Source organism: Lucilia sericata, unplaced genomic scaffold (genome assembly GCF_015586225.1).
Source record: "Lucilia sericata isolate MDLA Ls3-8-SP2 unplaced genomic scaffold, ASM1558622v1 Contig000003F_arrow, whole genome shotgun sequence".
In the NCBI taxonomy this organism is placed as follows: domain Eukaryota; kingdom Metazoa; phylum Arthropoda; class Insecta; order Diptera; family Calliphoridae; genus Lucilia; species Lucilia sericata.
In genome coordinates this window covers 529352-594290 of record NW_023994044.1, presented here as the reverse complement: position 1 = coordinate 594290, position 64939 = coordinate 529352, and the positions used below count along the sequence as shown (strand labels likewise).

The window sequence follows — 64939 nt, the reverse complement described above, 5'->3', positions numbered from 1 at the left end:
CATCAAGTATAATAACGAGTCTATGGGTTACAAATAGTTCATGCATCAAGAACAATCTTAGATTTACTAAGCTAGTGTTCGAATTATTCCAGAGTTTAAAAATCATACTTCCGGACGATGATACAGGATGCTTTTTAAGAGAATCCTAATTACAACATATGTATATCGAAGTTAGATTTACTTTATCCAGGAAAACTGTAGTTATTTGTTTATGACACTTTCATAATTTCCATGGACACAAAGCCACTTTTAGTTGTTTTATAATGTCCAAGAATCTTTCCAGGAACATACTACCTATTAGATCTTTCAAATAAGGCTTTGATAATGTAGGTCTAGGTCATTTCTTCTGAGAATACCAATACATGAGAGAAACATTTCTTCGTTGTGGTAGGGTATACCTAATGAATTGAGACGGAATAAAATGTAAACAAACCCAGTGATACATAGATGAAATGGGAGAGATCATTTAATTCATCGTTCATCGCAACAAATAAAATTCCCAAATGCAATATTTTTCTATTCGGACGTTGTTTATGTGTGAGAGAGTATAGAGTAATATTGTGTGCAGTTGTAGTAGCTTTGATTGATCAATAACAATTCCAACCGAGTTTCGCATCAGACGGCGGCCATTCAACGTGATTAAGTCGTGATCTAGTTCTTATTAACGAAAATAACAACAATGTTATCGATATTTGTTAAATTATTTTTAGCACGCGCCATGCCATGCTATGCTAAGCCAAGCCCAGTCAGCCAACTTTACTGATTGAACGGTCGGTCCCATCATTTATATTTATTCGCTCGTATTCGTAGCTGCCTGGCAGAATTGGAATTTCTACTAGTACTACGATTGCATGGTGAGTACAGACATAAAATAAACAGCTGCATTTCAACGGCCCGGCAGACAAGAGGAGTAAGTACGAGAGTGTTTCTATGCATGTATATGTTTCTCTCATCTCTATTCATTATTGTATTGTTTTCTTTGCATAGACCAAAGTCTAGTGATTGATACCCGGCATAGTATGGAATGGTGTAGATTTGATTGCATGTTTGTATTTTATTTTTGTCATCATCCTGCTGGCTGTCTATAGTCGATCAAATCAATAAATGTTGTGCGCCTCATTCTGTTCCACTTTCTTCCTCTTTTTGTCCATTTAGTGCAGTGGAGTTTTTAATAAATCTGCCTGTAACTTAAGTTGATTGTTTGGAATACAATGTTGCTAATTGTTATCATTTATTTATTATTATTGTTGTTATTTTGTTTATTGCTTTATAAGAAAATTATTAAAATATTCCCTTTAGGATTGGTTTGTTGATCTGTTCGCATAAAGTTTAATTATAGTTTTATTAAGCATCTTGGATGTTGTTTATTTATTACTTTTGTTTTTGGTTTTTATTGCGTAGTGGGTCAGGATGAAATGGCACGGAGGCAAGGAAAAGAAGAAGGCTCTGAAGTTTTATTTATTTTAAATTTGTTTTTTCTCAATAAAAATGATTGACACTTGCGGCTGTTTGGCGCCATTTCTTCAAGTCTGTTGCAATAACAACAGTTACATGCAACTAAAAACGTCTGCTTTAATTAATCGAGAATGTTATAGATTATTTTGAAACGAAAACAAAACGCAATTACATTTGCTTCAAAGAAAACATTCGCATATACACTTTTTAGTAAATAAATCTTGAAATTTATTTTTGATAATATTTATAATTCGATAATTCAGAACACTATACATCTATGTATATAATTATGTCCTATAGGCCTATAACTAAAAAAAATAAGGCGATGTCCACAAGATGTCTAACGTGACAACTGCCTTGACGGCCTTATTTCACTATGGTCTTTTTCATCCACTTCTACCACGCGCCCCAGAACCCTTCTATGAAGAATTCAGGTGGCAATTTTTGTACATGGCTGTGCCGATCCATGTACAAGCACTTTGCTGAAGTACTCGGGCTACATATCTAGCCGCACCGTTGCGGAATGACAGGCAGCATGGGATCAATCCCAATGCAAACCCCGACAAGCAAAAAGCAAAGTCAATAGTAGGGAGACAACCCCAACATCAGGTGAACTCAATCTTCCGGTATACCGGAAGGTGACCACCCTTTTAATGTAATGAAAGATCTCATTATTTAAAATGCAATCCCCATCAACAAATGACCCATTTCACGACTACAGACGTATTTGGCAATCCGAAATACCCTGCCAATAAATCAGGATTCCTCTTAATGTCAGAAAATTTGACAAAGGATGTAGGAATTTCTAAAGTTAATTCGAACAAGTTGAGTGGCAGCTCTCAACCATAAGTCGCGAAACATGAAACAATATACATAGTATTGAGATGGCAACAGCATCGAGAACTTCCCTGAAGTAAAAGGTCTACTAAATCAGTACTAGTCTCCTGACGGACAGAGGAGTCTTTCCCGATCACCACTTACATCAGTTCCATTCTCAGATCATAAAGAACAACTACCAAGTGTCAACCTGAAAATTACCCAACATATACTTGCGCCCTACTACGCGAAGAATAAGAATATGGCATAGGATATATTAGTCCTTAATCCCCTGCGAATTTTAAACCACAGACACTACGTGGATCCCGAAGGAACCTCAACCAACTAACCAGACAGGACAAGTCCTGCGGGCAACTGGCCATCCATAGTGCCAGATTACATGGTGCTCTGGATCGACCCCATGTCAAATCATTCCAAGGAAAGGCCGAGGATACATTTGATAATCACCAGTTTATAGTCCCGGCAGACTAGGGGTATTGGTAGCACCTCTTTTCCCCAGAATATTGCAATAACACCAAGATGGAGATTTTACCAAGGTAACATGACCCCGGGGCGGGGAGGGGGTTTTACGATGCCCACAGTATCATTAGCCATTACAGGCAACGTCGAGGAGTAAAATCCTAAAATCTAGGAGATAAAAACTTACTCGCCAGAAGACAGAACAGCGGTCCTCTCCAAAAATGGAAAATTGAAAATTGAAAAGACTGTTAAGCCTGATAAGGACACCGCAGTACCATCAATTGTACCCACTGCATCAATAGTCACTTCATGCTATCTGGAGGAGTCAAATTGATTGAGGTTATCTAAATAAATCTCCATGCGACGAGAGGGCTACCAACATTCTGATGACTAAAATAAATATGGTAAGGAACCTTGGATGATTCCAAACAAGTTTACTGAATTAAATCACGTAAATTTCCAACTCGCCAACAGGACCTAATGGTGATTTTCCGGCGCTTATGCAGATGGAGTCAAGAGTGGTTTCGATTCATCTGTCAAAGACTTTCTCTGCATGCTTGAAATTCGAAATTAAATGGATGCAATGGTAATATTTATACTTAAACCCGGAAAAAATAAACGGTAGTACCGTTTACCTCATCAAAATACTAGGTAATAGTCCGAGTGACAAGGTTAAATCTAAAGCCTTAAACGAATACTTTCACAGAGGTAAGCTTTGCATCATAATAGTATTAGGCCACTCGGGAGTAGTTGGCATCGAAAGAGCGAATTAACTTTCATTAAAGGGAGCTGGTGGTTAACTTTACGAATCCTTAACAATTCGACGCAACGAGGGACTAATTAATCATTTGGGGGAGAGAATCCCATAAGGCCTCTTGGAATAATGAAACGGGGGTTAGAACCACAAAGATCCTATGGAGTGACTCTAACGAGAGCAAGACGAGAAGTCTCCTCAAAATAAGCAAGTCTGAGGTTAGTGTGATGATACGCATTTTGAGCGGACATACAGGATTACGGACATAACTATACAAAATTGGACGTGCGGATTCAGACAAATGTAGAACATATGGAAAGGACAGAGAAACTCTGGAGAATTTTCTTTAAAAATTCGATCTAAATATCTTGAGAGTGATATTATTTCGCATATTACATATCTCACGAATACTGATTGTAAAATTCTTAGGAATTACGTTTCTGAACATTGGACGATTATACCTTCATTGATCACTATATAAAGTTTCTGTTTTTTTCCACAAATATTTTCCATTTTCCAGCCTTTTTGGTCTATTGATTTTCTATTTTCATTTCCCGTCATCTCCCGTCGGTGTCATTTGGGAAAGATTCGATGACCCAAAATTTGTTGCATAGAGTTATCGACGTCAGCGACTAGAAGTAAAATATTTAAAAAAATTCCACAAAATATTGTTATCGTTTAAAATTGAGCTCTAATCGTATCACAAGCTATAAATAAAAAATGCCAATCATGTTATATGTTCCAAAATACATATTTCTCTTTTTGTTAATATAAAATTAAAACACATTGAATATGTGTAAAAGAACACATTTCAATTCAAACATTTTAATGTAGCTTAGAAACCTAGAGGTTCTCAATATTTCTATATATATACATACATTTAGTCTAGTTTGTATAGTTAACAAATTATTTCATTAAATGAAACCGTTTCTCAAAATGTTTGTCCTGTAATCAATATTTGTTGAGCTGGATCAAAGGAAATTGTGCTTTTTCAAGGTTTTTCCAATTACATATTTTCATTTTTAACCCAAAGGAATACATATTATAAAATTTTGATATCATATGAAAGGTCTCTGAGAGGCATTTTCATAATTTGTAAACTTAGAGATCTCAAAAGTCACTTTTTATACCCTACACCACTATAGTGGGCAGGGTATTATGCGTTTGTGCTGATATTTGTAGCACCCAAAAATATTGGTCCTACACCCACCTTAAAGTATACCAAACGGCTCAGAATCACTTCCTGAGTCGCTAAGGTCGCAATTTTCGAGATAATTTGATGAATTTTCCTTTGGTCCAAGGACGAACACTATTGAAAATGGTTGAAATCGGTCTATTATTTCACCTAATCCCCATAGAACAGGACCCCCCGAATAGGACTTTTGATCTCATAATTATATTAAACGATCTACTATCTCTAAAAAATTGGCAAAACTTAGTTTTATAAAACTCTTAATAATTCTAGCGATTTTCGTGAAGATCGGGCAGTATTTGACCCTAGCCCCCATACAAAGTCCCCTATTGAAAATGACTTAAATGTCCACAATTCACTTATAAACACTAGTATAATGATGAAATTTGGCACAAATAAGTTGTATATAAACATAAATCCCCACAATAAATTTTATGAAGATCGGCCCAAGTTTTGCCCTAGCCCCCATATCACCAGACTTTCCAATTTGGGCCTTTTAGCTCGTAACTACGTCATATATTCTACTACCTTCTCAAAATTTGTCACAACTAAGTTTGATATAATCCTAAATAACACTCAATTTTACTAGTGATCGAGCCTCATTTGACAATAGCCCTTATACAACGACCCCTTCTGAAAATGATATGAACGTCCACAATTCTCTTATAAACTAGTATCTAGTATCACGATGAAATTTAGCACAAATAAGTTCTATATAAACATAATTCCCAACAATAAATTTTATAAGGATCGGCTCAATTTCTGCCCTAGCCCACATACAATCGGACCTTCAGATTTGGACCTTTTATTTCTTAACTGCATCTAATATACTACTATCTATCCAAAAATAGGCATAATGTGTTTGTAACACTCAAAAATATTGTCCTTAAGTGTACTAGTTGGTTCAGAATCATTTTCTGATTCGATTAAGCTATGTCCATCTTTGTGACCGTGTGTGCACGATACAGCCCGCAATTTTCAATATAATTTGTTAAAATTTTTCACATAACCTTCTCTGGATCTAATGACTAAGACTGTTGAAAATTATTAAAATCCGTCATTTATTTATCTAGTACAACCGTACATGAACAGACATTGTAGGGTATCATATGGTCGCCCACGGCCGACTATAGTTTCTTACTTGTTCAACTTTGGAGGCGTCGAAATAGAAACAAAAATAAAAGGAAACTATTTAAAAAAAATAGATTTCCCTCTCCAAACGTTAGAGCTGGATCCGTTCCCACATGTCTAGGTATCACCAAATTTTATCGCAGGTTAATTAGATTGACATTATATTTATTTTTCGTTGAAATGTTTTTGTTTTTTTAAGTAAATAAAATATATTTGACACTGATACTGGTTTAAATCAGCAGACTTATTTATTTATTTTTTGTTTATTTCAGAGAGTTCATTAAAATTTCCCACGTTTTAATTTTTCAAATATTGTTCATTGTTAAAATCAATATACAACAATAATAATAAAATGACAAATCAATAACCGACCCTAGTGACTTGATCGAATATTTACTTCTTGGTGCATTCATCTTTGATTTGTTCACTTTTTTTTGTGGAGTTTTGTCAGGAGACTGCGTTTTTTTTTATTAGTGGCAAATTTGCGGTTTACGATTTAAATCATTTTAAATTCGTCTACAAATTATAATGAATCGTTTTCAATGATCAGTCATTATTGTTTTGAAACATATTTGAATGTTTTTATGAACATTTTAAATTAGACCCTCTTACATTTTGGTTGTCGATATGTTTTGTATTATTTTTATTTTTTTGCGACTTTGTACAGCGTAGTGTCAATAAACGGTACTTTTTGTTTGTGATTTTCTTTTTTTACGAGTTAATGTCTCATAAATAGTCTTGTAGAATTGTTCGAGGTGATAAGCGAATCAGACGCCAAGACCTTTTTAAAGGAATTTATTCTTTATTATAAGAAAAACTGTTAAAATTAATATATTTCGAATGGAGTTATTGATCTTAATGCCTAACTAGAACGAGTACAGAATACACATATATATTTACATGTATTTTAGAAGTAGTAATTCTATAGAGTACCCCTTTTGGATAGAGTATGGTACCATCAAGAAACCTAGCTCTACGAATACCTATTGTAAGACAATTCCAAGATTTCCAACAATCATTGATGCAACAACACAAATAATGAAAAGATTGTATATTCGACTTCCCCCATATGTTGTTCCCTCGCGAACAATCCCAAATTAAAAGTTGTTCAGATTTTACGGTGCTTGTTGGACTTTTATAGCTCACGTGTTGTTGTAACAGCTTAAACTATACAATTTTAATTCGGGGGTTCTCTATTAAGGTCCAATCCTAGAAATTGGGCTACTTCTACAGGATTTGTCTATAAATCCATTGGGCTAAGTGAAGTAGGATCGGCTGGACAGTTGAATATGTGGTGGCTATCATGGAGACCCTGATCAGTAGGCGTTAGGTTCTTCTCTATTTTTCTCTATTACAACCTCCAAGCTCAACATTAATGAGGTAATCAGAAATGGCGTCTCTATGAATGTCGTTCAGTACTGCTGTATACGAATTACGATCGAGAAGGAACTGGACCTTCGCTTCCAAAAGGCAGACTAAAGAAAACAAGTTATGTTGAATTAATTCTTTAAAACCTCTGCTGGTGTATTAATCATTTGAACTGTCCATTTTTAAACATTGTTGCAATAAAAATAGCATCAACAAGTTATGAAGTAAGTGTAATCTTGTATCAACCACCTCATTTTCTTTCAGATTGGAAAATTTGAATACGCCTCAATAATCAACGTCAAGTTGGACTTGTTTATGGTTTGTCTGTCTTCATCTTTATACTAAATGCAAATGTAATATTTAGGACTATGTCTTTAAAAATAGATTATTAAAATCTTGGCTGGAGATCAATATACTAAACGTACATACATTCATACGTATATATAATTCCATTGAATTTTTGTTCAAGTAGACTTCATGTCCGTATTGAAAATGTAAATAAATTTCGAATATATCTGTGTACATTTTATCAGTTCCAGAAATGGAGTAATGTACGAATCTGAGTAAATCTATGGTCTATGCACCGAGTTATTTATTCAACCAAATATTGTTGAAATTGATAATTCAGGGGTTATTCCATTTCAATGTACTTTAGGGAGACTCAATTTGTTTGGAACAAGAAGAAAAACGTTATATGACGAGCAAGTTTTTGTCGTTCTATAGTACAAGGTTAGATAAGGATTATACAAATTGTACAACAATGAATAAATTTTGCATTGTCCGCTTTTGTCCAGTTAAATACCTTCATAGCATCTGTTATCGCCAGAGGGATGAAAAAGGAGTATGCATATCGTTGCAGCAGGACGGGTACAATAGAGTGTCCCGTGGACAACTTTTTTGTAGGTACATCTTTCAAACTAATGTGCAGACCAGAATCCAGATTTTTAATATTTTCTTTGTAATTTTCTAGACTGTTAAAACTTTGAAATCGTTCGATCCTAACCGATTATCTACATCCCAACACGCTTACATGAAAAATCCCTCGACCATAGGCCATCAGTGGCCTTCCTTAATATTGAAGGGTCCTTTAAAAATGTGCTACCAGAATTTATTTTATCGGCACTGGTCAGGTTGTGTGTTTACCAACCAATCTCCCTTCTGTCCAATAGAGTCATAATTTCTACTATGAGAAATGTTTACAGAATGGTGAAACGTGGCTCTCCACAAGGCGGGGTCTTATCGCCTATCCTATGAAAAGAATTCTGTACAAAATTCAATGAGACGACTGAGTCGTTGGAGTACTAACAGTAGTCTCAGTGCCAATCCTGGGAAACTCGAAACTGTTCTGTTCTTAAAAAGTTACAAGACTCCCTCCTTCCTACTACCATGCCCAAACCGAGTATAATTAACACTCTCTGACACTGCATAATATCTTGGTATCAATCGAGATTCTAAATTATCAAGGAATCTTATTATCAAAACAAGATCCTCTAAGCCATCTATCGCGATGTATGCATGTAGAAAAGTCTTAGGTAAGAACTGCGAAATGGTTATTCGACATGGTAAAAAAAATGGTAAAACCCATGCTGATATATGGTGCACTCTTCTGGTGGAAAGCTTGGAAAATCTACCTACTGCAATTATAAAGAAGGGATAGATCGGGAGTTAGACTACATTCTGATAGTGTCTGGAAGATTTACATGAAAACATCGCTTTCTGATCCCCCACGATCGGGCGTTTTTTGTCAAGATGGAGAACCATCTGGGCATCGGATCACTCTAATGTTCCTGGGAGTATTATGTCAAAACCTGGTTCGTGTCTACACGCAGGTGATATTGACAGACTAGTTGGTGCCCTACTGCTCAACATCAAAAATAACCCGTCCTCTCTATTATGAGCGAAGATTTGATGGGTCTTTATAGAATGGAACTATATTTATTGGTATGCATGCTAGACTAACTTTACGATCAGTCCGATACTACATGAACTGGCAGTGTAAGATAGAGACGTTTATACCCGTATCTGGTTGGTTCGATTTTAAGTTATTTGGAATTATTTGACTTAAATACGCATGTATGTATATCATTCTTTGTAAAATTTGCTGATCTTATGTATGTTTAGTTTACTTAAATGTTCTTGACCGTTATTAATTTCTTCATCGTGGACAATAATATTTTTATGTAAATCAGCAACTCGTCATAAGTATACAACTCAATTTGAGTTGATTTATTTATGTAAGAATGCGTAAATTGTTACTTGTTGGTTACTAAGTAAAACAACGATAATATTAATTTAAATATTTCATAATCATAAAAACATTTGTTTTTTTTTCTTTTTATAGCTTTTTTCATAATTATGCTCCATGTGAGATAGAATGTATTTTAAAAATAAGAAACTGACTGGACGCCAAACCGAATGAACCCCAATACGATTTCCATAATTGATAATCAACATGTGAACAGGCAGCAATTGATCAATAGATTTGACGATTGATCAAATTAAAAGCAAATAAAATAAATGGAACGTATATTTAATCGAAACGGGGCTGTCATCTAGTGAATCAGTTGTATAACGTGAACACAATCACATTTCGAATTTGTCTATGTTAAAAAAAAGAAACATACGTATGTGAGACTGTAGTGTGAACGCCAAGTGGATTGATTGGGTGTATAAAACTGATACTACCAACACAATAACAATAAATTAATGTTTGAGACGGTTGTCTGTACAATAAATGAAAAATAATACAAAACAATTGAGTTTTAAAACAACATACACCCCGTTGAGTAGAAATAAAGGCAGACTTTGAGATTATGACTGTGCTAATTGATTTTTTTTTACAAATACTTAACTTAGAACAATTGTATTAGTTGTGAGTTGGTAGACTTTACAATGGTTGTTTATACTTTTTTCATATATAATACTACTCGTACGACATATACTATACTACTCTAGACAATAGACTAGACTATAAACTAGACTATAGACTAGACTATAGACTAGACTATAGTCTAGACAATAGACTAGACAATATACTATACTATAGACTAGACTATAGACTAGACTATAGACTAGACTATAGACTAGACTATAGACTAGACTATAGACTAGAGTCTAGACTAGACTATAGACTAGACTATATACTAGACTATAGACTAGACTATAGACTAGACTATATACTAGACTATAGACAGGACTATAGACTACACTATAGACTAGACTATAGACTAGACTAGAATAGACTAGAATAGACTAGACTAGACTATAGACTAGACTATAGACTAGACTATAGACTAGACTATAGACTAGACTATAGACTAGACTATAGACTAGACTATAGACTAGACTAGACTAGACTATAGACTAGACTATAGACTAGACTATAGACTAGACTATAAACTAGACTATAGACTAGACTATAGACTAGACTATAAACTAGACTATAGACTAGACTATAGACTAGACTATAGACTAGACTATAGACTAGACTAGACTATAGACTAGACTATAACTAGACTATAGACTAGACTATAGACTAGACTATAGACTAGACTATAAACTAGACTATAGACTAGACTATAGACTAGACTATAAACTAGACTATAGACTAGACTATAAACTAGACTATAGTCTAGACTACAGACTAGACTATAGACTAGACTATAGAATAGACTATAGACTAGACTATATACTAGACTATAGACTAGATCTACAGAACTCTATTCCTCCTGTTTTTCGAAATTTCACAGCACTACAGGAATCGATTTCATTTTCAAAACCCCAACGGTCCAATGCATTTATATAAATTTCCCTCAGTGCATTCGTTCATAAATGAAATAAAGGAATATGAAATGTATTAAAAAATAAATAAAATAAACAACCAGAAGTTAATAAAACTCTTAATATTTTCTGTTGATAATGAATGAACGAAAACGAAAACAATAACAAAATGGTCTGGTCCATTAGTTATGAATAAGAGTTTGCCTCTAGCTGCTCACTCAGATGCTTGTTTAATTTTAAGCGGATCTTCTTTTCTAAAACGGCTGTGAACGGAGGCACAACGCCTAGAACGCGAACTATTTAATTGTTATACAACTCTAGAAAACTAAAAATAAGCTCAAAATCGCGGAAATCGTATTGAGATTATTTAGTGCAACGAAAAAAAAATTAATTAAATTTAACAGCAAACACAGCTAAAAATAACTAAAAACGCACTTACACAGAAATATTTAAAACAAAAATACATTTTAATCAAAAATAAATTAATTACAACACGCTGTACGTGTAAAGAAAAACCGGTAAAAACCAATTAAAAAGATTACAGATTACGAATCTCAATCACTCTCTCAAACATACTGATGTATTCGCTTTAATAATTGTGTAAAGAAAAGTTTGATTGCAAAAAATATTGTTAAAATATACATACGTAAATAATAAACACCTTTGGCTAAGTTTAGCCAGGCGCCAGTCTAATAATAGACTGACTGACTCGATCGCTTGATCGATCTCCTCTTGCGTTTAACTCTAACAACCTACAAACACCAGCCAACAACATTCCGCGAAGCGTTCGTAAACAACCAACCGAACAACCACTTTATCGTAATCTCTGTCAAACAAACAAACCAACAAATACTCACTCGTAAACAAGCAAGCAAACAAACAAACAAACAAAAACAAACGGACAAACAAATAAAAAATCTAAAAATAAAACCAGCTGATTTTGTTACCGTGAAAAAAATATTTGTTTTTATTTTCATTATTTATTTATATTTACAACATTTGACAACAACAACAGCAGCAAGCAGATAAAGTTGTAACCAGCAACGACACAGAACAACAACAACAACACCAACGACCGACTTATGTTATCTATCATCTGCATGCCACACTCACATCTGTAACTCAACGTAACTCAACGATTACATGCAGAGCAGAGTGTTTGTTTATTTAAGGAAAAACTATAAATAAATTCAATGTTTGTTGCACAGGCGTAATAATAACAAAAACAGCTGCAATATGTAAGTGTGACCAACAACAACAAGTGTAAATAGTGTAAAATAAATAAACAAAGTACTAGAAGAAAATCTTCTCAAGAAACACAAAAACAAGTCGAATGCTTGACTCCAACAGTGACAACAAACATTGGAAAATCACACTGATCGAAAGCAACAACAATAACAACAACGACGACAACATCATCGACAAAAGGCGCGTCGTCAAACACACCACACAAATACCATCACAAGAAGGTTTCAACGTTCATTGCAAACGATCTTCATGTCCAGAGCTATGCAGAGCTCGATACGAAACAGTGTAGTGCTCGCACCCTGCACGCAATCTTCTTTAACTTTAACAAAATCCAAAAGAAGTCAATTTCAATAAATCATTATAAATCCAGAACGCAAAATATATCGAATCAGTTTGAATAAATAAACGTTTTTCTCTGAACACTATAAACCATCAACAAAGTGGTCAATTGACCACGAATTACAGTTTTCGCTAAAACAGAGATGTCTGTTAAAGTACTTTCTTAAATGCAAAATAAAATTCAAATTAAAAAAAAAGTAAACTAAAATTGTGATTTAAAAAAAAGCTTGTGTGTGATAGACAAATAATAATTTTTTTTAAATATATGCTAATAAAACGTCATAAAAATATATTGTTTGTCCTTTTCGTTCAACCCTCGTAAACCCAAAAACAAATCAACTTAAAAATTTAAAGTTCCTTATTTAAGTGATTACAACAAAATTATATTTAGAAAATTATTAAATAAATTAACAACGACAAAAAAAATACATGAAACTTTTGGTTGTGTCCTACTATATTGTTCGCACTTTTAACGCAGCCTTTTAAACACCTGCAACGGTCAAGGGAAAGATATTTTACATAGAGAGCTTTTGCTGTACGTATGATGAGCAACAGTTGTCGCATCTCACCAGTTTGCCGGATTGTTCAGTTAGAAAACCACAAAAGTAAGTAAATCATTTTTATCATTTTTGCTAAAAAATGTAATCAGAGATTGAAATGAATTGTTTCACAAAAGTTTTTGAAAGTTTCAAAAAATTGAAGTGATTAGGATTATTTATAAATTACAAATTTAAACAAATGTATTGAACATTTTTGACTGTGAATTAACTCATTTCAATATCTGAATTGTAACTTTTGCATGATACTTTTTAAAGACACTTTCTTTGCAAAATATTAATAATTCTATGAAAAATGTTTTATGAAAATTGTTTATTTTACAAAAAAATATATTCTTCTTAAAAAATCGAAAAAGATTAAAAAAAAACCCTATAGATTATTCAAAAATTTAAACTACATTTTCAATCGCACGCTTCTGATACTTAATTTACTTAATTTTTTTAATTTTAATTTACTCGGGGTTGTCATAGAATTCAATCTGTCTCGGAAATGGATTTGAAAATGAAAAAAACATGCATTATATTAAGAAAATTCTAAGTTCGATCTAGAAATCGATTTATTATCAAAAAAAAAGATATCATCAACAATTTTAATGAAGTTTTTATTGTCGTTTTTAAAACCAATTACTACAATGATTGGATTCTATGACAACCCCGATTATTTTGTTTTCGGTTCATAATTACCGATTATACGTTTGAAATACTATTAGTACTAGTTAAAATTTCGATTCAGAAATTAGTTTTGTAGCAGAAAAAAAGGTTATTTGCTTCATACTTCTCAAAAGAACAATTTAAAGGTTACAATTCTACTACAAAACTACAAATTGATTTATATACTAGAAATAGATCTATAGCCAAGAACATAGACTGATATATAGTCTAGACAGACCTATAATCAATACAATAGGCAAGTTCAAATATTGATATACATATGTCAAGACTATATCGAGATTTATAGGCAAGATCATAAATAGATCTATAGTCAATACTATATAATGATCTACAGTAAACATAAAATCTAATTTATAGTTCAAACCATAGGCTAATCTATCGTCAAAAATAACAAATGGGATGATCTATAGTTAAGAATATAGATTTTCTATAGTGAAGACTATAGCGTGATATGTGGAAAAGATTATACACACCTATAGTCAAGACTATAGCCTGATCTAGAGTCGAGCTCATAGCTTGATATATAGTCTGGACGTTTGAATAATCTATTGTAAGGACTACAGACTGATCTATAGTCAAAACTATAGATTGATCTATAGTCAAAATTATAGACTGATACAAAGTCAAGAATATAGACTGATCTATAGTTAAGACTATAGACTGATCTATAGTCACAACTATAGACTGATCATAGTCAAAACTATAAACTGATCTATGTTCAATGATACAGTCAAGAATATAGACTGATCTATAGTTAAGACTATAGACTGATTTATAGTCAAAACAATAGACTGATCATAGTCAAACCTATAGACTGATCTATATTTAAGGATACAGATAAATCTGTACTTAAAAGTACAGACTGATCTATAGTCAAGAAAATGGACTGATCTATAGTTAAGAATAAAGACTATAGACTGACTATGGACTGATCCAGACTATATACTTATCCATATTTAAGGATGCAAATAAATATGTATTTAAAAGTACAGACTGATCTATAGTCAGGAAAATGGACTAACCTATAGTCAAGAATAAAGACTGTAGACTGATCTACAGTCAAGACTATAGATTAATCTATAGTTAAGACTATAGACTGATGTAAAGTCAAGAATATAAACTGATCTAAATTCAAGAATATAGACTGATCTATAGTCTAGACTATAGACTGATCTAAAGTCAAGAATATAGACTGATCTATAGTATAGACTATAGACGGATCTTTAGTCAAGAATATAGACTGATCTATAGTCAAGACTATAGACTGATCTATAGTCTAGACTATAGACGAATCTATTGCCAAGACTACGGACTTAACTATAGTCAAAACTATAGACTGATTTATAGTCAAAACTATAGACTGATCTCCAGTCAAGTCTATAGACAAATCTGTACTTAGGTTAGGTTATACTCAAGACTACATAGACTAGAGTCGAGACTATAGGCTGATCTATAGTCAAGTCTATAGACTGATATAAAATCAAGACTATAGGTCACTATGGTCATGGCTATAAATTGATTTATATTCATGGCTTAATACTGATGTTTTGATTAATAGATTGGTCTATAGATAATACTATAGATGGGTCTTTAATCAAGATTATAGATTGGTCTAATGTCATTAACATATACTGTTTTATAGTACTTTTATGTGCAAAAAAACTGAGATCATTAAAATATTTCCAAAATTCTTTAAAGTGATTACAAACTATGTATATTTCAGTTTAATCATAAAATGTTTTTCATTTAAATTAAATAAATAAAAGTTATTTCAACAAATACTACATATTTATATATTTATTTTAATTGTATTTAAATTAAACAATAATCTTTCTAAGTTTCTCTATTTGACTATAAAACGAACAAACTCTTTTTCACGCAAAAACACCACAAATGAAAACAAAAATGATAAGATTTCTATTTTTATATTTTTAAAATTATTTTATTTAATTTGTTAAAAACATGATTACACGCACTTTTCTTTTATACATTTTATATGTATATTTGTACTCGAATATTTATATAATAAATTTTATAAAATAACAAGTACTTTATAACCATACAGTCAGTCGTTTAGTCAGTCATTTATTTTGTAAATAATCAGTCTTTGTGTGTTTTTTTTTTCTTCTGATAATACCATTCCACACATTTTGTGGGTTTGTATGGCTGATTAAGTAGTTATTATTACATATTCAAATTTTATTTAAAATAAAAAAAAAAAATTAAGAAAAATGTCTACAGACCCTGACAGAAAAATTTAGAAAAAAAAAATCTGTAAATTGAAATAATAATAATTGAAAAAATTAAAAAAAAACATATTTCGACACGCGTAAGTAGTTCATGAATTTAAGTTTATTTTTCTTTAAATATTTAATTTGATTTGAAACAAAATATGTAAAAGCCTTGATGTAAGACCTACATGTGTTTGTAAGTTTGTAAATATAGAAAAGGTTAAATATGTTTTTATGTACATACTTACTGAGAAATCTGTTTGTAATTATATTTTTTTGAATATGATTTATTTAAAAAAGGGGGAAAGGCACAATTATACTGCAAACCTTGTTTGAAAACAAATTTAATCTTCCGGTTTATTGTTTTTCTTTAATTTAGTATTTTTTTTTGGAATTATTTTTAAAAACATCGAAATGAAAACAAAATTAAACAAAAATCCCCATTTATCTTATATTTAGCTCCATGATAAAAACTATTTGCCACTCAAGAAATTTATTAAATATTAAATTAAAGAAAATATCAAATAAAATGAAAGTTTCCCCCTAGAAATATAACGAGAATATGTCCCTTTTAAAATTAAGTTAACAGTTCCATTAAATCCTTAAAAATAGTTAAGTTTTAGTTAAAAAAAAAGATAAAAAAACAACAAAAATGTTTTATTATGGTGAAACTTGAATCATTTTAAATCATTACAGATGGTGTTACCAAAGGCACGTTTAATGTACTCCTCTTCGTCTTTAAGCAATACCTGCACTTCAAATACAGCCTCACCAGTTCATCTGATGAGTTTACCAGCGATTTTAGTTGGTATTTTAGTCCTAGTAGTAGTTATACCGCTACAGGCACACCCCCTAATACCGAGTGGCAATAGTCATAGTTTCGAATATAAACATTATTGCAGCAATTCGTTGTCTGATGTAATACGGCTACTCTGTGGTGGACCTTATAGTTCCCAACAATATACGCAATATAGTAAGTTTCCCCTTCATCCCATTTAATTAAAAATAAATTTAAACAAATTAAATACTGCGTCCAAAATTATTGACTGATTTGTTATTTTTTTTTCTGTTCTCTTTTCTTCTTTTCACTCTTTTCTTGATATCAGCGGACAATAGTGACGCGTTTAGTTCGAATTCTTTGAAACGTCTTGCTAGTGATGATGGAATCTACTTTAGGAATGTTCAGACCGAACGAATTCATGAATGTTGCCAAAGACCCTGCGGCTATTCGGAATTGAAAATGTATTGTGCTCCCGTTTGAAGTTTTGAACGTTTGGAAATGTTTTGAATAATTTATCAAGATCTCCCAAAAAACATAACAAAAACAAAATGAGACGAGATATTTCTTCTTTAAAAGAATATTCTTAAGAATTGTAATTTTAAGTGAAAAAATCATAAATGTAATTTAAAATATATATGTCTACGTCTAGGTATAGGGTAGTATATATAAAGTTTTGAGATGGAACTAAAGGATAATTGTGATGTTTACGAAAATTATTTTAACAAATACTTAAGAAAATGGTTATAGGGAATTAGATATTGAAATATGCAGCTAATATTGCTTTTAAATATATTTATATTTGTAGTTTTAAAACTATTAAAAATAAAAATTTGAGTTTAAATAAATATCGGCCCATTAGCTCAGTTGGTTAGAGCGTCGTGCTAATAACGCGAAGGTCGCGGGTTCGATCCCCTCATGGGCCAATGTTTATTTTTCTAGAGTTTATTTATACATAATTATTATTATTCTTTATATTTTATAAATCCAAAATTATCAAGGTGTATAAATAGATGCTTAGGGACAAGTTCTCTTAGATTGAAAAAATACACAATACTTTAGGTGTTTCGTAGCAAACATCATGACAGGCAAATTCTGTTGAAAATTCATTCTAAATTATTGACCCCATTCTTCGGTTTTAACATACTTATAGAACTATAAGTCGGAGATCAAAAGATTTATATTTGAAAATGTGCCAATCGGAAAAATCGGTTCTTAAACATTAGATTTATCTCTATATTTGACACTCATTCTAAATTATTAAACCTTTTTACATTATTCCGGGTTTTTCATACTTATAGAACGATAAATCGAAGATCAAAAGACATCTAAAGGATGTCTATATAAGATTTATATTTAAAAATCTGCCAATCGGAAAAATCGGTTCTTAAATATTAGATTTATGTCTTTATTTGACACTCATTCTAAATTATTGATTCTATAGATCGACAAAACGAAAATCAAAAGACATCTAACGGATGTCTATATAAGATTTATATTTAAGAATTTGCCAATCTTTTTTCATTAGATTTATGATACAAAAATCACGACTATCTCGAGGTATTGTCATAGTTTGGGATTTATCTTGAAAGGTCCTTTTCGATTTCATATTACAGTATTCTGAGACACATACTATAAAAAATATAAATTTCATTTTGCAAAAACATCAAAATATTCATAAGACCGACGGCATCCGAACATTTAAATTATTCTATCTGATCATTAAATACAAACCCCAGATTCATAAATGCTAAATAAAGTTGTCAATGGTTTATTATCGCATAAATATCTTTATGAATACATAAGAGTAAAAACGAATAAAACTGAATTTAGACTCGATCCATTTACTTTAAGAAATCTGGTGTAAGATATAATTAGAAATGTCACAATTTTAATTAAAATTCATTTAAGAATATAATTGTGAATATATTATAAATAAAAGTTAAGCATTTTTTTCATATGAAACCTAATTCGTCCAATAAAACGATCTTAAACTAAAATAAAAACAAAAGATATATCATTTAAATTCATTCCAAGTATTCCATTTAAATTAAGTACGTATTAAAAATTTTCTATTCTTTATTTTATTCTTTCAGAAGATGTTTTCCCTAAAATATATAATCTCAACCCAACATCATCGTATCTTAAGTTTAACAACAATTATTTTAGTCATTTGCTTAATTGTGATAATATATATGCCCACACCTGCCCAAACACATCCCCTGTCACCACAAGATGGTCATACGCCCAATAGACGTTACTGTAGTACAGCATTATTTGAGGCGATACGTGTCATATGCGAGGGTCGTACCAATTCACTATCTAGTAGATATCGTAAGTAAAATATAACTCAATCCCTTTAATCCAAAGTTCTTAAATCTAATTTTCTTTCTATTTTTCAGCTGATAGTGTTGGCAATCGTAGACCGAGTCTTCTGAGACGTCTACTGCCAGATGACGATGTCATATTTCGTCCTTCATTTGGTGGCGCTGTTCATGAGTGCTGTCGTCGTCCATGCGGTTATTCGGAACTGCATGCCTATTGTGAAGATTAAGAATTTCTTTTCTTTTTCTCTTTTTGAATACACAAAAGTACTTCATTCATTCGTTCATATCCATACATCTATTCAATTTTGTTCGTCATCATTATTATTTTATTTTTATATTATTTGCAATTAATATATAAATAACTTTATTTTATTTTATTTTCTTGCATACACATGTTTGTTCGTTCGATCATTCATTTTAGGCTGTTTAGATTTATTTAAGATTTTTTTTTGTTATTATTAATTTTATTTTTTATTTTTTTAACATTTTAGGTTGTCTTTTTTTATTTCTATTCTATTCTAATCTATGTTTATTTTTTTAATAATTATCAAGCTGTGTGTATATTTTTTATTTTCGTTTTAGCAAAATGTTTTTAGCAAATTTTTATATTAATAATTAATATATTAATAAAAAATTTAAAAAAGAAATTGTTATGAAAATTTTATTAAATAAAATTATAAAAAATTGGAAAATTTGTTTCGTTACCTATAAGAAGTTAGTCAAAGATCTGCCCATGAATCGAAATTTAAAAACCTGACTTCAAACACTAGGTTAGGTCGATAAGAGGATGTATCTACATCAAATCCGAAGAAATACACCTAAGCCACAATCGGGCCTATTGTGCGCTCCTTTTTATGGAAAATGTTTGTTGTTAAAAAACAAAAACCTTATATACTATTCAATAAATATATTATCGTCCGATGTTCAGAAACCCAGTTTCCTGGACTAGTTCCTACGAATTTTTCAATAAGTGTTCGTGAGGGATATTATATTTAGATATTTGGATCTAATTTCGGCGAAAGCCTGACAATGGCAAAAAAAGTGCTCCAGAGTTTCGCTGTCCTCTCTTCGCACTTCGAATTTTGTATAGGTGTGCCCGTAATCCTGTGTGTCCACTCAGAATACGTACCATCACACTAACCTCACACTTATTCATTTTGAGGAGCCTTCTCTTCCTGCTCTCATTAGGGTCACCCCATAGGATCTTTGTGGTTCTACCCACTGTTTCATTATTCCAAGATGCCTTATGGGTTTCTCTCACCCATAATTTTAATTCTGCCCTCATTGGTCAGGTTAAGTACCTTGAGCACCCTTCCCTTTAAAGCTATTGCATTCGCTCTTTCATTGCCGACTACTCCCTAGTGGCTTGGTACCCATATGATGAGAACTTTACCTCTCGGAGAGTATTCGGCTAGAGCTTTTTTACAATCCAATACGGGTTTAGATTTAACTTTATCATCTGATATCATCCTAATTGCCTTCTGGCTGTCGGTAAATATGTTAAGCGCCATATTTATTCTTCTTCAATTTGCGCATTTCGTTATTGCTCGGACTTCTGCCTGGAAGCTAGTGCTGTGATTAGGTAAACGGTGGTATATATTTGATTTTTTAGTCTTCAATATAAAAACCCAGGCCCACTTTATCCCCCAATTTAGAGCCATCCGTGTAGCAACGGATTCCTACTGGTATTTGCTCTAAAGGTCCGCTTGACCAAGTGCCGTCTCATATCTTATATATGTTTCAAAGGGTGGAATATCTAGCATTCCAGAGCCTTGATTGACGTAGTGCTCTGTAGTAGTTAGATATTACACTTTTTTCCAAAGAAGTATAACTTAGAATTGGTCTAATTACACTTTTATAGAGCCAATGTGTCATAGTAGGACTAAGGCCCCATTTCATGCCTATGGTTCTTCTACATAGCGCCAAGCACCGATGTGCCTTGTTAATCCTTTCCTCTATGTCATCTGACCAAATCAGAAAGTACATTCACATTTCTAAAACTTACTTTTGTAAAATTTTAGTCAATTCGGATAACGATAATCTGTGCCGGAAATCGATTGAAAAGTGTAAAATTGGATAAATAATAGAACTTTCTTTGATTTCTTCATAATAATACATGTAATATAATAAATTGTGTACAAGTAATTATAATTGCAACATGAATATATTTTAACAAAATTCCCGGAACTGCAAAAGTGAGCGGGGTACCTCCTCCATATGAGGTAAGTAGTAAAAACTATCATTCTCGGAAACTATAACAGCAAGAATGTTCAAATAATGTACCAATAACTTTAGTTATTAGTGGGCGTGGTAAATGAAATATGAGTATGAATCTAATATTTCCCATAGACCCCATACAAAGGTTTAGTTTATTGCTAATAACTCCCTCAAATATCGTTATTGGAATCACCACAAATACATGTAAATATAATATGAACAGAAACCATACTACCAAAGCAAATCTTTATTGGTCCACAATTGGACCCATATAAGGTCCGCTTCATAAAATCATTTAACCGCACATATTTCAATGTCAAATAAAGCTATCCTGATAAAACTGTGTTTTGTCTACATATGAATTACTCTAGGAAATTTGTTCCGGATAGGCCCGTAATTGGTCACAGCTACCATATAAGGCTCACTTCCGAAAATTACTTAAACGCATATATTTCATTGATAATGCTATCGGGATGAAATTCGATTTGAATATGTTTTGTCTACATATAAACCATTCTACCAAATTTTTTCCGGATCGGTCCATTATTGGTCATAGCTCCCATATATGGTCCACTTCCGAAAATCACATAAACGCCCATACAATCAAAGTTTTAGAGATAAAATTCGTATATATAAATCATTATACGGATTTTTTCCCAATCGGTCCATAATTAGTCTTAGCTCCTATATAATGTTCTCTTCTGAAAATAACTTAATACCACAAAATTCATTATTAAATGATTATATCCGTATAAAATTCGACATGAGTTTGTTCTGAGTATAGATAAATCAATCTGCTAAAATGTTTTCGTTTCAATACATATTTAGTTCATTAAAAAATATCGACATCGGGGCAAAACTCAACAGGAATATGTTTTGTAAATATGTATACAAATCATTCTCTTAAATTTTTTGGCATTTGCAAGATCCGTAAAAGGTCCATATCCGAAAATCACTCATTATAAATTTTTCTGGACCTAATCCAAAATTCAGTTCCATATATGTATAAATTCTAGTACCCTTATTACGTAAATATAACTTATGTCGAGTTATCTAAAAATTAAATAGTTAAATGGGTTTTAATAAAAAGTAGTTTGCTAGTGCAGTGCATTTAAGATTCGGCATAGCCGAATATAGCACTCTAACTTGTTATTGATTTAATTTTACACTGACTACAAGATGACGCAGTTTGTGAGACATGCCCTAGCTATATTCAATGATGATGTTTTTTGGAGAATTTCAATTTAAAAGTAAAACAATTTCTGGCAACACTAGCCAACACACTCGTTACAATTATACACACCATGATTGTGGTGAATAAGTGACGAAACTCACAAATGTGTTGCATATCTTTTGGCGCTAACAAAGCATATTGTGTTCAATTATTAAAATGAAGGTTGGCAACCGTTTCTGAAATTACTAAAAATTTATACTTAAATGAATGAATTTGCTTAAATCTGTTCAATAAAATACATACATATACATATAGCTGAATTCTTAATACTATTTTTGTTTTAAAATTTCGTCATAAATTTATAAATAAGCATCTAAAGCGTATTCCAACAATATATAAGATGTTCTACATTGAAATAAAAACTTAGATGAATGTATGTTTGATTTTAGATAAATTGTTATGGATACTTTTCAATGAAATATACACCACAAACTGATACTTAATGAGTTTGCGACATCTATTGATGAATAAAGTAATTATATCATCCATGGTTACTTTGTTTTCAATATTTAGTACAAAACATAAAAAATATAAAGTATATTTTTAGGATGACAATATCCTTGATAAGCAGAATTGATGATTTTCTTTTTTTTCTGAAAACATGATTTTCCATCAATTAAGACTTTTCTGGTAAATGTCATATGAAGAGAAATCTTAAAAAATTATTGAAGAATTTTTTTATACTCATTTCTAATTGATTTACATTCTCTTAAATAATTGAAATTTCTTTAAAAAAATTAAAAATTAGAAAAAAAATGTCCACTCCTTTATAGCAGAGCAAGGTTTCGATCCTCGGACCTCTGGGTTATGGGCCCAGCACGCTTCCACTGCGCCACTCTGCTTCTAAAAATAAAATGTTTAATTTCCGTCATATTGTGTAATGTTTCATTGATTTATTAAAACATTACAATATCATGTGTGATTCATGCATTCTACCATTATTAGCGTATTCATTAATGTATTTAATATACATATTTAGATTTACGAAGCACATTTCTATTAAATTAAACTGACGATATCGTGCAGTAACAAGATATATCGATTGCATTACAGAATTTTACATTCTCCAATGTTTTAACAACGTTGGATCATATTAAAGAAGAATATCAGTAATGGATCCATTATTTAAAAGTTGTCCACTTATTAAAACATCTTAGTCTAAAACTAAGAGATATAGCGTGATATTAATAAAAAATATATATACCAACACTAGCAGAGCAAGGTTTCGATCCTCGGACCTCTGGGTTATGGGCCCAGCACGCTTCCACTGCGCCACTCTGCTTACCGTATAATCACATATCATATTTTCTTTAAAAGAAACTTGTACACTTGTAAAATTTACAGTTACATACATATTTTTTTAAAATTATTTTGGTAAGACTTTTTTTTTGAAATCCTTTAAAATTATCACACGCCAATGTTTAAATTTCGATATCCTGCTATTTTTCCTATCACTGTAAAGCTGTATAATGATAATATTTTTATCACACAATTTTTAAGTGAATCATATCGATAAAATAATCAAATAGAAAAATTAACTATTTAAAATGTAAAAAATATGTAATAATAAAATAAAATAAATAAATTTAAAAAAATATCCGACTACTCTAGCAGAGCAAGGTTTCGATCCTCGGACCTCTGGGTTATGGGCCCAGCACGCTTCCACTGCGCCACTCTGCTTCTAAAAATAGAATGTTTAATATCAGTGATATAGCGTTTGCATGCAATCAGTTAATTACAATATCATGCTTAATTCATGCATTCCAAAATCAGTACAATAAAGAAAGTACATAATTTATATTAAATCAGACTATTTTTATGTAAGTAGATCTGTGGTAATGGTAAAAAATATATTTCAGATAGATTTATTTAAAAACTGCTATAGAGATAATTCACAATAAAAATGTATTTCGATGATTTCTATAAAATTTTAAAGAAAAAAGGAAATCAACACTAGCAGAGCAAGGTTTCGATCCTCGGACCTCTGGGTTATGGGCCCAGCACGCTTCCACTGCGCCACTCTGCTTCACAACAAACGTCGAATATAATTATATTATAAAAAATGAACAGTGAGTGTGACCTTTGACCTTGACATGTAATAACAAATATTCAATATTACATTTTCAGGTAAAAGGGATGAACAATAAATTTCCTATTTTCTAAGCAAATTTATCTTCATTTTTAAAGTGGGAGAGTTTTTTTTTGGTTTTATATTTCAAGGCGTTTTATCAACTTTTATAAAAAAATGTGATAACCGATCATTATGTATTTATGTATATTGAATAAATAAAAATATATTATCATTGGTAAAATCTTAAATGCTTGTTTTAGAATCTAGACCGTTAGTTATCTTAAGTTATAGACGTATAATTCCATTTAAATAGTCCTATTTTCATGTTCATCCTTCTTTATATAAAATTTTAAGTTACAAAACATAACTTTACCACTAGCAGAGCAAGGTTTCGATCCTCGGACCTCTGGGTTATGGGCCCAGCACGCTTCCACTGCGCCACTCTGCTTACTGAAACAACAGCTGTTTAAAATCGTTAATGACTCTTCAAATGCGAATTTTTTCTGAACGAAACTGAACTGGCCTTTGGTAACAATTTTGCCGAACTACGAATATTTACCAAATTTTGTTACAAAGCCTAAAATTCGGTGGAATGCTCCTCTGCCATTTATATAAGTCAGGATTAAAATCCCCGAACTAAAAAGAAATATTTTGATTTCACCACTCATAGCAGAGCAAGGTTTCGATCCTCGGACCTCTGGGTTATGGGCCCAGCACGCTTCCACTGCGCCACTCTGCTTTCTTCAAAGTATGTGCTAAACTACTTTATGCATTAATTGTAAATATGACTTAAAAAATCTGAATTAAAAAAGTTATATTCAACCGACTAGCAGAGCAAGGTTTCGATCCTCGGACCTCTGGGTTATGGGCCCAGCACGCTTCCACTGCGCCACTCTGCTTACATTGATTGCTTGGTTAATATCCTTACAATAAATGTTTATAATTTCTAAAACTCATAATTTAATCAATGAAATTTTTTAATTGAAATTTCTTAAATGTTTAATTAAAACTATGACAACTTTTATTTGATTGATAGAATTAGTTATTAATTGTTTGAAAATATTAAAATGAAAATATAAAATTTTTTAATTTGGCCCATGAGGGGATCGAACCCGCGACCTTCGCGTTATTAGCACGACGCTCTAACCAACTGAGCTAATGGGCCATATGTCCAATTTCGTACAATTATTTTATATAAAAGTAGCTACACAAAGAAGGGTGTTGTTTTACAAGGTTGTCGATTTTCACTTTTAACTAAAAATACATATACTTAATAGTTCTCAGGTCCCTTATGGCTAGATTTAATTTAGAAAAACGTAACTAGAACTTATTATGACTAGATTTACTTTAGAAAAATGTAACTAAGCCATAATGTAAACTTTATTAGCCTTTTCTAAAATTTCTTTCTTTATCAATGATCCATGTATATCATCATCACCTACGAAATATTACGTAATTGTTAAATTGTTTGAATAAGTAAATAAAACATTAAAATGAAAAAAAAATCAGTTGGCCCATGAGGGGATCGAACCCGCGACCTTCGCGTTATTAGCACGACGCTCTAACCAACTGAGCTAATGGGCCACATGCTAACCCGTTGCAAAAGCTATAATAAGACTTTTTAATAATTTATAGTAAATAAATCTGTTCTACAAACACACACTTTACTACTTTAGGTAGTACACGATGATGTCAGTTTTATAATTTCACCACAACGAAGTATAACAGTTAAACGAAATTTGTATTTTTTCGTAAATGTATGCAAAGATTTCATAAGAAAATGAATCACCAGGATTGTGATTTTTTTTAAATAGGTAGAAAGTATTTTTTACCTGAAAATTTCAGTAAAATTGGAAAAGTGCAATCAAAAATCCAATTGCTAATGAGAAATAAGTTATATAAATATTTTAAATTTAGATTTTCATTTTAACTAAATATAAATTTTGTTTAAAAAACATACACCCAAATTTCGTTAGCAGAGCAAGGTTTCGATCCTCGGACCTCTGGGTTATGGGCCCAGCACGCTTCCACTGCGCCACTCTGCTTGTGCAAGATCTTGAATATAAAAGCATCATTAGCCGGCCATCTATTCAAAACTATTTAAAGTTAAAGTTAATTTAGTTTACATCAGTAATATGTATTAATATAATGGAGATTATTTTAAGGATAACCGTATATACCGTTACCGAATTAGTCCTACCGTAACCGTTATAGCATCACCGTTTTCAGTTACATTAAAAATATGAAACGGTTGTTTAGTAAAACATTAATAAACCTCTGATAACGTTACGAATACAATGTGTAATGTTTGTAATATAATGTAAATTTTTAACCAAAATAAGAAGACATTTCGGAAAAAATCCTATAATAAATTTTCGAAAAATTCTATTCATGCGTTATTTTTGAAATTGTGATATCATACATTTATGCGTTTATACTGATGTATGTAACACCCAAAAATATTGGTCCTACTCCCACCATCGGAATCATTTTCTGAGTCGATTATGCTATGTCCGTCTGTACATGCTTTTGAGCTAATAATTTAGCTAAATGTTATAGTATCTCTATGCCTTTACAAAATGTTTAGTGGGTTAGTAATTTCCCACCTATCAAAGGGTTTTTTTCATCATCACCACCGAATTTAATAAAACTCTCCCAAAATTAATGATCTATTTATAATTTGTAAATGACAACTTTTGGAACTTATGATATTTGCGGTTTTTGTGAACTGCATTTTTGGATATGTATAAAGCTAATTCATGGCTTCAGCCGCAGATTTGCAGATGAAGGAGTTGGAATTTGAAAACAATTATTATCGCATTGTGATCAATAATACCAATTAGCTTAGTTGGCCCATTAGCTCAGTTGGTTAGAGCGTCGTGCTAATAACGCGAAGGTCGCGGGTTCGATCCCCTCATGGGCCAAATTTTTTACATTTTCACTACATTTAGACTATAGTACATATTATAAAAGGTCTTCAAATATAGTATGTATACTATGATCTGAGTATATTATAAGGCTCCAAAAGTTATAGCTTTTCAGAATCTATCGTTTTTCCTTAAATAAATCAATTAAATTAATTTATTTCATTCGAAGTAAAATTAAATCCCAAATAGAAGTGAATTATCTAACTTAAGGGTTATCAATAAATGTGAATGTCACCAAAATTTATTATTTGTTGACTGAATGAGAATTATAAAAAAATGGAAAATTTCATAAGTTTTCATATGTACTTGTGGGCCCATTAGCTCAGTTGGTTAGAGCGTCGGGCTAATAACGCGAAGGTCGCGGGTTCGATCCCCTCATGGGCCAATTTGTATTTTGTACGATTAGTTTACATTCTAAGGATTCCGCTCAACAAATTTAAGAAAAGGCTACCGAGATATGAGAACACATTAATTGTAATATTCAAGGAAGTTTAAAGGTCATACTATTTTGTCGCTTTAAGATTTTTGAATAATTATAGAAATTCCTTTTAGAACATTTAATAAGACAAAAGTATAAGAAATACGTATTAACATGTGGCCCATTAGCTCAGTTGGTTAGAGCGTCGTGCTAATAACGCGAAGGTCGCGGGTTCGATCCCCTCATGGGCCAACGTTCATTTTTATTATTTTATTCCGAGAGATCAAAGAAATACAAATATGAAAGGATCTTTAAAGGACCTTAAAGTATATGTATGAATTTTAATAGAGCGATATTTCTTTGAAAAAAAAAAACGCAATTGGCCCATGAGGGGATCGAACCCAACTGAGCTAATGGGCCACGTGTGGAAAGAAATGTTCACCAATTTACATTAAAAAAAAATAAGATATGTATATATGTTATAAAATTTAGAACAAAGATATTTTCCAATCAATAGACAGAATAGTTTGAAGTCAAAATTACTTTAAATCCGGTATTTCTCAAGTTTGCTAAATTATTATGTTTACATTAATGTAAAAATAAATTATTAGTTCAGAACATGAGTTAAGATTTCTTTAATATACTGGTTTTGTTTCTCTTACAAAAAGTTAAAGTTTCATTAGGCACAATCGAGTTGTGTTCTACAGTCTGCTAAGTAGTAACATACATAATTGGAACATTCTCTCACATAGTTCATATCTAATGTAATGGAAATTTTTTCATCGTAAAATTATAATACATAATTTATTAATAGATTTTAATAAATAAAATAAATTAAATTAGCAAATAGGAAAATGAGAATTTGTTATTGTAAAAACAAAATTTTTCAGGAACGGTATATGCCCGGCTAGCTCAGTCGGTAGAGCATGAGACTCTTAATCTCAGGGTCGTGGGTTCGAGCCCCACGTTGGGCGCAGTAACTTTTTCGTGTAATAAATAAAATAAATAACATCAACCTCATATTCATTAGAGAATTTAAATTTGTCTCTCACATTAACATAAAATCCTGCCATATACTTATGCATATTTTAGAATCTAATAAAAAGGATCAAGTTGGCCCATGAGGGGATCGAACCCGCGACCTTCGCGTTATTAGCACGACGCTCTAACCAACTGAGCTAATGGGCCCGTTCCCCCCACAAATGAAACTGAAGCACAACATTTTATAAAAATAAAATGTTTAACAACAAAATATTTACTCGCCCAACGTGGGGCTCGAACCCACGACCCTGAGATTAAGAGTCTCATGCTCTACCGACTGAGCTAGCCGGGCATATATATTCCGAGTTATAACTGACTTAAAATTTCTAAATTTTAATCCCAAAATTCAGATTAAAAATGCGGAAGAAATTAGTTTGTTAAAAAGAATTTCAGAAAATATAGACGAAGATATAAACGTCGATAAATTGACAAAGAAATCTAAAAATTCAGATTCAAAAAACGGCTTTCAAACATACATATGATGACAACTTAGAAAAAGTGATAGAAAAATTTAGAATAAGGAATTAAGTTTTGCGTTATTAATACAATATTCTCACTATTAATACATAGAAAATTAGAACCAATAAGTGCTATTGGGATGGAATGTGATATTTTCAACGAACCCTTTTTTTCTATATTTTTTTGGAAATGGAAATCAAAACCCAAATATAAACAGTTTCCTAATTCTAGGAATATTATTACCACCTCCCTTTTATAGAGACTTTTTTAACTTTTCCGAAATGTTAAGAATATTATTATATTAAGTTATTAATACTTTCAGAAACAAAAATTGGCCCATGAGGGGATCGAACCCGCGACCTTCGCGTTATTAGCACGACGCTCTAACCAACTGAGCTAATGGGCCTTGTACTTATAATGAATGTTCTCAATTATTTATTTCAATAAAATCTATAACATTTCAGCAATTCAGTATTTATTAAAAAAAAAGATTGTACGCGCCCAACGTGGGGCTCGAACCCACGACCCTGAGATTAAGAGTCTCATGCTCTACCGACTGAGCTAGCCGGGCATATAGTCACTTCGCCATTTATATAAATTTTGGTTGATCCTTATAGTACATATATTATCCATTCTACATAAAAAGTACGTTAAAAATATATCACTTTTTCCCGAGCGTTAAAAAGTTTCCAAGCAAATGCTTTAAACTTTTCAATATTTTCTGTAAACATCATTTTAAATTTCTTAATATAAAATCGGATATTTTTTATATAAAGAAGTATCATTGTTTGACCCACGACATTTACACGGATAAAAATCAAGTTAGAGGCTGCGGTTTATAACTCTTTCAAATTTAGTACGCGAACGTGTAGATTATACTATGAAAAATTCATGTAAATTTGTTTGTGAAAGAATCGATTTGACGCTAAAGGTTTTTGCACCAAAATGATCCCAGAAAAAGGTTTTGATTATTAGAACACTATATATATACTACGCAGTGATAGGGCCTAATTTTGGTAAACGGAGACTTCAGCACCGATATTTATACCGAAAACTATCCGCTATGCAATTTAAACGGTTAAACCTTTTTAATTATATTAGTAGTTTTTTCTATACTATTATAGACAAGTGGACCCGGACCCTTATTATCACCAATCAATGATTTAAATTTAATCCTTTTGTCTGGTTCAGGAGAATATTTTGAGGATATAACATAATTTCATCAAACTAAAAATTGGCCCATGAGGGGATCGAACCCGCGACCTTCGCGTTATTAGCACGACGCTCTAACCAACTGAGCTAATGGGCCACATATCAGCTGCTTGTTTACATACATACTTATTTATTTCATTAGAAAAAAGTAGTAAATAGAAAAAAATATTAGAACACGCCCAACGTGGGGCTCGAACCCACGACCCTGAGATTAAGAGTCTCATGCTCTACCGACTGAGCTAGCCGGGCACATGGGATAGCTTACATTTATAAGGACTTGTCCGATCTTTTCACTAACCCGCGTTTTCATAATGTTATCAATGGCTTGTATATGATTTATTATTTAGTTTTTCCATAAAATAATTCCTCTAATTATTAATTTTATCAATCTTTTATGAATAGATACAGAGATTAATTCTTAAGTTATCAGGAACCCAAAAATCAGGCATCAAATTATTCTCCATAAAATTAGTATAAAATGAAATGATCCTATCCTTATGTAAACAGTTAGTGCTCTTGTGATATAAAAATGACATACATATGTATGTTAAACAATAATATTATTCCATTTTAATCGGAATATCTGACAGATCTGAAACTGTTCAAACATTTCGAATTTATATACCAATATATTTTATGAAATATTACTTCTGCTACTTTTTGGTTCACACCTATCAAATATTTGAAGAAAAGACACTAACCACTTTTTGTAATGTTATATTTGATATTACATGATTTTTGTAATTGTTAATAACGGTGAAACAAATTATAAAGACGTTCTAAAGAGATAACTTCATATACACATAAAGGAAATTTAAATGACAATTTTTTAGGGGTCAGGTCGTTTTCGTCAAATATTTGACAGGTGTGAACGTACACCTTTTACGGGACCGAGATCTCCGATTTGCAAGTCCCGACCTTTGTTTTTTCATAACTCCAATCTGATCTGGGAAGCAAGAAGGGGGACTTGAGAATAAACCCATAAAAACGTTCTTCTCAAACTAAAAATCTAATTGGCCCATGAGGGGATCGAACCCGCGACCTTCGCGTTATTAGCACGACGCTCTAACCAACTGAGCTAATGGGCCACATATTGAAAATACTTCTCATAATGTTCTTATATAAAGCCTTCTGTAAATATGTAGTATGTAATTAAACATTCAAAATATTTGATTAAAATAGTATTACGCGCCCAACGTGGGGCTCGAACCCACGACCCTGAGATTAAGAGTCTCATGCTCTACCGACTGAGCTAGCCGGGCATATAAAACCCAGTTTTCTTTCTAAGAGAAATTTTTAAAAACTGATGTGTACAATAAATTCCCTAAGGATAAGAAATAAAATCGGACTTCAAATAACTGAATATACATATGTATGTATATCAAAATAATACCGGTATTAATAAATTCAATATTCAAAATATATATATATTTTAGTCATCCATGGCATATGTATATAAAAAAGGTTTCCATGACCATACCGACATTTCCACTAAAGAAAAATACCATACTTGGTGTTATGTGTATGTGTCCCCGATATTGGATCATTACAATCTGGCGTGATCCAATATCGGGATAGAGAACCGACAGAATCATAATCCTAATTGAATAATTAAAACAAACTTAAAGAGTACATAATGTTTGTGTAAATAAAACTACACTTAAAAGAAATTTAAATTACAATTTTTTAGGGTCACGTCATTTTCGTCAAATATTTGATAGGTGTGAACGAACATTAATTTATAATTTCTTTCCGACCTACGTTGACCGACCTTTAAATTTTTAGGAAATCAAGCCGAAATCACAGGATCTGCGAGTCCGGCCTTTATTTTTTCATAACTCCGATTTGATCTGGGAATTATAATTAGAATAAACCCATAAATACTTCCTCCTTAAACTAAAAATCTGATTGGCCCATGAGGGGATCGAACCCGCGACCTTCGCGTTATTAGCACGACGCTCTAACCAACTGAGCTAATGGGCCACATTGACCGATTTCAAAAGAGAGAATTATACATAAAAACTAAATTATTTAAACATCAATAAAAGTGGATTTACACTATAATAATTTGTATTATTGTTACAGTTCCATTTTCTTGCTTATCCAAATGCAAAAGAATACCAGAATAATTTTTTCTAAATTTCAGAACAGAATATTTTCAATCTTCTAAACCGTAACAACTTATAAATTAGATAACAGAAATACATATTTCAGTTGCAAAATGCACAACTGTCAAAGTTTTAAGCTGTGATGTCCAAAAAATGTATTTATTCGCCCAACGTGGGGCTCGAACCCACGACCCTGAGATTAAGAGTCTCATGCTCTACCGACTGAGCTAGCCGGGCTGTTAACAAAATATATATGTAGTAAAGAATGATCGAGTGTAAAATATTTGAATGACATATTTTTTAACGACATTCTTCTTACAAGATTCTAATATGATATTACTGTTCTTAAAAGATTTCAGTTGATCATTGTTTCTATGTATTTGAAGGATAATTTTCGATTTGGGACATGTGTATTTTTTGACAGTGTTTTGTAAAACTGTGCAGACATGGCCCATTAGCTCAGTTGGTTAGAGCGTCGTGCTAATAACGCGAAGGTCGCGGGTTCGATCCCCTCATGGGCCAAAGTTTTTTGATAACAGATCCGATAAATCAAAAATATTTCCAATTAAGATCTATCTTCCGACAATATATGTATTTATTTAAATACATATTATATTGTCGGAAAAATACTACTTTGATTAGTTAGAATTAATGAACAATACAATACATAATTTCTATGAGAACTCCCAATTCAATTTGAACAAATCGACTCCGGTTGTTATATCAACAGAATAATATTTCATCTAAATGACTTTTTATACCAACCAAGATCATAAAAAAATAAGAAAAATTTTAAATTGGTTCTACATCAATATTTGTGATCAGGGCTTAATAATTATGGACTTAATACTCTGAAATTGTGTAGAAATTTTGTTCACATAATACATATTTTTTACTAAGAGAGAACCAATTTTTAACATGCCCGGCTAGCTCAGTCGGTAGAGCATGAGACTCTTAATCTCAGGGTCGTGGGTTCGAGCCCCACGTTGGGCGCACCCTCTTTTTACTTCATATTTGTAATTTTAATAAATTTTCAATATATCAGTAGAAATACGAATATCTGGCGATCAGCGTCGTGGGCCCATTAGCTCAGTTGGTTAGAGCGTCGTGCTAATAACGCGAAGGTCGCGGGTTCGATCCCCTCATGGGCCAAAATGTTTTTTTAAATATGAAAATAAAACTTTCAGGATAAGTTTATTCCTTACTAAGAAGGATCGGGGTTTCTGGTTCTATAGATGGAATTTTATCGAGAAAGTTGCAAAAAGAAAAATTCCCGGGAAATGTATCGGCACTTAATCTGTAGGTAATTTGTTCTAATTCTATATGGTAAATATGTATCTGTGTTAATATTTTTTATAAATACTAAAAAGTCTATCTGGCCCATGAGGGGATCGAACCCGCGACCTTCGCGTTATTAGCACGACGCTCTAACCAACTGAGCTAATGGGCCCGTTACCGAACCCCCGTGTTCATTATTTATAATTTTTCAATCTGCATTTTATAAGGTGAATTATCGGAAAACATACATATTAATAGGTCATTTGTTTTGAAAATTATATAAAATGTTGAGTCATCTATAACAAAAAACATTTTCGCCCAACGTGGGGCTCGAACCCACGACCCTGAGATTAAGAGTCTCATGCTCTACCGACTGAGCTAGCCGGGCACATAAAGAATTTTTGCTTAGAATAAAATTCATAAATAAAAGAACAAATATGTAAATACTAGAAGAATAAGTGATAGTGGACAACTACTTACTATCTGTCTGCTTGCCTGTGTTTAATAGTTTTAGATTAAAAAATTCTTATCTAAAAATACCTGGACACATGATTCAGATACACACAACTTTTCAAATGTGTATAGTAATTTGTTATGTATAGAATTAAATAAGTAAATATTTAAATACACTTTTACATATGTATGTACATTGTACATATATAAATATTAAAATAATTCTGTTTAAAATAAGTTTTCATAGGCAATTGTCTTCTCAAATATTACAATATTTTTACAATTATTTGGTTTTATACAATAGGGTGAGTCGAAAAGATCTTTCGGATCTAATAGCGTAAAATATTATTCAATTATTTTGAGGGTAGAGCTCGCGTATCACCGCCAAATAGATAATATAAGCTCTTATATAAATTTCCTTATCCTTATCAAATATCGATATCAAGACAAAATTATACGAAATATGAAATTATGCATAGCACTCTTATAAGAATCCCTTCCGAAATTCACTGAATACATAATGATATTAAAACAAATTTGACATCTCATCAAAGTTTTTTTACAATCATTCCATAATTGCATGAAATAAAAGTTTAAAATTTGTTTACAATGGTTTCATAATTATGAATCGCTTTGGAAACCTATTTAGCCAAATTTTTGATCATATAAATTAGAATTAAACATTTATCAAAGTAGTAAAAGACTCTATTCAGAGGCTTCAAGTACCATAGGTTAGGTTAAGTTGATAGGAGGGCGTATACTACATGAAATCCGAAGAAATACACCTAGGCAACTATCGGACCTGGAAGAATAATATAGTGTTCACTGAATGTACGTATTATCTTTCAATGTTCAGAAACTCAGTTTCCTGGACTTAAATCCTAAGAATTTTCTAATCAGTGTTCGTGAAGAATGTTATATCCGGATATAATATCACTCCCATGATATTTGGATCTAACTTCATGGGGCAGAGTTGTACTGTCCTCTCCACATGCTCTACATTCATCTGAATCCACATGTCCAACCAATTTTGTGGTTCTACCCAACGTTTCATTATTCCAAGAGGCCTTATAGGATTCTCTCAGCCATATTTTTAATTCAGCCTTCATTGCGTCGAATAGTTTTGCGTTCGTCAAGTTAACTACCTCGAGCTCCCTTCCCTTTAAGGCTAATACATTCGCCCTTTCGGCTGCCGGTAAATATGATAACCCCTGTTGACGCCATATTTGTTCAATCCAATTTACCAATTCCGTTATTGCTCGGACTTCTGGCTGGAAACTAGTATTGTGATTAGGTAAACGGTAGTATATTTCAGTTTCTTGAGCTTCAATATAGAACTCCAGGTCCACATTGTCCCCAAATTTAGAGCCATCTGTGTAGTAACGGATTTCTACCTGAAGTACCATATGTATCAAGAAATTATAATAAATTACATGCAGGGAATTGTTCTAATATCTCTCTATGGTATGGGAAAAAATATAATTTGGCCCATGAGGGGATCGAACCCGCGACCTTCGCGTTATTAGCACGACGCTCTAACCAACTGAGCTAATGGGCCTGTTGTTTTTGTTAACTCTGGCTGAGTGATAAACATTTTTATTAAAAGTAGGCGTGGTCAGTGACAAAATTTTTAACTTATTTAAGGCGGCGTAAAAAATATAACAAATCGATAATACGTTTAAATAATGATTTAAACATTTTTTGTAATTTTTGTTCTTTAACAGGGTCTCATTTTATAAAACTAATATTTTAAAAAGTTTCCCAGTATTCTTCATACAAATTTTTAACTTCAACGAATGTTTCGTTTTTTAAAATGAGAGGGTAAAAAAATATGTACCACATATTAAACAAACTGTTCAATTTTAATGAAGTTCCAGTTATAAAAAGTAGTTGTGGCCCATGAGGGGATCGAACCCGCGACCTTCGCGTTATTAGCACGACGCTCTAACCAACTGAGCTAATGGGCCAGTTGGTTATAAGTAGGGTTCTATAAATCGACTTTCGAATAATCGAACAATCGACTTTTTGTCGAAAAAAGTCGAAAAGTCGAAGTCGACTATTTTGTTCCAAAAAAGTCGATAACTCGACTATCGTCTATAAAAAAAGTCGAAAGGTCGACTTTGTAAATAAAAGTCGAAAAAAGTTGAAAAGTCGAAAAAAGTCGATAAGTCGAAAAAAGTCGAAGAAAGTCGAAAAAAGTCGAAAAGTCGGAAAAAGTCGAAAAGTCGGAAAAAGTCGAAAAAAGTCGAAAAGAGTCGAAAATTTTAAAAAAGTGGAAAAGAGGTCAAAAACTCTAAAATAGTCGGAAAAACTCGAAAAAAGTAAAAAAATAGTCGAAAATAGTCGAAATAAATCGAAAATAGTCAAAAAGTCGTAAAAAATCAAAAAGTCGGAAAAAGTCGAAAAAAGTCGAAAAGTCGAAAAAAGTCGGAAAAAGTCGAAAAGTCGGAAAAAGTCGAAAAGTCGACCATTTATAAAATACTAAAAGTCGAAAAGTCTAAAAGTCGACTTTTAAATAAATGAAAAAGGTCGAAAAGTCGAAAAATCTACTTTTCATAAAATGGAAAAAGTCGAAAGGTCGAAAAGTCGACTTTTAACTAAATGCAAAAAGTCGAAAAGTCGACTTTTCGTTTCAACTATAGAACCCTAGTTATAAGCAATCATAACAAAATTGCAGTGTGTAAAAGCGGAAAGCATATTTTGGAATAAAAAGTTATATGCTTAATGCATATGTTCATCTACGTCCAAATGTTCTATCTTCTTCAATGTCGTTCTTGTGGACAATTTCAAGATTTAAACGATTTAATTTGAAACCGAAACAAATTATATATAGTAAAAACCTCAAATCATTATACATTTACACGAGTTATTTATAGGACTCTAGAACTATTCTCGATAATAATTATAATTCATTTAATTTGTAACCAAAACATTGGAAACCTGTTAGGTCATTTATAAAATTTTCTTTATGCAAGTATTGTTAGTGTTATTACTATTTTTTACTAGATTTAAAAATAAATTGCAATAATCAGAAAACTCCAGGAAAAAACGAAATTTGGCCCATGAGGGGATCGAACCCGCGACCTTCGCGTTATTAGCACGACGCTCTAACCAACTGAGCTAATGGGCCACTCATGATTGCTCGCGAAATTTTTTTCAAACCTGAATGCTACATCTTAAATTTTCATTTAAAATATTTAGTTAATTTCTGTGTATTTAAAAATTAACATTAATTAACACTTTATTGATTACATACAAGTCCCGAATGAACATTATTTATAAGGTTTTCCATAATTAATAGGAAAACAAACCAGATTTAAATAAAATAATGGAATTAAAGATGAATGTTCCAAAACGTTTGAAATAAAGGTGTAAGATAGATACTGATACTGAAGTATCTAGATACATCTACAGTTTTCTTTCAACGCTAATAAAATAGAATTTTTCAAAAATTTGGGAATTGCAAGAAAAAGAGAAATTTTTAAAAATGTTGTTATTAACAACAATTATAGATAAATACAAGATTCTATTTGTTTTTGCTTTTATTAAGTACAACATTTTTATAGACTTGGGAAAAGTATCTCTAAGATACGAACTGTAAAAATATTACGATTTAATTGTTATGATTAAGCATGAATTGTAAAAATTATGAACAACTAAAGAAAAACTAAAAAACAATATAAAGATTAAAGCAAATGAAACCAAGAAGAATAAGAGAATTTAAAATAGAGGTTGGATTAAACACATAATAACAAAATTTATAAAAATTATTTACAATTCCATAGATATTTTTAACAGTTTTTGAGAGTGAGAGAATGTTGTGAGAGAGGGAGAGAGACACACATAATATAAAAAACAGATAAAAAAACATGAAATATAAATCAGCTGTTTTCAGCGAACACTCATACACATAAACACATACAATGTTTTTATTTTGACATCTTATAGATACAAATTCTCTCTTTTTTTCAACCTTGCATATTTTTAAGAGAATTTTCTGAAGAATTTATAAATAAAATTGAGAAAAATTATAATTTAACGCTCATGCCCAGTTCATTACCTCATGAAAATAGTGATGCCACAATAAAATCAAAATTTTGACACATTTTTACTCAATTAGTTTAATAATTTCTGATTCATTTTACAATGTGAATTATATATATATTCCAGGGACTTTGTTCTGAAATAATGAATTTTTCAAAAATAGGCTTAAGAATGCTATTCATTCTATTACTTATGTAATATTCCGTCAAAAAAAAGCTACAATTTTATTGAATTTTGAAATAATTAAAATGAAATCTATCTGGCAATATTTTCGTTTTTTCCTTCTCCTTTGACTTGACTTTTTGTTTCTCTTCTTGCTATTATTAATACAATTTATTTTTATTAGTTTTTTATTATATTTCTTTATTTAAGTCTCAGTAGTTTATGCAAAATTTAATTGTAATAGACAAGTGAAAACTATTTGGTCTGTTTGGTCGAATTCAAAATTGAAACTCTTAATACATTTTGATTACATATTTGGCACAACCCAATATTGAACCTCATGAAGATTTTGATTTTTATGTGGTTTAATGAAATCATTTGTTTCTTTTTAGATACCAAGTGTTTTTTCTTTGTTGTATACAGATACATTTTTGTGTTTTTAGTGTGTTGTAGAAATTTGTTATTAATTTGACATTTATTCATCCTACACTTTCGGCAAATAGAAATAATAAATAGGGTTTGTTTAATTATTTAATTGTTAAATGTAAACATATTACCATATTTTTCTCTTACAATTATAATCATAGAGTTAGACATAGAGGAAAAATACTAAAAACCCCATACACATTGAGATATGCACACCTCTCCCTGCAGTTTTGTAAGGAGTCAATGCTTTTCAGAAAGTATTTTCCCAAATACATATCTTATTACTACTTATCCCCAATTAATAGACTGATGAAGTATATAGCCTAAAGAAGTAGTTATTTAACACATTACCAGTAAACTATTGCACAGTCAATTATCTGTGTAAGGTCTACAGATTTCCGTGTATAACATGGACATGTTAAAAAATTATAAAAGATAATGGGAATAACAGTCAGCCCGAACTGTTGGGTACGTCATGAAAAGAGTGTAATAATACTCAAACATATGAAATGATTGTTTTGTGGGTTATTTCCATTTGTTATTGTTGTTGTTGTACGATAATATATTGTTTCTTGAGTCGTCCAAAGATGGCGCCACAGGTATTGAATTAAACAAAATTCTTGCTTTTAAACTTAGGATGACTTCCAAAACGTACCAATACACAGATTAAACACAATTTTACTGCGGTATTTAAATCTTGTACACATGTAAAGTTTTAATACATTGCAACGATGCTTTGTTTATTTTCACGTTCTAAAATATAGAAGATGCAAAGTATTGTTCTTAGTAAGTCAGCTGTTTGTGTAGTTTTAGCAAATAATTTCAACAAGCATCAACTTTAAAACTGATGCGGTGATTGCCATTTCGCTGCGTTTATTATACTTGTCGATAACGTTTTGAAACAGTATGCATTGTCAATGTTTTGTACTGCGGCGTTATGCAACATTATACTTTGTCCGTACAAAGCAACTGACGTTTGAAAATTATTAAATTTTGTTATGAAATTTTTTTTTTTTAATGAGATCATAAAGTTATGTTAGTGTTAATTGGTTTTCAAAGTGTCAAAACTCTGAAGCCTTTAAATTTTAGTTAAAATGTATTCTTGGATAATACAATGGTTCTATGCCCATTTCGTCTCTTGGTTAAGGAAGCTCATCGGGAAACCTTTTCTAAAATATTTTAGGAAAACAAATTATTAAAAACTAAACAAAACACCATTGAACTTTGTTTTACTGATTGCCTATTCAGTTGATCCAACTAATTTATAACCGAGTCGTTTCAAACAGCAGCACGCCCAACTTTAACATTACACAGTTGGATATTTCCTCGAGGCATGTCAGGAAGGACCTTTGTGAAAACAAGTAGATCCCTTAGATCGTCATTTTTATACAACATCTTTAAACGACATTCAAAGATACGCCATAAATACTAGGCTTACAGATTACCGCATGAATGTCATACTTGGAGGTCGCCCATCGCTTATAGCAGAAGTAGCGAAAATCAGGAATTCCTCTGTCACAGCCGAGATCGGGATAGAGCAAGAGGCTTAACGCCGGAGGTAGTAATTACTGGTATTAAAGAACGTAATTTAGGATTCTATGTAACCTATACACTACTTCGTATTTAGAGCTTATTACCTACCACATTACAGAGTAAAGTACTTACTAGTATTAAGTAAAGTACTTTATGCTTGTATGTAAGCTAGTGATTCTTTCTAACAAAGGGGAGCTTCAAACCCTAGTTAATATCAATTATTTAGCTCCAATATTGTTTGCTGGCACAGCTGGTAAGCTGAGTTTTTGCTGGGCCTCTAGCTTAATACTTTGTCAACATAAATATGGATAAGAGAACAAATATCAAAAAGGAATTTAATACATACGAATTTGAATGATTTCAATCCTGTTATTTTATCACTCAAGTATCGGGGATCAAGGAGCTGGATTTAACCGAAAGTGCTTTTTCCACCTTAATAGCTCTACAAATCTTACATAATTAATGACATAATCGGTAAAAACCGAAAAATAGCAGTTATCGCTATATGAGTTAAACTCGATTCATAACCTAATAGAACAAGATCAAATAGCTAATGACGGAACGTTTAAAGCTAAGTATGCCCCGTACCGGTCAAAGGAGGTGATTTACAGAAATTGGGTATATTTCATAAGGCAAGTAGGTGATAATTTGTGAGAAGATTTTAGGGGATGTGGGTTAACATTACCTAATTTGTCCCCCTTCCGGGGCATGTTACCTTGAAGAACTTCCCCCCATGTTGGTGTTATCAGTACTTATAGTCTGCCGGTACTTTTTACAAACTGGTGGTGTCAATTGTATTATCGGCATTTCCTTGGAATGATTTGACCTGGGTCGAAGCAGAGATCCATTTAATATGGCACCAAGGGAACCGGTAGGGCACAGTATCGGACTTTGTCTTGTCCTGGTTATTGGAGATGTCATTCAGGGTAAGCTGTAGTTAAAACCGAAAATCGCGGGATATGTTCATATTCATATTTTGGTCCACTTATAACGTGTCTAGCTGCTGTTGCGAATCAACCATAGACGTAGCTGTAAACGGAAATTATATTTTTGCATCTTGCAAGTTATGCAACGGGTCAGTAGTGATTAGATAGCTCAAGTAATCAAGCAAAATGCTTGTACGGCGGAACCCTGTTCAAAAAAAGTAAGGCTCATAAAAGGGCCAGTCGTGAGTCATCTAATAGTTAACCAGTAGTTGCAAAGGGTTAGATTGTTAGGAGGTGGAAATCCGTTGAAATACATCTAGGCCACAATCGGGCCTGTTGTGCGCTCCTTTTAATGGAAGAAAAATGTTTGTGTTAACTGCATGTATTATCTTTCAATGTTCAGTTCCCTGAACGTAACTCCTAAGAATTTTCCAATCAGTATACGTGAGGAATGTTATATCCGGAATAATATCACTCCCAAGACATTTGGATCTAACTCCGACGAATGCCTGACAGTGGCGAAGAAAGTGCTCTCGAGTTTCATTGTCCTCTCAACATGCTTTACATTCGTCTGAATCCACTGTGCCCGTAATCCTGTGTGTCCACTCAGAATACGTACCATTATACTAACCTTAGACTTGTTCATTTTGTGGAGATTTCTAGTCTTACTATCATTAGGGTCACCCCATTGGATTTTTGTGGTTCTACCCACCATTTCTTTATTCCAAGAGGCCTTATCGTATTCTCACGCCCATGGTTTCGCGTTCGTCAGGTTATACATTCGTTGTCGACCCGTAGTAGCCTGTTGCTTATATGATGTAAACCTTAGCTCTGGGAGAGTATTCAGTTGAAGCTTTCTTACAAACCAATAAGGTCTTAGATTTAGCTTTATCACCTGATATCGCCCTAATTGCCTTCTGTCGGTAAATATGTTGAGCCCGGTAGGCGCCATATTTATTCGAATTCAATCTACACATTCCGTTATTGCTCGGAATTCTGCCTGGTAGCTTGTCTGGTTGTGGTTCGACTTATTACTTAAATTATATCAATTTTTTAGAGTTCGGTATTATTACATGATTTAAAAAAACGTATACCCACTTCTTAAAAAATATACATATATGCATGTAATATTAATGTATTATCATCCAATTCATATCCAAACGTAAAAAAAAGATGCATGCATGTTAAAAGTGCGAACAGTTAGATTGAACAGATAGACAGACAATAATCAGGTTATTACCATTTAAATGGCGTGTACAATAATAACAACAACAACAAGGCTCGCACCTTTCCTCACAAAATGATAAATCAATGTCAATTATGATTTTCTTTTTATTAGTTAATTACGATTAAATGTAATTTAAATACAATTAATATCTAAGTGTTAGTTTGTTTTAACCAAATCAACAACAACAATAACCAAAACCAACAACATGTACTTAATAAATTGTTAATAATAAATATGTATATAATTATTTCCTTTAACTGTTGCTACAAAAAAAAATTGTAATATAAGGAGTGTGTAGTATGTAGATTTAATATAATAGATACTAACTAACTATGAGATACAATATTTATTAAATAAGTGAAGTGAATGTGTGTTTTTGTTTACAAACAAACATATGCAGAAGTATAACATACTAAATAGTATTTCATCTGTCTGTCTGTCTGTCGGTCTATACGAATATCTTTATGCCTAATTAAGTTTCAAACTTGTTTTCACTTAATTTACACTTATAGATGTACGTATGTTTATATGTAAATATGTACATATGTGTAAAATGTACATACAAACATATAAATTGTTTATCGTAAAGTAAGCAAGAAAAATATTGAGATACTTTATTTTCGCTTGGGTTTCTTGGGCAATTCTCATCGAATTAAAATTAAATGTCTGACTCTTCTAAACATTTGTACACAATGTCATAATAAAACGCTCTTTTGCTTTTTAATTAGTATGATTTTTAGAGAGAACCAACTCTTTTGGAAGCAAATACTTTTTCATTTTGTGCACACTCTCTCTCCCGAGAGTTATTTATATTTTTCGCTCTCTGTTTATGACAACATTAACCTCTTTCTTTTTGTATCTGTAAGTACACAAAAGTGTATTTTGCAGATACTTTAGTATCTGTGTGTGTGTATGTGGGTTTTTTTTTCAAGTATTCTTTTGTCCGTTACCTCTATATAAAATAAAAATTTCATAAAATCAGTCGTTCGTTGGCAATGGACGGATATTGCAGCGGCGCACAAAATGGTGGTTGGGTTGGGTCCACGTCCCTCGTTTCAAGTTGAGAAATAACACGTGCATGTTCGTATGTAGTAGACAGACGATGTCTTATTTTGTTTTTGCAGTTTTTTTCTGTTTGTTTTGCTATTAAAACTAAACAAAGAAAGAAATAAAGAAGAGGCAAAAACGCAAAAAAAAAACAATGTTCATGTCATAAAATCCACTTGTGTAAAAGACAAACTCGTTGTTATTGCTACAGAGCAAATACATTTTTGTTTTTGGCCAGAGATCTATTTGAATGCTATGCTCTGAGCATTTCTGAAATGGGAAATTTTGTCAGTGAGTTTTTCCATATAACAAGAGATCTAGAAAGGAACGTTCGAAGGGAATAACATATTGCAACAAATTTCAACGAACTTTACAGATACGGGTGTTACATTGAAAACACATGCATACATACATATGTATGATTTTCTTATTAATACGTTCTAAGACAGAGTTGGGGATTTTTGACAGCTGAATTAGGTTTCTAACTTGAATTTTCTTTTAATTTTTGTTTAGTTCTGTTTGTTGGCAAACAACAAGAATATTTCTCTTTTGTATCTCTTACTTAATGATTATTTAGCATTTACTTAACTGCAAACACACATACATAGATACATTGAGTACTTGTTTGTATGTAAATGTGTATTTCATTTGAATATTAAAATTAAAGTGTTTTTGTTTAGTGTTTTTGCATTGAGCTTGTACTTTTTTGTTTGTTATTATTTGTTTTTGTATTTTATTTGTCCGAGGGTGCTTCCACACTTTTTTATCAACATACAGACAAGTACTCACTCTCTCACACACTTGTAGATACAAATTAACACTTGGTTACAGATACATTTCCACATGGATATTCATGTTCATACATGTATGTATGTACGTTCGTTTGTAGATTATTAAATGAGTTACTCTGAGTAAAGAAATAAAAACGGATTATATACTCGTATGCCTCGGGCTGTTTATTCTTAATGTTGTTGTTGTTTTTTATTATTGTTTGTAGACTATCAGGTCACTGCCACTTTTGTTTTGATTTATATTTTTTGCTGTTCATTATTAAACTTAAATGGTTTAATTGATTTGATTTTTGTTCTTATAGATACGAATTGATTCTTACACAATTTAATAAACAAGATTTATAACTTTTATGCCTCCAATTTTTTATTTCAAAATATGTATGTAGGTACCTATTACGTGTGGACTTTATACCGATTTTTTTTAACGAAATTTTATAAAAACCAGGAAAGTTTGTTCCATTTTTCTGTAGGGTCATCCGATTTTGATACAACTTTCGGTATTTAATATGACCAAACATCAAATATATATTAAAGGAGTTTCAGTGTTCAGTGTTTCAGTGAAGTTTTAAAAAGGGTCAACAGATGAAGTTATACACCTAAACTGTTGAACGGAATATTTGGAACGGAATAATGTCTGTAAAATGGGGCCAAAACGACACTGTGGTTTTACATTGAAGACCCAAAACAGAATATCTAATCACAACACTCCAGGCAGAAATCCGACTAATAAAGCCACCGGGCTTAACATATTTTACCCACAGCCGGAAGGCAATTGGGGCGATATCAGGTAATAAGTTTAAATCTAAGACCGTATTGTATTATAAGAAAGATTTAACCTAATATTTTCCTAAAGGGGTAAGTAAGCTTTACATCATATGCGTACTATTCCACTCGGGAGTATTCGACAACGAAGGAGTGGATGTACTTGCTTTTAAGGGAAAAGGGAGCTCTAGGTGACCATAAGGCAACTTGCAATAATGAAAAGGTGGATCACCACAAAGATCCTATTTGGTGACCCTAACGAGATCAGGGCTAGAAGCCTCCTCAAAATAAGCAAGTCTAAGATTAGTATGATGGAACGTATTCCGAGCGAACGCACAGGATAACTCATGTGGAGATTACGGTGGAGAACTTTCTTTGTCATGCTTTTGTCAAAATAGATCCACATATTTTGGCAGTGATATTATTTCGGATATAACATCTCTCACGAACACAGATTGGAAAATTTTTGGGAATTTCTTCTAGGAAACTGAGTTTCTGAACATTGGACGATAATACTTCTTTAAAAATTATCTGGGGTGTTCGTTTTACTAACAAACATTTTCTGTGGGACATCTGTTACCTCGACAACACCCTGAGGGGACCTCTCCAATAAACGGAACAAGTCTCTGCCTACGGGCAACCTGTTGCCATGGTACCAAATTATGTGGTTCCATTCCAAGGATTATTACCAGTTTATAGTCCTGGCAGACTAGAGAGGTTGAGAACTTTCTTTGTCATACATTTATCAAAATATGTAGATCCACATATCTTGACAGTGATATTATTTCGGATATAACAACTCTCACGAACATAGATTGGAAAATTTTTGGGAATTTCTTCTAGGAAACTGAGTTTCTGAACATTGGACGATAATACCTTCTTTAAAAGTTATGTGGGGTGTTCGTTTTACTAACAAACATTTTCTGTGGGGCATCTGTTACCTCGACAACAAACCGAGGGGACCCCCCAATAACCGGAACAAGTCTCTGTCTACGGGCAACCTTTTCCCATGGTACCAAACTATGTATGTAGTTCTCTGGTTCGACTACGTGTCAAATCACTCCAAGGAAAGGATACGAGGATACATTTGATCATCACCAGTTTATAGTCCTGGCAGACTAGAGGTACTGGTAGCTCCTCTTTTCCCGGGGATTGCTATAACACCTAGATGAGGTCTTTTATCAAGGTAACATGCTAGTGGGTATCAATGTCCCCTTCATCGAGGCGGGATTTTTCTCTGACATTCGCACAAAACAGAAAGTTATATTTTATACTTGCTGTCAAGTTTAAGAGAGAGACCGCCATGAAAAGGAGCGCATAATAGGTCCTATGTCCAGGTGTATTTGATCGGTTTTGATGTTATTCATGTGCATGCTTCTATCAATCAAACCTAACATTAACCATGTGATTATGCTAATTATAAATCCATAATAATGCTATTTAAATTATTTTGAAAGAGTTACTATTCAATTCTAATAAATCTTTCCCTGATTAAGTAACTTGAAATGAAACATAATAAACTTGTAACATGTTGTTTTATATGAATTATCTGTCTTACCTACTGAAAGTTCATAATTTATGACATGTTTTGAGGGAAATTGAAAAAGTATTATACAAATAATAGTTAATACAACTCGTATTTGTAATAAACAAATAATTTATTATTATTGTAATTTCTATTGAATGAAATAAAAAAAGAAAAAGGTTAACATTTTTACTCATATATGTATGTGTTACAGACTTAATTTCAATATTGTCCCCAAGAGCCGATATAACAACAAAATAAATTGAATTTAAATTATGTCTTTGTGCATGTAATACGAATGTATCTATAAGTATGTACATATTATGTATGTTAGTTAAATTCATAAACAACCTCATCATTCCCTACAAACATTTTCTATTGCGGAAGTTACCCGTGTGAAACTTCCAAACGTGCTAAAAGCTCGCCAGCGATGTTGCGGAAGTATAAGAATTCTTGTCACCAGTCGGGAAGAACTGATGCCGAGCTGGGGAACGTCTAAGAGTAACTTGGAAGATACTTCTGGAAGACCCGCAGAAGAAACTTCTAGATGACTCTTGGAAGTAAGGTATTGCCAAAGACTCTTCTAGATGTGACTAGGAAGTCACTTCTTGAAGTGACTACCTAGTATCCTCTAGAAGTGTTCCTATCTTATCTTCCAGAAGTTGAGTTTTCTCTTCTTCTAGAAGATGAGTTTTCTCTTCTTCCAGAAGAAGAGTATTCTCTTCTTCTTGAAGATGAATATTCTCTTCTTCTAGAAGATGAGTATTCTCGTCTTCTAGAAGATGAGTTTTCTCTTTTTCTATTTGTATACTCACCAAAATAAAATCTATAAAAATAAATCTAAATAAAATGAAATTTTATAATTTTTATTGAATTAATTGAAATTAAAATAGTAGAAAATATAATTGATTTAACAACTAATCTAAAAAAAGTAATATATGTACATTAGACCGAAAATATTTTCGCTTAAGTGTTGTCCATTCGTGAGCTGGACAGTTTTAAAGAAAATATCGTATGGGAACACGATTCTTCATGTTAAATTCAATATTTTATCCAGCTTCAAAAAATCTTTGTTATGTTTTATAATGATTCCCAAAATATTTCTAGTCTGTCGATGGCCGTTCGTGAGCTGAACCGGTTACAAAAAAGTCCCTTTTTAGTTATTTTGTTTTAAATTATACAGCATTTCTTAAACAATATATACAGTATGTGGTATCATTTGAAAGGTTTTTTGAAGCCAAGTCTAGTGGTGCGCAAAATTTGCAAAATTGTGCATATATTTCATTTTTCTTAGTAAAAACCTAACAATTTTAAATATTTTGGAATATGACAATTATAAGCAAACGGTTATTTATGATTAATACATCATTGGACGCGATTTTAAAATACCTTTTAAACGATACCCGTATTGGATATTTTGTTTCAAAACAAACAAAAATTTTAAAAAAATAATTCCAAAATAACTTTTTTAAATTTGGTCCAGCGGTCACTTAAAATATTTTGGGAATCATCATAAAACAAAGCAAGGTAAATTTTGGGAGGGGTAACAAAAACACGTTTTTGCTTTCCATACAGAGTGAGTCGGTCTAATGTACATATGTATCAAAAATTTAGAATTATTACCTTATAATAAGATAATTTTCAGGGAATCTGTATTAATATTCCAACTGCTGACTGGTATACTTCCAAAAATTGTAAAACGTTGGACTCTAAAATATTTTTGTAGTTCTTCATCAATTTTATGATTAATCCATCAAATTGTAAGAGTTATATTATGGAACGCATTAATCCTTCAACGAAATAAACCAAAATAATCTTATAATTAATATTGAATATTTATTGAAATTACCAGTTATACTTTAGGAAGCAATAAAAATAGGATTCTCTCATGTCCAATACATTTACCACCAAAGTTTAAACGGTCAGATCCATTTTTTACATTTTCTGCAAATAATCGACATTTTTAATGGAACCACGTGATGAAATAAGACATATATAACTTACCAGATCCCTTTTTTATACCCACCATCAAAAAAGATGGGGGGTATATTGATTTTGTCATTCCGTTTGTAACACATCGAAATATTGATCATAGACCCACAAAAGTATATATATTCTGGGTCCTCATTAAATTCTAAGACGATCTAGCCATGTCTGTCCGTCTGTCCGTCCGTCCGTCCGTCTGTCTGTCTGTCTGTCTGTTGAAAGCACGATAGAGTCCGAATGGAAAGAGCTAGAGGGTTGAAATTTCACATAAATATTTCTTATAGGTAAGGTTTGTTTGGTATTGAAAATGGGCAATATCGGTCCACGTTTTCGGATAGCCCCCATACAAGTGGCCCCTCGAAAAGCAGCTTTAACAGCCATAACTTGTTTAAAAATACGAATATAGGGATGAAATTCGACATAAGTAAGTTTCTTATGATCCAAAATCACTGTGCAAAATTTTATGAGGATCGGTCCATAATTGACCCTACCCCCCATATAAGGTCCCCTTCAGAAAATGACTTTAACGCTAATTACTGGCTTAAAAATACTAGTATATAGATGAAATTTGACATAAGTAAGTTTCATACGAGTCAAAATCTATCTAAAAAATGTTACGAGGATCGGTCCATGATTGACCCTACCCCCCCTATATAAGGTCTCCTTCAGAAAATGACTGCAACGCTCATTAATGGTTTAAAAATACGAGTGTAGCTATGAAATTCGACACAAGTAAATTTAATACGAACCAAATTCTGTCTACCAAATTTTATGAGGATCGACCCATAATTGACCCTACCCCCTATATAAGATCCCCTTCAGAAAATTACTTTAACGCTTATAATTGGCCTAAATATACGAGTATATAGATGAAATTTGACAAAAGTAAGTTTCGTTTGAGTCAAACGAGGTTTGATGGTGGGTATATAAGATTCGGCATAGCCGAATATAACACTCTTACTTGTTATATTTTAATTCGGTTAGAAGTATTTTAATAGGGGGTACAATATTAGCTACTGCACAGTGGTATAGGAAAAAAAAAAGAGGGAAATAATTCGGTAACTTCTAAACGGTTAATCCGATTTTAATGAAATTTGGTATGCACAAAGAGGAGGTGTTGTCGAGTTTAGGTTTTGAATTTGGACCTTATAGGCCAACCAGGGGCCCGGCGGGGGGTCCTCAAATTAGGACACCTCGGCTATGTTAAATTTTTAAAACGATCCTATTTCTTCATTTGAGTTCCGATTTAAAAAAAATTTCGTATATAGAATCTCCTCATCGAGCACTATAAAAAATGTCGTCGTAGCAGTAAATTATCTCTTATAGTTTAGGAGATATTCGCATTTGAATATTAAAATTTTAAAATTTTTACCGTCCTTACTTTAGTTTTTTTGATAATAGCAGGTCCAAATATTTCCGATTTTCGCCATTTTTTTTATTTGCTTAACAACAAGTTTATATACCAAGCAGTGAAAGAATTATGTAAAAATCATGACTGAGTCCAAAGTTATAGGCATTTAAATTTAAAAAATTAAAAAAAGGCGATTTTTTGTCATTTTTTTGGGAAAAAAGTATCTTTTTCTTTTTAAGTTATCTAAAAAGTTTCTAAGAAGATGTATATAGAATTTATACTTTTTGGAAAGCTGACTTTACATAAAATACGATAAATGAAACAAAACCTAAAAATTTTTGATACCGAGGGGACCAGGTCCATCCAAAAAAACCCTATTTTTTATGGAAAATTAAATTTTGAGCAAAAATTCTCAAATCGCATAGTCGATATCAAATTATAGTGACCTGTTTTATATGACCCAATAAGTTCTTAATCATTTTGTAACGGGTTTCGATAACCCCGCCCCTGGTATGGATATAATAGGCAAAAAACCAAAAAATCCCATTTTTGGGATTTTTTAAAACTTTTTTGGGAATTCCGGGATTTCTAATAAGAAAATTCGAAATTTTTATTTAATTTTGGATTTTGAGTAAAAAAAAAAAATCTACCTAACTGTAAAATTTCATCAAAAAATATTCATAAATAAAATTTTTATTGCAATTTGAAAAATTTGTATCTTCGCAAAAACTGAATAAAAAACATTTTTTAATTTTTTTTAAAAAAAGTATTCCGCGAATTTTTTAATTTTCAAAAATTATATACAGTTTTGAAAAATAGACAAAATTACCTTTCCATTGATATATAACATGCCTACCTAATGTTTTTTAAGTGACAAATTAATTAGGGAAAACTCAACATCTTTTAGAAAATTTACCTAGCACTATTATTTTCATCCATATATGTAACAAATTTAAGAGTTAACCTTATGGATGAAAATAATAGTGCTAGGCAAATTTTCTAAAAGATGTTGAGTTTTCCCTAATTAATTTGTCACTTAAAAAACATTAGGTAGGCATGTTATATATCAATGGAAAGGTAATTTTGTCTATTTTTCAAAACTGTATATAATTTTTGAAAATTAAAAAATTCGCGGAATACTTTTTTTAAAAAAAATTAAAAAATGTTTTTTATTCAGTTTTTGCGAAGATACAAATTTTTCTAATTGCAATAAAAATTTTATTTATGAATATTTTTTGATGAAATTTTACAGTTAGGTAGATTTTTTTACTTAAAATCCAAAATTAAATCAAAATTTCGAATTTTCTTATTAGAAATCCCGGAATTCCCAAAAAAGTTTTAAAAAATCCCAAAAATGGGATTTTTTAGTTTTTTGCCTATTATATCCATACCAGGGGCGGGGTTATCGAAACCCGTTACAAAATGATTAAGAACATATTGGGTCATATAAAACGGGTCACTATAATTTGATATCGACTATGCGATTTGAGAATTTTTGCTCAAAATTTAATTTTCCATAAAAAATAGGGTTTTTTTGGATGGACCTGGTCCCCTCGGTATCAAAAATTTTTAGGTTTTGTTTCATTTATCGTACTTTATGTAAAGTCAGCTTTCCAAAAAGTATAAATTCTATATACATCTTCTTAGAAACTTTTTAGATAACTTAAAAAGAAAAAGATACTTTTTTCCCAAAAAAATGACAAAAAATCGCCTTTTTTTAATTTTTTAAATTAAAATGCCTATAACTTTGGACTCAGTCATGATTTTTACATAATTCTTTCACTGCTTGATATATAAACTTGTTGTTAAGCGAATAAAACAAAATGGCGAAAATCGGGAATATTTGGACCTGCTATTATCAAAAAAAACTAAAGTAAGGACGGTAAAAATTTTAAAATTTTAATTTTCAAATGCGAATATCTCCTAAACTATAAGAGATAATTTACTGCTATGACAACATTTTTTATAGTGCTCGATGAGGAGATTCTATATACGAAATTTTTTTTAAATCGGAACTCAAATGAAGAAATAGGATCGTTTTAAAAATTTAACATAGCCGAGGTGTCCTAATTTGATGACCCCTCGCCGGGCCCCTGGTTGGCCTATAAGGTCCAAATTCAAAACCTAAACTCGACAACACCTCCTCTTTGTGCACACCAAATTTCATTAAAATCGGATTAACCGTTTAGAAGTTACCGAATTATTTCCCTCTTTTTTTTTTCCTATACCACTGTGTACTGCTTTCTAAAAAATAAAATAATTAAAAATTAATTAATTTATTTATTTATTGTTTTGAATCAATAAAAACATTACCTTTCATGAACATTTTTTCAATAACTTGGAATTAAACCGTCTATAAAGATCTGAAATTACTAAGTCATGGATTATTTTTATACCCACCATCAAAAAAGATGGGGGGTATATTGATTTTGTCATTCCGTTTGTAACACATCGAAATATTGGTCATAGACCCACAAAAGTATATATATTCTGGGTCCTCATTAAATTCTAAGACGATCTAGCCATGTCTGTCCGTCCGTCCGTCTGTCTGTCTGTCTGTCTGTTGAAAGCAAGATAGAGTCCGAATGGAAAGAGCTAGAGGGTTGAAATTTCACATAAATATTTCTTATAGGTAAGGTTTGTTTGGTATTGAAAATGGGCAATATCGGTCCACGTTTTCGGATAGCCCCCATACAAGTGGCCCTCGAAAAGCAGCTTTAACAGCCATAACTTGTTTAAAAATACGAATATAGCGATGAAATTCGACATAAGTAAGTTTCTTGTGATCCAAAAATTTTATGAGGATCGGTCCATAATTGACCCTACCCCCCATATAAGGTCCCCTTCAGAAAATGACTTTAACGCTCATTACTGGCTTAAAAATTCTAGTATATAGATGAAATTCGTCATAAGTAAGTTTCATACGAGTCAAAATCTATCTAAAAAATGTTATGTTGATCGGTCCATGATTGACCCTACCCCCCATATAAGGTCCCCTTCAGAAAATTCCTTTAACGCTTATAACTGGCCTAATAATACGAATATATAGATGAAATTCGACATAAGTAAGTTTCATTCGAGTCAAACGAGGTTTGATGGTGGGTATATAAGATTCGGCATAGCCGAATATAACACTCTTACTTGTTTAAATTATTTACAGTCACTAACGATAGAAACACCTTAACGACCCTAAACGGGATATTGCTTTTGACACTAATATTGCAATACTATTTTTTGTTGGCTCTCTTCTAATACTTAGGTTCAATATCTTGGGAACGGCATGCTAAATATTAAGAATATTAGTATCATATGATAGGTCATAGAAAGACCTGGTGTTAATAACTAAAAAGTACCTATAATTAGAATAATTAAATCCAAAGCTATATGAAAATTAATAAAATTGTATTTATTTAAGAAAGGTGGGTTTAAAACTATCTGGTTTCAATATTAAATATCTTATATGGGCAATTTCGTGTCGAGTGACCCAAGTCAAAAAATAATTTATGTATAAAACAGTAGTATTAATTTCAATATAATGATTCCAGACCTAAATGCGCAAATAGTTTTAAAAATATTGAAAGTTAAGATTGAACTCAAATAAATCTAAATATGTTAAAAATGTAATGTTCATCAAATGAAAGCCGAAATGTACAACTTGAAAAAGTCTTTACATGCTTATACCTCCTAAACGAATTAAGAGAGAGTCGAAATTTAATATAAAAAAATTTTTAATTAAACATATTAGACTTTTTTAAACATAATGGAAATGGAAGCCGTTTAGAGTTGTTAACATATTCCTAAAATAGTATTTTAATATGACAACTTACTTTTTAATTTTATTTATATAATCCTTCCTTATACTTTTTGGTATATATTTAATACACTTCGCCAATTGAGAAAACCTTCTTAAATGTTTATTAACAGTTGATTTTTAACACAACACTGTCATATTGTTTTTTATTACTTAAGATTCACAATATTTTAATTACACTATTTTTCTATGAACATTAAATTCAATAACTCATTTAAGTTTTACGATGAATAATTAAAACTGAACATGACTGAACAAAACACAAAACATCACTGAACTTAGCAAAATTTCTGCATTATTTATTTTTATTTTTTTTTTCACGCTAAAAAATGGAGTATTTATATTTTTTTGTTTTTGTACTCTTCTTACTATCATCCGGAAGTAACCTAAAAGTATACTTCCAGACGGCGAAAACTAGAAATCAATGTATTTTGTTTTTGTAAAATGTGTGCTCTCGTCTGACAATTGTACAGAAGTGACTACAATCCACACTTCCAGATGAATAAAATACAACATTAATGTGAACACTCTTCAAACTGTCTTCCAGAAGTGACATAAACGTACAAATCAAGAAGATACAAATTAGGAAACAATGTATTTTGTTATTGTAAAATGTGTGTTCTCACCCAACTCTCTTACAGAAGTCACTAAAACGTATACTTCCAGATGAAAAAAATTCAACAGACATGGTTTTTTGTTTAAGCAAAATGGATGCACTCTTCTAACTATCATCCGGAAGTAACTTAAAAGTATATTTCTAGAAGACGAAAATTCGAAATCAATGTATTTTGTTTTTGTAAAATGTGCGTTCTCGTCTGACAATCGTCCAGAAGTGTTTCTGACGTGGCGTCTGGGGTGATGCGCAATAGTTTTCTCTTTTAAATGTTTGAAGGGATTAGGCAAAATATACTTAATACACACACGCTCGAAAACATTCATCCATTCAGACATCCATCCATTCGAACATTATTCGTTCGTTCGTTTGTTGTGATACTCTGTGTACAACATTCACTTTATCAGTTAGTCCCCATTACAAATGTATTTTTGTTTTTTTTTCAGAAGTTCTTTTTGTTGTTGCTTTTATTTTTATTCTGTAAGTGTGTTTCATGTTTGTTGGCTTACTAGTCTTGTAGATACTTTTATTTCCATCGTTTGTATGTTTGTAGCGTAATAAAATACCCCGTTATAGGTCACGTATTCGTCATCAAATTGCACAACACCTCGGCGACCTCTTTGTTGTTCTTGTCGTTGTACAGTGGATATGTTGTTGTTGTGAAGAATAATTGGATTTTTTGATAAGCTATGATGTTCGGGGTCATTTAGTTAGGTTTGAGGGAATTATAGAAATTTTAAAAATTCTTATGTGATAATTCCACCGACATTTTCCAACGAGGCTAATAATTATAGATTTTTTGGGGCATAACTTTATTGGAATAAAATACGTGTATAATTTTCTAAATTCCTATTTTTAAAGAAATAACAAACTAAAAATAAATGGTCCAATGTCCATGATCCAAGGTGCTTTCTCTAAAACGAAATTAAAAGTTCTCAGCTCTAAGTGTCGCTGATGCTATTGCAACCAATGACTAACACGGGTTTGTTAGACGTGTCAGAAACTGACTTGGGGGATAACTTCAACTATCGCTCCGGTTATGCTTTGGTAATCTGTCAGCTGTTGATTGTGGGGAAATAAGAATTGGACCTTGTAAGCACGAGATCCAGCTGTAATGCTGAACGGTAAGTGTTAAAAACATATAAGTATGTGTGAATGTTACATACGAAAGTATGAGGTAATATTGAATCCTACTGCAAAATACCCATATCATACCAATTAAGGTCTTAAGTGAAACCTTTACCTAGATTGACATCGGCACTTCAGCTACAAGTCGCTTCCATAGACCGAAGTGACCTTGAGTGTCTGTTTGTTTTCACATAGATAGGTTAGGTATTAGAGGCAGTCAGCGTGAAGCTTACTCACTTGGGTCCAAAAGTAGGTCACGTTCTGATAAACAAACGGATCAAAATCTCGTCCTACCGAATTGACATCCATGTTCCCATGGTAGGTAATGTGGCAAAACAACCTGTTGCACGAATAAAGGAATCTACCTCCCGAACATTAGACAGATCCCCCAATTCATACAATTAAATGCCGCCTATGGTGGCCATTGTAATATCAGACATATCAGGACACAGACACAAGAAGTCTCCTCCTCATCCTCATTATTGCAACGTCTAAATAAGTCATTATACGAAAGATTCAATCTCCTAGCACGCGCTGCTACAAAGCAATGACCTGTGATAACGGTTGCCTTAAACGCACACGTGAAAGCACTAAGAGTGAGTGACAAAGATCTGGGATTATTATAAACTCGCTAAGTAAGCCTGACTGTCGAATAGGTGAACGTTGTTGACCATCTGATCTTGCAGAATAAGTATTTGTAGCACGAGAGCGGGACATCCACTAGGGTATCAATGTCCCGTTTACCAAGATGGGAACCGCTATTCTTCTCTGACAGTTGCATTTTATACTTGCTGCCAAGTTTTAGAGAGATTGCCTTTCTTAGGACTGACAGACCACAGAGCCGCCCAATTTAGGAACAGACGCTGATGGATTTGTCCGAACGTTCCAAAGGCACAAGGTTCGAAAGAACAGTTTCGCAAGTAGTCAATCTCTAAACAGCGACCTGTAGAAAAAACATCTGATGCTGCCCCATAGGGCGAAAACAGTAGCTATTAGATATTGGCGGGTAGTTCTTTGTTAGTGCTCGTCATGAGCCTCTCTGGTATGGTTATTCCTATCCAATACGGCCTGCATGGGTCCTTGCACGTAAGTCTGCGCATCGCGTCATGATGACTTCCCTTCTCACATATAGTGTGGTTGAAAACTTCAGAAAGAGATGAGATCTTTAACCACTGGTCAAAGTGAGTTTGTAGTGGAAACCAAAAGTTTGTTATTTATAGAGCCACATATGTAAGTGTTAGTCTTTACTTCGTTCTAAAAATTAGCGGTAAGATATGTATGGCCTTGCTGTAAATCTTGTATAGTCCAACAAATCGAGACTTTACCGTACAACTTCAAAAGAGAAAACATGATAAAAATAAAAACGTTGTGTACTCGTTTTATTTCCTTTGCCATTCAAATTATTCTAGAAGTGTATGAATATTCCATCTATTCCATACGAACGGACTTTTTTTAGACTTTTTACTGGGTACGAGTCAGGTCTGACTGTATGTACATAGGTACGACTTGCTAATGTGTTGTTGTTGCAGCCGCTGTTTAAAAGTTTTATTTGTTCACAAAAGGTACAAAAACGATACTCGTAATCATACTTGCACTGTATGTGTGTCGGAGTGTGTTGTTGATGTTGTTCTTGTTGAATAATGTGACAAAATGTTGTTTAAATTTGTTTCAGCTTTTTCTTGAGTTTTTCTTTTTAAAGAAATAAATAAATTTATGTAATGCAAATATCATTAAGGAAGTAATACCAACAGTGATAGAGGTATAGAGACTTCAGCAACAACAACAACAACAAGGAAAGTTAACAAAAGCAAGAGAAACCTAAAAGGAAAGGAGATAGATAGAGAGCAGTAGCCCAGTGTAGAAAAAGGGTCTTAAATAATGAAATTCTTAATCGTCTTAATAAATCATGGTCTCTGGCACATGTATGACGGCAAACATTTAAAGTTATCATGCAACAACAATAACAACAGCAACAAAAACTACAACAACAATAATATTAAATATCAAAGACACACAATACTTACCCCGTAAAAGAAAGCAAAAAAATAATGAAAATGCTCGTAAATAAAGGAGCCGTGTTCTATACATACATATGTACATATACTGTGTATGTATGGATACAGTAGAAGAAAGCTGGTGATGATGAAAATATATGAGTTACAATTTAATAAATTTATCATTTACACGTACGTTGAATTTTATTTGTGTTTGTCTTTTCTTTTCATACCGGGAGAGAACTTGTCGGTTTGTTAAATTATTTATTTATTTTACACATTTGATAAATTAAACAATATTTGTGTTAAATGTGAAAAGATTAAGTTTGTATTTCAATTTCAAGTACTATTTATAAATATGACTAAATTTTTTTGTTTAGAAATAAAATACATATTTTTAATTGTCGCTTTGAGAAATATTACCAGTCAGACCAACATGGACGATATGCATAATGTAATATTTAGGTCAGCACCTTCGACAGTTTTGCCACACATACATATGTACATACTTTAGATAGACCAAGAACAAAAGTAACCTTAGTAAGTTTGAAGAGGATTTTGGTACGTTACATCAGATCCAAAGAAATACACCTATGCCACTTTCGGGCCTGCTGCAAACTCTTTTACAAGACTCTCTGGTGAAAATCGAATCGATTAAAGTTAAGAAGAAGTCGACTTAAAGGTATCGTTTTTCGTTTTTGGAATATTTGACTCACCATGCCCCTTTGTACATGGTTGTTCCGCTTCATGTACAAGTACGAGTTGAATTTATATAAGTCTGGTATGAAGAAGAAACCCTGAACATACCCTTACAAGGAAGGGAAATTAAAAGGTGTCACTTGTGTATTGTACTTAGTACACTTCTCATTTATTCGACACAGTTATTCCAGAATCTCCTTCATCGATTAAAGGCATAACTTATGTGCCTCCACGATATTCATACATTATATGTCTCTTTTATGCCACTGAGTTTAGACCTTTCTGAAGGGGCTAATCCCTTTTGATCTTTTGTATTTGGAATCCTGTAGCGTACCTTCTTTGACCGTTGGAACAATACCTGGGCTGGATTAGAACACGAGTATCATATATCGCCCATTTCTATTTAAGTAATAGAATAGGACGTAGATCCTTGCTAGGGTTAAATTAGGTCCATGGGAACACAATCCTATTTTTGTTGCTTGCAATAGAGTACCTTGCTGCAAATGGGTTAATTGCATTTGGTGTTGGAAATAAATTCTCTAGACTTATGTATATTGAGCTTTCTTCCCGATATCATTTTACAATTTGTTGGAGATATGAACTCATTAAATAACAATTTATTTATTTTTACTGTAAATCAACTTCTATGTCTATGTTCTGCGGCAGCGAAATTTGTCATTCTTACTTATTGAATTGTGAGTCTAACCTATTGGAGATCCATGTTGGAATCGCTCGGTTTCAATGTTAATGATTCACTACATAAACTCTCGGCAGAACATTTCTAAATATACGTTTTAATAATTCGAAAATTTTATTTTTTAGAATGATAACTCTGTATTGATTGCAAAACTTAATATTTAATAAAAATTTTAAAAGAATATTTGCACCCATAAATGATTTAAAGTATGTATGAATTTCCTTTATAATTCAGAACTGTAAAGCTGTACAAGCATCGTTTTAAAATGTTTAATAATTTAATGCCTTCAGTCACCACCAGTGCTTTAGTCAATTAATTTAATTTGGTTTTGGACTGTTTAACAACAACAGCAACAACAAAACAAAGGGAGTGAAATGTTTAACTTGACTTGATTATGATGAAAATAATGACGATAAAACCATATGAAATCTTGCCACCGGCATAGCCAAAGATCTTTTTCTTTGTTTTTTTTCATACAAACCATCCAACTAATATTGTTGTACATTTAAAACCAAAGCAATAACAACAACAACACCAATAGCAGCAGCAATAAAAAAGGTAGTAAGCATAAAGATGAACAAGTTGCCAATAGATAAAGACCAATAACAGCTTTAAAATTGTACAACGAAACATAAAAAGAGAAAGAATACGAGACAAAAAAAAATCCCAAAGAAATTTAATACTGTTTTATAAATGTATGTACGAGTGAGTATGTTTATAACAACGTTTAACATTACACATACTATAAAGGAATATAATCATATATACTTCCCATACATCCCGACGTTCATACTAACATATTAAACCGGTGAAAAACTATACTGTTTTTCTACAGTGGTGGATAAAATTTCTAGATGTTTAAAATAAATTCTCGTGGTCGAAACTCATCTCATAACTACAGATAGATTTACGATACCTACTTGCCTTATGTCCATAAACTTCATCGAAACAGTTCTTAAATTCCTTCCAAGCATATTCTTTGAGATCTTTTTAGATCTCTCTTTATTAAATCTAAACTCAGCAGTATCATCGGAGACTATATCATGCCGCCGAGCAAAATGCTTTTTGGTATTAGAACTTTATAATTTCCTCACAAGACTTCTTGGAGAATGTCAAAGATCTATATTTCAAATGAACTGGTTGAAGCTGGCACTCGCTACCCGGAAAATGATTCCGAATTAGCTCTGCAAATTACAAACAGCGGGTACTATTCGATTTTATTCAAACCCCTCCTCGAGGGCATGTTACGTTGATGATCTTCTCTCATTTTGGTGTTATTGCAATCCCGGGGAAATTGGTGTAAACAATACCTTTAATCTGCCGGGACTATAAACTGGTGATGATCAAATGTAGCCTCGGTCTTTCCTCGGAATGAGAACCATATATTCCCCAAATTCTCGGGAAGAGAATGTTGGTTAAAAGATTAATACACGGTAAAATCTATAAGTCGGGATAAGTTCGATACTGCAGCCAAGACAACAGATACTCCAAAGAGGAGTGATTGTGGGATTAAGCGTTGGAAATGAGTAGTAGTATGCGGGTCTCACCCATCCGTAAACATAGAGTGAGTGTGTCGGATGTTTTTCTCAATGAGTGAGCCAGATGAATAAGAAGTGTGCTAGGTTAAATGGTGATGAATGTAAGGTATCTGATACAAGTGATACCATTGAATTTTCCTTCCTTGTCCAGGTATGTTTTGGGATTACTCTGTTCATACCAGATTAACCACTGTCTTTTCTCTGTGAGTAAGATCAAGTCCTTGTTTGATCGATAAGTATTTCGGTCTATTGATTTCGTCTATAAACGGAAGGAATATTTTTTGCATCTCGGAAATTGAGCAACGGTGCAGCAATGGTCAGAGATTATATAGCTCGAGTACTTGAGAAAAGTGCTTGTACATACATCGGCAGATACTTGTAAGATACACAAAGGGGGCGGTGGTGAGTCGTCTAAAAAGCTCACCCTGTGGATGAAAAAGAACACTGTGAAATTAGGCCGTCAAGGCAGGTGTTCAAGTAAAGTTCTTCCACTTCTTTACTCAAACCATGCCACTCAGATCATGTTAACATGATAATCGTCTCCCATCTTGGTGCGATTGCAATCCTGGGGCAAAGAGTGCTACCAATACCTCTAGTCTGCCCGTAGTGGTTGTGGTTTAAAACTAAAATCGTGAGAAGATGATGTTGGGTAAAGGACTGATACACGGTGAAATCCAAATTTCTAGATAATTAAGCCAAAAAAAGACAACAGATACCCATCTGAAGAATGACTGTGGGGCTAAAAGTTGGCAATTAATTAGTATTAAATGAATACGATACGAAATGAATCAGGAGGATATACCGGATATTGATATATACTATCTACTCGTGAATTTCTCTTTAACCGAGTAAAATTATCTAAATATATTTTATCCAAGAAACTCTTATCACGAACCAAATTAATTTCTATAACAAGCAATTTAAACATGTATCCTTTTAGGCTCTTTCTAAGGATTTCGAAATTGTAAAACTTTCAACCTTCACTGTGAATATGATTATACAATTTATTCAACAAAAGAACGTCGGCATGAGAAGAGTAGTTAGTGGCTACATGAAATAAAACAACAAAAAAATGTGTGTGTGTGATGTTTGTACGAATAGAATGTAATGGCAAAGGTTTTTAGCCGTCATTTAAGTATGAACATTGTACATACATATATGTATGTATGTATGAATGTACAAAAGTATACATACATATGTAGAACGAACATGTCTAAAGACAAAACGACAAACGATAAAACATACAAACAGATTGACTGACCGACGGACGGACGGACTGATTGACTGAAAGTGAGACCAACAAGGAGTCAAGCACAAAGAGACGTAATAATCGACAGTAGAACAGCCACACAGACAGTTGTGAAGGAATGTGATACATGTGAACCAAGTTATGTCCGGTTGAACTAACAGCATTCATTGGAAGGTATCACACATGCATACATACACACATATACAATTCACACAGATCCAAACATACAAAAGGGGGCAAGAAGAAAACAGCATCACTTATAAGAAGTATTATACTTCTACAAACAGTTAAACAAAAGGCCAAATGTTTATTGAAAAGAAATGTTTTAAAAAGTTAAAAGAGAGAGAAAAAATTGAAAACGAAATCAACTAAACAGAAATCAATTTTTAAAGAATTCTTCCTACAAACAAACAAATAAACATTCTCATGCAAACAAACTCACAAACAGATATTCGAATGTGTATACAAATACAAAATATCTACAAACATACATATATAGTATGTATATAGATGTATGTACATTTTTAGTTATCCGTGTATGTGCAAATGTGCTTTTGTCCATGTAAATACAAACAAACAAATAAATAAATATAAAAAGGAAAACATTTAGTAATTGATAAACTTTTAATTGAAGACAGACAAAAGAGACCAGTAGATCGTGGGACGAATGAACTGAACTACTGAAGGGCATAATGGAAAGTGGAAGCAAAGATATCAACGTGTTTGATAAGAATTATTTAGTTTTTTTTTTTTTTTGGTTTGAAATCAGAAGAAGAAAAACAAACCACTTGTGCCAAAGTACGAGATGGCTTTTACAAATTGTGTAATAGACTGAGAGTTCAATGAATAAAAGTATTTAACAACTTGAGTGTTTAATTGTATGTGTGCGGTATTTCTTTTGAAAATTTAAACTAAATTGTTATATAGTACATACATATATACATACGTACAAACATACATAATATGTATGTAGTATTTAGAATATTTAAATATAAATGGAAACCTTTGAAGTGAATTTATTGTTCTTGAAATGAGATTGACTTCTGCAGGAGTACAAGAGAGTTATACAATTTTGAACATGCATATTAGCAGCGGTGATGAGTGGAATCTTAAAGTTACTTACATTGGAGTTGGAGGTTTCGACAGTTGTAGGACGAAAAGACGAAAACGTAATAGTTTTAGAACTGTCGGAGAACATTGAGATCCCGTTGTTCCCGGAGATAATATTTGTATCCTATATTCTCTTGTCTCTGCTCAACAGACCGATTTTTAATATTAAATGCAGATACAGTACGGGAATAGGTCTTATGATCTCTATATACCTTTGGTGTACAATGTAAGTTGAAAGTAGGGATGCCAATCGGGACTGGTTTTTAGAAATCCCGGGATTCGGGATTTTTAAATAAATCCCGGAATCCCGATATCGGGATCCCGGGATTTTCGGGATTTCTAAATCCCGAAAAATATAAAAAAAAATTCAAAAAATCTTAATAATTTACCGACAAAAATAAAATGTTTTATTTCATATTGCAATATGAATACTCTTAGTAGGTGTTTACTTTCCAATAAGCATTTTGTGAAAAGAAAAACAAATTAATTCAAAGTACATACTTAGAATAAAAATCTTTCCATCCCAGGCACTGAATAGTAGAATAAAAACCTGAAATAATACCCATGATATCCAAATTTACAATGGTTTCCAAATAATATTTAAATAGTATGTGTAATGGGGATCCATACGAGGCTACATAGAGCACCTGTACTGCACCTATATCTCCTCCACCTTATATCCCGTGTTCACTAACCAAGGGAATTATCTTCTCGCCATCTTATTGACAGGTTGACTTCCATTATAGATATCCGATAGTATCAATGCCTATTTATTGCCCTTTTTATACCCTTAGTATTGATGGTATATTGGGTTTCTCCGGAGTAGTGCTTTTGTTTTATACTGTCCTAAAATACGCTGATGAAATTTGAAATGATCGGGCTTTTGATCCGAGCCCCCATACAAAACACAGCTTTAAAAAAGAATTAGTGTCCAGAATTCGCTTAAAAAGAGAACTGTCGCAATGAAATTCAGCATAAAACATTTTAAGTAACCGTAAATTCGCCCTCCAAATTTTATGAGGATCGACTCATATGATGGCGTCCTTCCCCCAAGCATATTTCAGAAAAATAGTTTTTTAACAATAAAGTGCTAGGATATATCGGAGGCGAGGTATACTTTTATTATGAAAACTAAATTACATTTTACTCTCATAACTGGTGTATGGGGTTATATGGTCGGCCTCGCCCGCCTATAATTTCGTACTTGTTATTTTTATATATCCGATAGTATCTATGCCTATTTAGTATAGCAATGAAATTTGATATTCGTAAATTCCTGACGAGCCAAAACCTCTCTACCAAATTTTATGTGGGTCGGTTCATAATTGACCCTACACCCATATAAGGTCCCGTTAAAAAAATGACTTTAACGCTCATTACTGGCTTAAAAATACGAGTATAGCGATGAAATTCGATACACATATGTTTCATGCGAGTCAAAATCTCTCTACCAAGTTTTATGTGTTTCGGTCCATAATTGACCCTACCCCTACATAAGGTCCCATCCAGATAAATACTTTAACGCTCATTACTGGCTTACAAGTACGAGTGTAGAGATGAAATTTGAGATAAGTAAGTTTCTTACTCGCCAAAAGCTAAGAAACTTTTATAGGAACGTAAATCTTCCTACCGGAAAGTGTATGAACCAAAATTGGTCTAAAAAAATTATGAAAAATTTTATAAAAACGGTCAATGATTCACCCTACCTCTCATATAAGGTCCTATCAGTAAATTTGATGAGTAATATCACCCTGATGTTTATAGAAAAGCATA

At 32.2% G+C, this 64939-nt stretch overlaps 1 protein-coding gene, 1 long non-coding RNA gene and 33 other non-coding genes across 35 annotated transcripts; 10 read left to right on the top strand and 25 right to left on the bottom strand.

The window, feature by feature from the left end:
* Window positions 1-7804: 7804 nt before the first annotated feature.
* Window positions 7805-8841, top strand: LOC119599744. The gene is made up of 3 exons (XR_005231094.1): window positions 7805-7925; window positions 7991-8099; window positions 8167-8841. It is a non-coding gene; the product is annotated as an uncharacterized LOC119599744 (long non-coding RNA).
* Window positions 8842-11023: 2182 nt separating this feature from the next.
* LOC119599682 (probable insulin-like peptide 5) lies at window positions 11024-19668 on the top strand. The gene is made up of 3 exons (XM_037949562.1): window positions 11024-13168; window positions 18898-19135; window positions 19204-19668. The coding sequence occupies exons 2-3, from the start codon at window positions 18901-18903 to the stop codon at window positions 19353-19355; spliced, it is 387 nt and encodes a 128-aa protein (XP_037805490.1). The 5' UTR covers window positions 11024-13168; window positions 18898-18900; the 3' UTR covers window positions 19356-19668.
* Trnai-aau lies at window positions 17654-17727 on the top strand. The gene has a single exon. It is a non-coding gene; the product is annotated as a tRNA-Ile (tRNA).
* Window positions 19669-23349: 3681 nt separating the features above from the next.
* Window positions 23350-23421, bottom strand: Trnam-cau. The gene has a single exon. It is a non-coding gene; the product is annotated as a tRNA-Met (tRNA).
* A 368-nt stretch (window positions 23422-23789) lies between these two features.
* Window positions 23790-23861, bottom strand: Trnam-cau. The gene has a single exon. It is a non-coding gene; the product is annotated as a tRNA-Met (tRNA).
* Window positions 23862-24187: 326 nt separating this feature from the next.
* Trnam-cau lies at window positions 24188-24259 on the bottom strand. Its single transcript has one exon. It is a non-coding gene; the product is annotated as a tRNA-Met (tRNA).
* Window positions 24260-24533: 274 nt separating this feature from the next.
* On the bottom strand, window positions 24534-24605 carry Trnam-cau. Its single transcript has one exon. It is a non-coding gene; the product is annotated as a tRNA-Met (tRNA).
* A 421-nt stretch (window positions 24606-25026) lies between these two features.
* On the bottom strand, window positions 25027-25098 carry Trnam-cau. Its single transcript has one exon. It is a non-coding gene; the product is annotated as a tRNA-Met (tRNA).
* Window positions 25099-25317: 219 nt separating this feature from the next.
* Window positions 25318-25389, bottom strand: Trnam-cau. Its single transcript has one exon. It is a non-coding gene; the product is annotated as a tRNA-Met (tRNA).
* An 88-nt stretch (window positions 25390-25477) lies between these two features.
* Window positions 25478-25549, bottom strand: Trnam-cau. Its single transcript has one exon. It is a non-coding gene; the product is annotated as a tRNA-Met (tRNA).
* A 192-nt stretch (window positions 25550-25741) lies between these two features.
* Trnai-aau lies at window positions 25742-25815 on the bottom strand. The gene has a single exon. It is a non-coding gene; the product is annotated as a tRNA-Ile (tRNA).
* Window positions 25816-26160: 345 nt separating this feature from the next.
* Window positions 26161-26234, bottom strand: Trnai-aau. Its single transcript has one exon. It is a non-coding gene; the product is annotated as a tRNA-Ile (tRNA).
* Window positions 26235-26623: 389 nt separating this feature from the next.
* Trnam-cau lies at window positions 26624-26695 on the bottom strand. Its single transcript has one exon. It is a non-coding gene; the product is annotated as a tRNA-Met (tRNA).
* An 805-nt stretch (window positions 26696-27500) lies between these two features.
* On the top strand, window positions 27501-27574 carry Trnai-aau. The gene has a single exon. It is a non-coding gene; the product is annotated as a tRNA-Ile (tRNA).
* A 314-nt stretch (window positions 27575-27888) lies between these two features.
* Window positions 27889-27962, top strand: Trnai-aau. Its single transcript has one exon. It is a non-coding gene; the product is annotated as a tRNA-Ile (tRNA).
* Window positions 27963-28173: 211 nt separating this feature from the next.
* On the top strand, window positions 28174-28247 carry Trnai-aau. The gene has a single exon. It is a non-coding gene; the product is annotated as a tRNA-Ile (tRNA).
* A 649-nt stretch (window positions 28248-28896) lies between these two features.
* Trnak-cuu lies at window positions 28897-28969 on the top strand. The gene has a single exon. It is a non-coding gene; the product is annotated as a tRNA-Lys (tRNA).
* Window positions 28970-29109: 140 nt separating this feature from the next.
* Trnai-aau lies at window positions 29110-29183 on the bottom strand. The gene has a single exon. It is a non-coding gene; the product is annotated as a tRNA-Ile (tRNA).
* A 72-nt stretch (window positions 29184-29255) lies between these two features.
* Window positions 29256-29328, bottom strand: Trnak-cuu. Its single transcript has one exon. It is a non-coding gene; the product is annotated as a tRNA-Lys (tRNA).
* Window positions 29329-29827: 499 nt separating this feature from the next.
* Trnai-aau lies at window positions 29828-29901 on the bottom strand. The gene has a single exon. It is a non-coding gene; the product is annotated as a tRNA-Ile (tRNA).
* Window positions 29902-29993: 92 nt separating this feature from the next.
* Window positions 29994-30066, bottom strand: Trnak-cuu. The gene has a single exon. It is a non-coding gene; the product is annotated as a tRNA-Lys (tRNA).
* Window positions 30067-30730: 664 nt separating this feature from the next.
* Trnai-aau lies at window positions 30731-30804 on the bottom strand. The gene has a single exon. It is a non-coding gene; the product is annotated as a tRNA-Ile (tRNA).
* A 79-nt stretch (window positions 30805-30883) lies between these two features.
* Trnak-cuu lies at window positions 30884-30956 on the bottom strand. Its single transcript has one exon. It is a non-coding gene; the product is annotated as a tRNA-Lys (tRNA).
* A 765-nt stretch (window positions 30957-31721) lies between these two features.
* Trnai-aau lies at window positions 31722-31795 on the bottom strand. The gene has a single exon. It is a non-coding gene; the product is annotated as a tRNA-Ile (tRNA).
* A 101-nt stretch (window positions 31796-31896) lies between these two features.
* Trnak-cuu lies at window positions 31897-31969 on the bottom strand. Its single transcript has one exon. It is a non-coding gene; the product is annotated as a tRNA-Lys (tRNA).
* A 647-nt stretch (window positions 31970-32616) lies between these two features.
* Window positions 32617-32690, bottom strand: Trnai-aau. Its single transcript has one exon. It is a non-coding gene; the product is annotated as a tRNA-Ile (tRNA).
* A 289-nt stretch (window positions 32691-32979) lies between these two features.
* On the bottom strand, window positions 32980-33052 carry Trnak-cuu. Its single transcript has one exon. It is a non-coding gene; the product is annotated as a tRNA-Lys (tRNA).
* A 211-nt stretch (window positions 33053-33263) lies between these two features.
* On the top strand, window positions 33264-33337 carry Trnai-aau. Its single transcript has one exon. It is a non-coding gene; the product is annotated as a tRNA-Ile (tRNA).
* Window positions 33338-33735: 398 nt separating this feature from the next.
* Window positions 33736-33808, top strand: Trnak-cuu. Its single transcript has one exon. It is a non-coding gene; the product is annotated as a tRNA-Lys (tRNA).
* An 85-nt stretch (window positions 33809-33893) lies between these two features.
* Trnai-aau lies at window positions 33894-33967 on the top strand. The gene has a single exon. It is a non-coding gene; the product is annotated as a tRNA-Ile (tRNA).
* Window positions 33968-34191: 224 nt separating this feature from the next.
* Window positions 34192-34265, bottom strand: Trnai-aau. The gene has a single exon. It is a non-coding gene; the product is annotated as a tRNA-Ile (tRNA).
* Window positions 34266-34408: 143 nt separating this feature from the next.
* On the bottom strand, window positions 34409-34481 carry Trnak-cuu. The gene has a single exon. It is a non-coding gene; the product is annotated as a tRNA-Lys (tRNA).
* A 1549-nt stretch (window positions 34482-36030) lies between these two features.
* Window positions 36031-36104, bottom strand: Trnai-aau. The gene has a single exon. It is a non-coding gene; the product is annotated as a tRNA-Ile (tRNA).
* Window positions 36105-36439: 335 nt separating this feature from the next.
* Window positions 36440-36513, bottom strand: Trnai-aau. The gene has a single exon. It is a non-coding gene; the product is annotated as a tRNA-Ile (tRNA).
* A 1089-nt stretch (window positions 36514-37602) lies between these two features.
* On the bottom strand, window positions 37603-37676 carry Trnai-aau. Its single transcript has one exon. It is a non-coding gene; the product is annotated as a tRNA-Ile (tRNA).
* Window positions 37677-64939: the final 27263 nt, after the last annotated feature.

Bases quoted from the DNA above. Each gene is read 5' to 3' on its own strand.
- LOC119599682 (XM_037949562.1), top strand. From the start codon at position 18,901: ATGTTTTCCCTAAAATATATAATCTCAACCCAACATCATCGTATCTTA. The intron at 19,136-19,203 runs GTAAGTAAAATA...TCTATTTTTCAG, and splicing joins TTCACTATCTAGTAGATATC to CTGATAGTGTTGGCAATCGT.